A 72,089-nucleotide genomic window follows, 5' to 3' on the forward strand; every position below is an offset into this window, starting at 1 on the left:
ATCAAAGTATTTTGTTCTTCATATTCTTTTTGGTTAGAAGTTGAATCTGATTCACTTCATATATAATTAGTAACACTGAAGGTTGGAGACACAGCTTGTTATATTAATCAAAGTATTTTGTTCTTCATAGTACTCGCCATCAATTTACAAGCTACTAATGATACTAATATTCATAGTATGATTTACACTATTCTGCTTGATTTTGTTTTGCAGCGGTGCATTAACACATTCTGTAAAAGCACTTGACATCTCCCTCAAGATTGATACAGAGTTGGCCCTTTTAGTTGGAAGACGGACAAATCGAGCTTGACTGTCCTTCATATCACTCTTTTTTTTTTTCTTTTTTCTTTTTGGGGTCCTTTTGTTAGTGTATTCAGTTTCCTGCTGGTAACCTTAATCATTTTGTCTTGCTAACACCAGATCACTTCATCCTTTTTGTGCATTGGACACGAAATGTGGTATGTATAGACTACACATCATGCTAAGCATACATATCAATAAAAATGTGAACTTGATTTTTGTAAGACAATCTCATATCTATTACCTCTTTGAAAATTAAATGATTGCCAATATAGTTGAGTCCCTATACATTTCAAGAGTGACATGTTCAACCTTAGCTCCAACCAATAATTTTTCTCATGCATCTTGTATAGGCATCATGTCTCACAATATATGAAGTCCACACATTTATGGGGTTCACATGTTGTAAGAAAGATCCCAGGTCCTAGGGCAAACCATTAAGAACTCTGGGAACTGTGCTAGGCATCCCTTGATTAGTGCTGTAGAGGTACAGTTACATTAGTATGCTGTCTGTACATGCATGTGAGCTCAATAGCTCATGGCCCGAAACACAAACCACGCCCTGTATTTAAAAAAGTCTTAATTGTATTTTCAAATTATATTCTACTTGGATAATTTTAACTATGAAGTTCTAATTCAAACTCTTGTTTAGTTTAAACACCAAGTAGTTAAGCTTTAATGGTAACTCGTTTAACTAAGAAACATGCTTTGTTATGGAAGACTATAAAATTAGGGGTAAATTACAAATTACACTCCTAAAGTTTGGAGTGTTTAGATTTTACATCCTGAAATTTTAAAATTTAGATTTTACCTTGTGAATTTGGGATGTTTGGATTTTACACCCTAACGTTTTAAAATTTGGATTTTACATCTTAAAGTTTCAAAATTTTTAGGTGTAAAATCCAAACACTTCCAAACTTTAGGGGGTAAAATCAAAATTCTAAAACGTTAGAATGTAAAATTCAAACACTCCCAAATATTAAAGAGGTAAAATCTAAATTATGAAATTTCAGAGTATAAAATTTAAATACATACTCCTAAACTGTAGGAGTATAATTTGTAAGTTACTCTAAAATTAAATCCTGGAAACAAGGATGGTTGGTTCCCACATGCCACAGCTAAGAGAGAGAATTTGCTCTAAAATCAATTTATATTGACTTTGAGGTTATTTATTATCCTTATCTGTTTTTTATTGATACTCCGTACATAGCAGTGATGGGTAATCTTTGCTCTATCATGGTCCCTCCTTTATGTCAATTCGAAGAGCTTTCCCTCAATAAAAGGATAGTGGTTCTATAACTAAAATAGTTTTAGCCTACCACCTTCGGGAGAAATTATAACGTATTCATAGTGGACGAGTGATGTGGTTTATCATTTCAGTAAAAGATTTTTATCTATTTAAAATTGTGGAGTTTTAAATAAAAACTAGATATTGACTCAGTAATTTTAAATAGGTGGGAGTCTTTTACTAGGATGGTGAACAAATAACGTGGTCTACTATGAGGACCGTATAATTTCTCCACCTTTGGAGCCTTTTATTATTTTCCAATACAATACAGACGTCTTTGACAGAAAAAATTGATGGGAAATCTATTTAGCATCAATGTTTATAAACCTACAGATGTATTTCCTATCATATATGTCTCTCTATCTTTTATAATGTCATGTTGATAAGAGTTAGTATTTCCTTTTTCCATTTTTGTAGAAACGTGGAATCTAAAAACTACTCTCATCTATGGCCCTCAATGGGTACTATCATAACCGGCCTAATTGCACTATGACATATATGAGTGAACCACGTAACTGAGAAAAGAGCATGTCTATGTCTATAAAAGGTTTTGTTTTGCCTATCAAAAGAAAAAAAAATTCACTTTAATTCTTTAACTTTAACTTGTATTCAATTCTAACGTAATCCTTTGATTTCACCGACATCAAATTGTGCCATTAAATCCACCCAAACAATGCTTTTTTTCTATTTTCCAATTTCAAATCAAAAAATATATTTGGAATTTATTTTACTAAAGACTTATTTTTTTTTTTTTTTTAAAAAATAGAAAGTTTAGAAATCCATAATCAATTTTTTTTTCTATTCTTTTTATTCCTCCCTTGCAATCACACCAAGGCTCTAGAAAGTCATAGTAAAAGTGGGTCTCACCATGCTTGATGAATTTTCCATTTAGGGTTGGAGAGTATTGTTTCATAGGCATTGGATCATATGGGAGCCCTTTTGCCTTACCAATAAGAAAAAAAAAAGGCGATATCTAACTCTTTATTCTTTTTTTCATTAAATCTTAATCAGTAGGCTGATGTCCTAGGCCAAACGGAGGAGTGACACAAAGGTAATCAGGAAATTCTAAAACATATTGATTCTTTTTTCCTAATCTCATGTCTAGGAAATAATTCATCCTTTTCATAATGGAGGCCAATCTCATATTGCTATACGGATCATAGCCAATGGAAAAATATTATGCGTACTCATCAAAAATAGTGAGAGTTTTATCAAATTCAAATCTAGACAATTTTGTTTTCTCTTATTTAGCTGAATTAGGATTTATTTGCCTTTTCAAGTTAAAATCCTAAATCCGTTATGAAAGAGAAAACAATATAATTTTTTTTTAGAGAGAGTTTTAACCTATGATGTCCGCTCTTGATAATGACTCTTTATTATCAAACCAAGAAATCAATCAGTTTTTGGTATAAGCAGGGATTGAACGCTAGCTCTTTTATTTTCTCCTCCCTACATCACTTTGTCTGTTTATAAATTAGTGTCATTAGTGGGTTCATATGAAATTAATAACTTGCCAAGTTAACAATTATAAAATTAATTGTGAAAAATGGTGTATTCTTACCGGTTTGACTTTTACTGGTTAACTATTAGATTAACTAGTATTAAATTAGACAATAATGAATGACCAATGTCCAAGTTAACTATTAGGGTTATTAGTATTTCTCTTCAAATCCGATTTTAAAAACTTTTTTCATAATGTTTTTTTTAATGACAAATATATAGAACGTTGTTTTCAAAACATATGTTTGGGTGGGCGGTGGAGACATCTAGATTTCAAATTACCTACTTCTAAAAAAAACATTATGATTGTTTCTAAAAAAAAAAAAGAATAATAAAGAACCTTATGGTTAAGATTTTTTTTTTTTTTTTTTTTGGTGGGAATATGATTTTATTTTCTCCTTTGTGAGTTTTTACCTAAAAAAAAAAAAAAAAAAAAAAAAAATACTTTCACCATTTTAAGATGTACAAACTTTTGAAGCTACTTCAAAATTCTGAAAGTTATTCAATTTGGGATAAAATTTCTCTCCCCAAACTAATTTTTAAAGAAATCCTTCAAACTCCTGCTAAAAACTTAACAAGGTTATATATTTTAAAATTTAACTATTAAATTGCATGTTTTTTATGTTTTAAACATGTATCTTAAATTTTGTTCAAATGATGTTAATTATTATTCCATCTATAAACATATATTTTATGCATAATTTAAGATTATAAAAACTTAAAATTTAACCATTTAATTGATGATATAGTTATCTATCTTTAATTTTCTTGAAATTTTGCAACCATATAGGATATAATAAAAAATATATGTAATTTAACAACAGAATCATCCAATAAAAAGATATAAGAAAAGTTTGAAGGGTTCTAGATCATCCTTCAATCTCGGGACTGGCAAAAATGCGGGAACAGAGAGTGTGGGAAATGGCAAAATCGTAAACAAATTGAAACTATTTCAAAAATGAAATGCCATACATGATAAGTCTTCTGTTGCTCTTTCTTGCCCTAACAATTCTAATTTCGTTCGCACGCACTGTATATCACGATAGGTAAGCTGAACATGAACCCAGCTCCAAGAATGAGTTTCTTTGTATTTCATAATTTCGCACTTTGGGTTATCAAATTTTTGTGGAATAATGGAGTTTGTTATTTAGGAATACTTTAAAATTGATTTTAAAGTTGGTAAAGTTGTGCCTAGAAAAAGTGAGATTGAGATTGAGATCAAAATCTTAAGATATCAAACTTACTTTGAGTTTCTGTAATGATTAAAGAGGTGGGGAGGTGGGTGGCTTGAAATACTATACTAGAGCATCTACATTGGTGGTGCTAACTTGCTATTTTTAGCACCACCAATACTTAAAAAGCATGCTGCAGCAGTGGTGCCATAGCTAAATATATATATATATATATATATATATATTTTATTAAACTTCTCTCTCTTCTCTCATTAAATAAATTCCATATTGTAATAATAAAAGTATGGAAGCTATGCAGAAAGATAGAAAGCTGTGTTGGAGCAATTTATTGAATAAGCAAAGTAGTTCTGAGCACAAAAGGGGTCCATCCATATGGTGTATATTTGAGCAAAAGTTAATGCACACTTGTTATTTGATGAAGTGAAAGTTACCAAATGGTCAGGATGAAAGGAGGCTGTAGCGGAGCTAACCAAGCTTGCCTCAACGAAAAGAATAGCACCTGGTGATTTTATAGAAGTTTAACCAAGCTTGCCTCAACGAAAAGAATAGCACCTGGTGATTTTATAGAAGTTTTTATGGTTGACAATTCAATGTTATTTGATGGGTTTGTGTTTGTGTTGTGGGTGATTTGGGGTGGGGCTGCTTGCTTTTTGGTTCTTCTTCACTGGTGATGGTGGTGGTGCTTGAAGATAATGAACAATAGAGAAAAAATAATAAATAAATGAATTGGTTATTGTAGTAGATATATTATTTTATTGTATTGTTTATATTATTTTATTGTATTGAAAGCTAAAATAAAATCACTGATATTGAATGTTTTATAAAGTAAAAAAGTAAAATAGATAAAGTAGCTTTTGATGGAATCAAATAGCTAAACTTATAACTCCACCAATATAGATGCTCTTACTGTTTTATTTTTTTTTCAAAATTCCTGTGGCTTTGTTGAATGAATTTATACTTAATTGAGTGCAAGATATCTAAGGGTCATTATAAACTGCATTGCTTTTGCCCAATGCATTACTGAAGTTTCTAATGTCATCAACTAGTCATGATCTTATGTATTACCTACCTTCTTAGAACATGTTTCTTCTCATTCATTGATTGCAAATTGTGCTTGTGATTGGTGGGCTTTGGCAATATCTTGAATGAGCAGTAAAGAGGTTTATATGTTACATCTGCTATATGTAGGCTGGTTATTATTGGATTTAAGTCTGTGTGAAATCCAAGTGGTGATTTACAAATAAATTGTAGTGGGTACAAATTCTACACCAAAAACTAATCTGTCTTGGCTTAATATAAAGCACAATCATCATGGAACGGACTCTATAAATTGAAATTCGATTATATATGGTGACACCAAGGTCATTTATTGTCATGTTGGGTATTTGTGGAAGGATGATATTAAAGACAATTTCCTTACACTATAGGAAGATTTTGGTGCTCGAAGAACTCGGGAAACCCTTGTTGGTTAAAAAAGAAAACAAGAATGAATATTGGGTTTGAATCATGTCATAACTCCCTAACCCCAAGAGAAAAGAAATTAAGGTGAATGTTAAGACTTCTTATTTTATTTTGTTTTAATTATTTGAGTCATTCTAATTAAATTGACAGAGCTCTGGGACAAAAAACATTTCACTTGTTCCAACATCAAATAAGAATCGATAATTTATCCGATGAATTGCCCCTAAAATATTTACCCCTTGTTCAGAAGTAGGAATGATCGTCAAGCAATACACATTCTCAAAAACTGATTTGAAGAGTTTATGAGAACCAATCTCAAGTTTTGCTCCGAGAAATTTAATTGCTAATGGTGGAAATGGTTGATATTTAGTTGGTTGGACATTATAGCAAAGGTCATACATCATGCCAGTATTCGCCATAGGACTCCAGTTATATGCCCGTAAGTATCTAACTATTGCATTTCTGACAATGTTATATGCATTAGGAACAAGTAAAGTAATTGTAGTTCCTGAATCAATAATAAACCCACCAGTGGAATCACCTCTCACTTGAAGCACTGCTGGATGTATTCGAAGCTTCCTTCCATCCAACCAAATACTCAACACTTCCACATTGTAGTGATTTTGGCCGGGTAATAATGGTGTTCTTTGTACTATTGCTTGATCATTTCCACTAATTTGTGCATCACTGCCAAAATGCAAGTATGTGAAGGGATTTTGTTCAATGGTCCAATCAGAAAGGCAATATGAGAAACGTAGGTCAGTGTCATCTTTTAGTTGCTTTAGGATTGATTGTTCTCCAGGTCCTAGACCAAATATCCCTGCTACTTTATTCGACTCTCCCATATATCGACTAAATTGTATATTTTCATTGAATAAGCCAACACCAAAAATTAAATTTTCATAGGTTTCATAGGTCAGTGTCATCTTTTAATTATTCCTAATAATAAATATTCCTTAAATTGAGAAATAGCTATTCCTCCTTATAAGGACTGTAATAGTTATTACTTACTAGGTATAATAACTTTTAAAATTAAATATTTCTAAAAATATAAATTTTTTATATACATGTAACAACTTTAAAAATAAAAAATCATTAAAAAAAATTATCTCTTTCCAAATGCATAAACTTCCCACCTCCTCAAAAAAAAAAAAAAAAAAAAAAAGCATAAACTTCCCATATTTAGAGGGATTAATTATTCCTTAATAATAAATATTACTTAAATTGAGGAATAGCTATTGCTCCTCATAGCATTCACAGCAAAATTGCTGAAAAAATATAGTTTTTAACAATTCAAAACACTACTTTATCTATTTTAATACCTCATTTTATAATAAACTTAATGTCAAAGGTTTTATTTTAACATTCAACACATTAAAATAATATAAACAACATAATAAAAAAAAAATATCTAACACAATAAATAACAATCGCAACCATTAACACATTAAAATACTATTTTTTTTAACACCACACATTAAATTTTTTTTTTTTTTTTTTAATAAAAGTTTTAAGCTATAGTGAATTGCTATCTCTAGCAGCTCATTATAGCTCATACTCAATTATTTTGAGTTTCCCTTCTTTGCTGTATAGCACCTTTTGAGGGTATTGGTTGCTAAATTAACTTTGTAAGGACCAGATTTGGATCCCTAACCCATAAGATGGATTGACCTAGGCCCAAAAAGCCTAAAACAATGAATTTATAGAGAGTGGGTTGGAAGACTGGGCTAAAATGAAGTGGACAACAAATAAGATAGATTCAAATGATAAAAACAGGTAGCTAGATTGATTTAAACTAGAGAAAATCGTCCTCGGCACAATCCGAGGAGATCAGTTTTTATATATTTCTCACAAGTTTGGTTACAAATTTGATTCCTGATTGCTACAGTGTTTCACTCTTGATTTTCTTGATCCCCTTCTTTCACTGTCTCCTTCCCCTTTTATACTTTTTTCCTCTTTCATCCTTACACTCCATGTGCAGGATAGATTGTTGCTCTTTGATTCTTGTCCCATCAGCACCTTTATGAAGTCTTCATGTAGTAGCTGTAAGGTTGAAAAGTACTGTTCAGGTATCATTTCCACATTAATACGGCTAGAAAGTTAGCTGTAGAGTATTTAATGCGGTAGTAGCAGCTTTCTCCTTAGATATTTTAGGACTCCCCTTTGTCCTTTGTTTCTGCAATGCTTACCCGTGCTAACAAAACTTCTTGGAACATTCACCTAGACTGCGAACCACCTCTATGGACCTCGGCTTGGGCTAGCCGAGGAGGCATTCATCCTCAACCTAGCCTCCTAGGCCATTATGGTCAAAGTTGACTTCTTCATTTACTAACATGTGCTCCCCTGACAGTGTTTACCCTCCTCGGACGACCCCTTATCCTCGGCTTGGGCCTCAGGCCTAATATAAACATAGATAATGAGCTCTTGGGCCCAATACCCCTACAGACTTTTTAGTCAATATAGCAACCTCATTGCAGATGCTCTTATAAGGACTGTAATAGCTCTTACTTATTAGGTCTAATAACTTTCAAAATTAAATATTTCTAAAAATACAAACTTTCTATAATCGCATAACAATTTTGAAAAATAAAAAATCATAAAAACGTAATCTCTCCCTTTCCAAATGCATAAACTTTCTATATATATATATATATATATATATATATATGCATAACAAGCATTTTTTTATAGGCATAACAATTAATTTTATTCAAACTTTGTTTAGAGTCTTTAGACCAATTTTCGTTACACATTCTGATTCAATCGAGCCCGACCTCGTTGTGGGCCTAATTCATTTGTACATTATATTTTATTCTTTTAAACATGGCCCAAGCCAATGTTACATATTGGGAACATTGAGGAAGTGTGGTTTGGAAGGTATCAGTCGATTTCTTTTAGACTTTTTGCATGAGCCCAGTATGCGCGCTACCAAGTGAGCAAGGGACACTAGTAGTCCCTCAAGCTCATAAAGGAGGTCTTGTACTGTTAGGAATGCTATAAGCATATAGATAATAATTGTGATAGATTTAGTTGGTTAGTTAGGTACAATTTAAAGCATGTTAATTACATTTAGCACATGTTGGAATTATTAATGCACATGGGAAATAATAGGACCATTAGGATAAGGCCATATGAGCCAATAGAATAGTTTTATGGTTCTATAAATACCTACTTGTATAATCATATTTCCATCATTAAAGAATAAACCAACTCATTGCATAAGTGCATTAGTGCATATCTCTATTTTAATCTCTTTCTTTCTCTATGGAGGGTGACTACCTCGAATTAAGTTAATTTCCCTACAATTTCCATCAATTCCCCTATAATTCCTATTTATCCCCATTAGGAACCACCGGCTTCCTAACAATTGGTATCAGAGCCGTCAATCTTGATACGGACGAATGTGATCGAAGAGAACTTTGGAAAGAATTACGACAAATGATGAACAAAGTTTCAGAGGATGTCAAGACTTTGTATGAATCTCACAATGTCATTTTAGAGAAGGTCAAGGCCTTGGCTGAATCTAACAAGGCTATGAATGAAGAGCTCTTAAGATTGCAAGAGGGTCTTAAGAACATGACAGAAGAGGAGTTACAATCTCTTGATTCAATTAAACTCGAAGAACAAATCAAGTTCTAAGAATCTACAGCTGTTGTTGCAAGTCGAGATGTTGATTTTTGTGTCAAAGTGGATGATGATATACATGTACACGTTGCCCTTGAAGTTCAGTCCAAAGAACCAACGAAGAAGGTGACATCATCTTCCAAGAACCAATTCTTGATGCACCAATGGAGGCTTCCATTCAAGAGTCTATGATTCAAGAATTGGCAATCCAAGTGTTAGTGATCCAAGAATCCAAGATGCAAGTGCCAACAATTTTAATGGTTCTAGAATCAAATGAGGTCTTGCGGATACAAGAAAATTCCAAGGTTCAAAGAATCAATGAGACCTTGAAGATTGAAGAACCATTGAAAGCTTAAGAATTTAAGCAAAATTTGAAGATCTACGAAGAAGAAACCTTCTTGCGCATGGGACCGCTTGTCAAAGAGAAATGCATGAATATGGTGACCAAAATGTCACTAAGGTATTGGTCCAGATCTCCTTTGATGAAGACGCTATTTCACAACAACACCTTGTGGGCAAGATGTTTTCAGGGGGAGGGAAATGTTAGGAATGATATAAGCATATGGATAATAATTGTTGTAGATTTAGTTATTTAATTAGTTACAATTTCAAGCATGTTAATCACATTTAGCACATGTTAGAATTATTAATGCACATGGGGAATAATAGGACCATTAGGATAAGGACATGTGAATCAATAGAATAGTTTTATGGTTTTATAAATACCTACTTGTATAATCACATTTCCATCATTAAAGAATAAACCAACTCATTGCTTAAGTGCATTAGTGCATCTCTCTCTCTCTCTCTCTCAATCTCTTTCTTTCTCTACGGAGGGTGACTACCTCGAATTGAGTCAATTTCCATCAATTCCCCTATAATTCCTATCCATCCCAATTAGGAACCACCAGGTTCCTAACATGTACCCAAAATTTCCACCTCAAAAGAGCTTTTATGCTTTGGCTAACTGTTACCCAACTTTTCTGCTCTACACTTTTTTTTTATACCTAAAACACATAACTGACCCTAAGTGGCTGGCCTTGTTATCTACGACAATCAAATGAATTTAGGAAATATCATTCCATGAATTCAGGCCCCTTCATTTCCTATATTATGCAAAAAGTAAGCTAACCCTTTAACCCAATTAAAGCAAATCTGAACATAACCTCCTTAATTGAGAACTTGGGGTTCACAGCCTCTTTTATTGACAAAAAACCAGTCACTTAGAGCATCACAAACTCAATACAAAAGGCCCCAATCATATTCAAAAGGGACTAACCGCATTTTACTTTTAGAGCAAAAGTTTATCCAGCCAGCTAATTTTCTCACAATTCTGAAAATTAGGGGTGGAAATATGGTTATAGGGGAACCTTCCTTTTCTTCGTCACAATCTCTCTTAATTTCTTATTCTCGCTAGTTGTGGGTCAAAGTTTCGGACTTGTATATTTTTTCTGTGTTTTCTTGTATTTCAGTTATAGCAATTTGATTTCTCTCTTGTTAAAGCACCGTTAGCTTTTATTCATTATACATTTGGAATTTTGGGCTTGACCCTTCACAAATAATTACTTCTAAAGAACCTAATAGGAGATTTAGGCTGTTCTCACATTTTTTGCCCTTGTCACAAAACATCATTGAGAAACTTTATAATAATTTTTATTTTTTATATATAATTGTAGGTGGACAAGAGCTTAGCCTATGCTAGGCCAAAGCTCGAGGCCAATAAATTTAGGTTTAGCCCAAGTTTAATGAGCACCAAGCTAAAACACAGACCCGTGCGTCCCTGACAAGTATATCCGAAAAAAAAGGCCCATTATCCCCAAAGAGGGAAGGTAATGCCTTGAAGAAATCTGTCTGCCGAACACAAGATTCGGCGTCTAACATAATGTGGGCGCAAGTGCTCGCGATGAGTTTTGATTCCTCTCATAGGAAGTACGTTTTAGCCTAGGGTGAACCATGATGAATGGTGTAAATAGAGTCATCACCTAGATTAGACCTAGGAACCATATATATAGCATCCTTATGGAAGGATTGATCTTTACTAGAGCACGTGTCGCAAGTTTAAGTATGGGGATGGAAAGATGTTAAGCACCCAACTCCACCCGACCTGTAGGTTGGCCTCCATTCATTGTGTTCTAAATCCTAATCCCATCAAAGGGTATTCTAATATGTTATTCTATACTCACACACACTAACATGCATATAACATCCAAACATGGCATATGTTCCACACTCATTCATAGCACCATTCATTTAACACAAAAAAGTCCAAGGGCGGCAAGTATATCATAAGGTAGTAACATCAACAAGGCAATAACACAACACCATGGCATCAATCAAACGCATCCAATCACTCAAACATAGCATCATGGTATTCATCAATTAAGGAGACTAATCATCATGTTCAAAGATGCATGTTCATATAATGTGCATGACTTACCTTCACTTATCTTCATTTACCTCACTGCATCATAGTACCTATGTATCAATGCATGTTCAAGTTCTCATGAATGTTCAGGTTAAACCAAAACATAAACCATAATTATTAATTTATCAATTAAACAAGTGAAACATATTATTCTACTAACCCTAATGCTAAACATGCGAAAACTAGGCTAAATAGAACCCAAGCACGTGATTAAAACTAATCAAAACAAACAAAATAACAAGAATCCTAAATCTGGGTTTTTGGGCATGAGTATGCGTGTGCATACATGAAGTATGCATACGCATGCCTTAAGTACGCATACGCATGCATAAAGCATGTGCATGCATACATACCCAAAAACACAGTTTTAAAGCACAATCAAACAAAAACTAGCATGCTTCTAATATATTAATTCAACTCTTTATTCAAACATGGTGAAACACAACAAATCAAAACCAAACAAATCAAATCATATTTCTAAGCATGCTTAACATATAAATCAGTCAAGAATAATAAGAACACAAGTTATAAAAGACCTAAATTAAGGAAGATCCTTGACAAGAGACTCACCTTATTTATGGAACACAACCAAACGACAATCAAATAAAACCTATCATACTTCTAATATATTAATTTAACTCATCGTTCAAACATGGTGAAACACAACAAATCAAAACCAAACAAATCAAATCATATTCTAAGCATGCATAACATATAAAATCAATCAAGAAAAACAAGAACACAAGTTATAAAATGCCCAAATTAAAGAAGAGTCATGACAGGAGACTCACCTTGCTTATAGAACATAATTTGGTTGATATTTGACTGACCCTTCAGTACCTGCACAACAAGATTCAATGAGATATCAAGGAAATCAAAGGATTTAATAGTTATAGGTAATCACAACTCAAAATAAAAAGATGTTCTTGAAAAAGCTCTAGAAAGAATATTTGAAAATGTTTCTTGAAATGCGATCAATAGTTTCTACCCAAATGAGTAATAGATAGAGGTTTTAAAGAACCAAAAACATGTGTGGTGTTTGTGAGTGCAGAAGATTTAGAGATGAGAATGTTTTTGGATGAGTTTTGGTGAAAAAGAGTCTCTCTCTAGCTAGGATTTGAGTTTGGAGGCATAAGATTGTATTTATATGTTAAAACTAGGGTTTTCAGGGTCTTTTAGATGTCTTTGGACGTTCCCAAAGGTCTTGGGGCCAGCCCACATCAAAGAATAATGTTTTGGGCTCCTAAAATTGAAGTTTTAAAACCTAGAAATGAATGTGTGTATGCATCTTTCAAGTGTGCGCATGCACACTTGATTCAAGCGTACGCATACTTCCAAAACCCTAATTCCCGACAGCGTTAATGGCCTAACTTGAAATAGACATAACTCACTCAATATAAGTCCAAATTTGGCAAAATATGTGTTCAAATTGAAGCTTAGGATTTCCAATTTCCAATGAAAAAAACCTCACTAACATACTATTTATGGATCAAAAGTTATATTCAAAAGAGTGAGCAAATGTCATTTTTTAACATCATTTTCAAAGTGATTTTAGCACTTTTAAGTTGTGATTATTTCCAAATTATCAAAATAACTTCAATTATCTTTTGTAGACATGTCAAGCTTATCATTGGGACCAGAGACTACAGTTTATTAATTGGGTACAAAATGAGGTATTTACACACAAGTTACCAAAAAATTATTTCAATGGCATTGATGTGGGCTCTATCACTGAAGTGTGATTAGACGTGCTAAAATAGTAGCCTAGACTCAAGAAACCTCCCAAGCCCTATAAGTGGAGGGACCCATGTACGTGCCAAAGATTCTTTAATCATGACAGACCCATTAAGAGTAAGCCAATAAAAATAGACCAAGGGGAAGGAGAAAGGGGTTGGAATAGAGCTCTAGGGAGAGAAACATGAATGAACAGTGAGAGATCAGAAGACAATAGTTGGGGAAGGAGATCCAGCTTGGATTCCCAAATGGACACCTCGATTGTTTGAAATTCTCCTCGGACAGTCACATTTCCATCAAAAAACCATTGTACCACATTTTCAAATCATTAGTCATTGGCCAAAGTTATTTTAGGATCTCTTATTGTGGGCTAAACCCAGAATAGAATACAAATTAATTGGGGATTCAGGCCCAGTAAGCCTAGGGTTGTGGGGATAGAACCTCCATAATAATAAATCTAATAGCTTAAGTGTAGCATTTAATATTGCTAAAGTAATTTGTTTTAAGAGATTTGGTCTTGCTCTATTGGTGACAAATCTCTAAATAGTATTAATTTAATTGTTTACAATTTTTTAAGTTTAAAAATTCTATTTTGTGTTTTCCAATCTATTAGGTTCTAAATATTTATGATTAAATGTTTAGTTTCCAAATTTATGTATGATGGCAAACCAAGAACAAAAACATGTTTAGATTAGGTGTTAGACATTGCTCAAGATTGTTCAAATCAAGATTCAAGAACTGTCAAGCTACAGAAAGAAGAAGCAAGCTACTGTGAAGCTCAATCGATCAAAAATTGCGTTCAGCAGGATTTAAATCAAGCCCAAGCTCGCAAAAATGTTTAGGGTTTTAGTCCAACACTACTAGGTATAAAAGGAAATCCCTAATCGCTTTTTAGAAGCTCTTGGAAGACTTGCGAGTTATTCCTGTGAGATCTGTGAGGTTTCTGTAACCTTCTAACTCTACAAGTGTCTACCGAAACAAGACCTACAATCAAGAATTGGTGGAAACAAGTTGCTGCATAAAGATCTACTACTGATGGTAATCTGAAACTTTTGAATGGGATCTCAAAGTCAGAAACGTGGGAGTTTGTGTTCAATCAATTCAAGATAGAAGAGTTTGTGGAGTCGGAGCTGCACATGGTCATGTTTGTAAGTTCTACAAGAGGTAACTTTAGATTTAGGGTTTAAATCTATTGTAAACTTTCATTCTATCATAGTGGATTTGTTTACCTTGAGGATAGCTAGGTTAAATCTTTCCCAAATTTTTTACCTTGAAATGGTTGGTTTCATTAGTTTTTTTGGATCATTATATTACTGTCTTCTTTATTTTTCCGCACTAAGTAATATGTTTGCATATGTTTAACCTAGATCTCATAATTAACCCAAGTAATTACTTGGCTAATTCATTAGATTAAACTAATCTGTTTCAAAAATGGGTCTAAACAAAACAAACACAATCTAAGACTTTCTCTCAAGATAAGAATAATGCAAGAATTTTAAAATTGTTTTAAACGCACATATATTAAATGTTAAATATTTTGTTAATTAGAGTGACATTTGTCCTAGGTAATGTGCATTGTGCATGACTAATGAACTCAAATAGTAAACGTAATTCTTTCTCCCAAAAAAAAAAAAAAGTTAACATAATTGAGGCATTGATTATTTTACATAGTGTGTGTTTTTATAGTTTTTAGTTGAGAAATGTTAACGATGTCCTTAGGGTAATGATTAATAATTTATTTAAAAAAAGTTTTTATGAGAAAAAAAAAATATTTTGATAGTTTTTTTTATTTCCCATAAAAGTGGTATAAAAATTTTTCTAAAATAAATTATTAACCATTGCTCTAAGAGCATCAGTTAGTATGACCCTTCTTATTTTTTAAAAACACACAAGCTGTCTCTCTCAAGGTACAAAATCATTCTCCCTTCTTCATTGCATAGCAAGCAAACCCCTTCTCTCTCTCCTCTCTCATGTCTTTGCCTTTCCAACCCCTGTCCTCTCTGCCGGTGTAACCCCTTCCAACCCTCTCTCACTCCGCCTGTTTATTTCCGTTTCTTTTTATAGTGAAAAGTTAATATTTAGTTTGTTTATTTGATTGTTTGGTGGAGGAACATGTTGTGAAGCTAACCTCAATGATTTCAATGCCTTTTTCATTCACTGTGCCTCTCTGACTCTCAAAAGGAAATTTGAGTTTTTTGTTTTTCAAATGAAGCATTTGGGCTTGAGTATTGGTTCTCACATTCATACCTTGTCAGCAATATGTATTGCATAATTTTTGTTGATTTTCTTGAAGTATAAGCTGTTTTAATCTCCTTTGTTGTCTTTGGCCCCTTGGAGTTGTTGCCTAGTTTCACAATCAAGTCTGGCGTTTGACTTTGGTGGGACTGACAAAGAGAGAGCATGTGGCAGGGCTGGGAATGAAGGAGGAGGATGAGAGAGAGAGAGAGGTTCGGCAGTTTGAACTAAAGAGAGAGAAATAAAATGTGTCTGACTCAGAGAGTTAACGATGTTAAGTCCTTAAATTTGAGTTAAAGGTGCCAATCTAAACACTTGTCATTGCTTTTGGAAGAATTTTCTCTAAACTGGGTTCTAACTATTCTTCCAAAATTTCTTTCCAAAGTCACCTCCTGTCTTACATCCTTCTACTCATTAAAAATGGCTAGATTATAAATTAAGCGATGTGCATTAATTTGGCCTCCTTTCAATTTTGTTCCTAAATGGTGAAGTATGGACTGGAAATTGGAGACCAATAAATAACAATTCATTTTAGGCCATAAAAACTTGAGGTGACCAAATTTATCTTTTATTTTAATGTTTTCGACATTGGTGTTCAGAACTTTTAAAATACCCTGATTAATTCCTTTGGCACGAGATTTAGTAATCATTAGGCTAATCTCTTCATTTAGACCTATGAGGGTTTAGAAGGAAAAAGAGTCTTCTCTACTGAACTATTAGTGCTTGCATGTTTTTGTTCTCAACCATGAAAATATCTATTTTCATATAAATCTCCTCCTATATAGATCACATACTTATTATCTTTGATCAAATCTCAAAACATTTTTCCTCTTAAGAGAAGTTAATAACCTTGAACTTAACAGTACGCAGTAAACATTCATAAATTTTCTGTTTTCTAGAAAAATTTATTCAAGATTTCTACAAGTTCTAAAAGGGTATTCATTTCAGATAGTGTGTAACTGGAAAACTAAGTTGGTTCGTCTAGTTTTGCCGGGAAGGTAGCACACATGCAAAATGTGAACCAAAATTAGACCTACCTACCATTTGGGTACTTAAATATTCACATTAACTCAGATAGTACATCTTAACCAAGGAAATTGATCAGTCCACATCAGCTGTAGATGTACAGAATTTTAGTGTTTTATAGCAAATTGCACCTAATTTTATTCCAATTGTTGAGTGTCGTTATTGGTTTATTCAGCTAAGAAATAAGTTGGAAAAAATTACACCTATATAAAAAAAAAAAAAAAAAAAGTTTATAAAAATCATACATAAATCAAATAAATTGAATAAGATATCTCATGATCTCTCTCTCTCCCGTGAGAAAGATGTTTTATGAGACCGTCTCATGAAATAGTTTTCTTACCTAATTAATCAAAGTTCTATGATGCTCTGACTCTTTATAGGTACAATAATTTAGATTCCTCTTTTTTTTTTTCATTTTTTTTTTAGAGATAATTACAACATGCTTCTAACCTCCCAACTCGAACCCTTTCCCTCCTAAACTCCCAAACATTTTGTGTATGGGAAGATGCCAATTTAGATTCCTCTTCTACTATTCCAAAACACATTTTGAAACCATAGCAAAGTTGTAGTTAAATAGATTGTACAATTATGTGGGTTTTAGTTAGTTTAACTGGTAAAGTCTCTGATAGTTGAATAAGAGATTTGGAGTTCAATCTCCGCCTACAGAAAAAATCGATTAGTGTCTTAATCTGATGATAAAGAGTTGTCTTCAGGAGCAGACACCATAGATTGTGGAACTCTCTCAAAAAAAAAAATTGTACAATTATTTTTCCAAACAAAGAGGGTGTGTCGGTTTTTTGGACTATGTTTATAAGAGCAAATTTTATTAAAAAAAAAAAGTGAATATAGCTTTGATGACTGGTAGCTATAAAGGATGCGTTGAATCTTTTTAAAAAAGCAAAGTGTACTATTCTATCCAACCTTAATGTCACTTTTATTTTTATCCAATAGAACCTTAATTCTTCTCCCATTATCACTTTTGCTTTGTCATTAACTAGCAAAGTTCAACGATGAATGCAATGTAAGCCTAATCAAAGCTACATGGTGTTAGCACTTCCAACACTACGATTGAGATATTTACCCACTGATTCTAAAGAGAATAAAAAAATTAGAAAAATTGTGAATGCGATATGACACAAAAGCTAGTGGAATTTCATTTGTCCCAGTCATGTCATGTGGATGTTCTAGCCGACCAAATTGAAGGAAAATACAAGCACAATACATGTCTATAATTTCTTGTAAGGAATCATTAATTAAAATAGAAAGCACAAGAACATGAAGGATAATGTTTAAAGATACAATACCTAGCTAGAAAATCCTAATTCCTATTGCTAGTGTTTTTCACTTAGGGAATTGATTTTGTTCTTAAAAGTGGATGATGATACCATAATATCACCCCTAAAGAATGAAAAAAGAAGAAGAAGAATATTTTTACAAATATTACCCTTAGATTTGGTTCTTGAACTTTTGCTTTGAACAATTAACCCCCCTACACTTTAGTTTTGTAACAAATAAGACCTTAAGTTTATATTTTCCATTAAATTTAATTAAATAAATCAAATAATGTGTATATGATATAATAATGATATTTTAAAATTATTGATGATGTGGATTAAACTATGTGTATATTATATGATTAAATGTGTTTTTTTTTGGAGCATCTAAATGTGCTAGTTTTTAATGGAAAACACTAATCAAATGTTTATAATTTGTTATAAAACTAAAGTGTAGGGAGTAAATTGTTGAAATTAAAAGTCTAAGTACTAAATTAACATTCATATTAAAGCCCATTGATTTTCTCAATAAAAAGAAATATTAAAGCCCATTGAAATTATCCCAACCAAGTAATTCAAACTTCAAACAGAAGGTTAATTATATATATATATATATATTGAATCTAGGTTTCTTCATTTTTAATTGCGAGACATTGACTTAAGGAAATAAAATACTACCAAAATACAAGAAGAATATTAAAGGGGTTTCAATTACAATTAAAAAAAAATGGAGGTCTCTCTCTAGGCCTTTATTAAGGCAGAGGAAATGCAATTTGTATTTTGTGGGGCCTTTGTAGCCCTAATTTGACAAGCATTGATTTATTATAAAAGCAGAGTGTGGGTATGTATGGATTCTCCAAAAACCATCCAAAAGCAAAATCAACAAAATAACTTATCCTTCACATGGAGATGAGTCATGAATGATGATGGCGATGAAGAAATTGTCGAGAATGGGCGGCTCTCTCTCTCTCTCTCTCTCACCCTACTTTCTTATCCCATACTGACTTGTTTTTTGGAGGAATGATGTAGCTTTTGTAACAATAAAAGTGTATCTAAGACTGTTATAAAAAATGCCAATTTGGTCACACACACAAATAATAATAAAAAAGTTTAGTATGTTGGAAAAATTATATATAATCTTAGATAGCAAAAGAAAACGCCAAGAAGATAAACAATGGAAAATTGAGGGAAAAGCCCCACTTTCGGTATACCTTGGCAGATGTTGTCCTCTCACCAAACTTAATGCCAAACTAATGCTACCAAACACTCCTACCTGTAAATGTGCATGACACATGCCATTGCATATATACCCTTTTTCTTTTTGGGAAGATCTCACATTCTCTTTAATTTGTACCATATCCATATATGTGTTAGATTATTGGTGTTTTTTTCTTTTCTTTTTCAAAGGGATCTCTCAAATGATTCCACCATGATAATTTTCAAAATAAGATTGTGGATTGGAATCAGAGCTCGATTAGGGTTAAACAATTATTGGTATGGTTCGAGGAGAGGTTATACTGCATGCTCTTAATGAAATTATATGTGTCAGTGGTCATATGATTTAATAACATTTTATCCCTCTTTTGGGGTTAAGATTCGAGAGTTAAGATTACCCACTTAAAAAAATTAATTAATTCTAATAAAGTTACCATATAGTCATACCACATTTAAAAATGTGTTGATTAATTATTTATTGTTGATTATTTCGAATATCAAATTCAAAAAGAAAAAAGAAATGATCCGATTCAAATAAGAAATAATACTACAAAGTCACATTTGTATACCTACAATAATTTTATATACTTAAAGATATATTCTTACTTACAATAATCATAATCTTAATGTATTTTTTTCTTCTCTCTCATTAGTTATAAAGTCTTCCATCTCCGAACATATTGAAGCTTGAGTAATTGACTAGATTTTCATTTTTGTTGAATAACTATCTATTATTTTTTTGAGGAACAAATAACTATCTAATAAAATAGTATTAGTTGCTTTCTTTAACTCATATGAGAGTTTTCAAATAGAAAAAAAAAAAAAATTGTAGGAGTTCTTGAGACTAGTTCAATGTATTAAATTAAGGAGTTTTCAATGAATTCCAAATTTTCAATACAAAAACAAATTTTATTATTTTAAAATAGGAACATCATTTTGAATACAAGAACAACATAGGAATATCCATCTTTCCTTTTTGTGAAACAAGATGAAGCATATCACAGTCATTTATCTATAAAAAATAAATATCTTATTTTTCTTTTCCTTTTTTGTAAAAGTGCATGTATTTACTTTTCTAAGAGTCAAACCAAACTAAATGGACTAGAACTAGAAGTTCCCAATTAAGACTAACACAAATTCAGGTAGAACTTGAAGTCGTAAGTCCTGACCTAGCCCAACAAGACCACGTTCTAGACGCTGTCAAAAGCGCGTGAGTCACACCTGCCTTAACAACCAAAATTAAAACCCTTATTAATCGCCCGCAAAATCCATGTATTAATGCTGACTAAAGCTGCCAAATACGTTTTTGTTTTTTACATAATATCTATATCATCTCATGCTCATAATGAATTTATTATATGACTGATTGGATTTGATCGCAGCATCAACTTTTAAATAAATATTTATTATTATTATTATTATTTTTGTGACCTATTTAAAATATTAATGACGTGACAAAATCAGATTTGTTAAATTCAGAATTGATTACTAGGATTTCAAAAATTATTCTATAAAATTATCCTTAACTATAAATTATGATTCCACTTGATTAAAGTTTTTAAGATAACTCCACTTTTTTTTTTCTTATAATATGATAATTAGGGGATGGACTTGAACTTGGACATTTAAATTGGGAAAAAGTTTACATTTAAATCGACTTGCAAGAAAGAATTAACCCATTACGTGACGCTTAAAAAAATCTTTCACAAACTTCTTTTAACTTGTTATGTTCTATTTATTTCAATGAAAAATCTTATGTAAATTTTTTTTTCTTGTGTTTGGTAGTATAAAAAAAAAGGTTAGAAGATAATTATCTCTTGACTTTCTTTATTTAAGCTTGATATGAGCTAAATTTGTTTTTCCATTAATTTTTTTTTTTTGAAAACAACTCTATCTTACATAAAGCTAAATAAGGAAAGTAAAATTATAATTTTTCAATTTATTTTAAGGTTGCTACCAAACATAGGAAAATGAAATAATTTCTAAAAAATGCTTTTTGTAAAGAGAAATGCACGTCGACAATATTTTACAGCACTTTACTAACAAATTTTAATTAGCAAGTTATTACAAGTTATTATTGGTGGGTAAAAAAGTAATTTAACGGCAATTTCAAATTAGAACCGACAACAAATTACCGCTTAGAATTTATTGTGAAAATATTCTGGAAGTAACACTTCTCTTTTGAAAAATGATTCGTTTTAAAAAAAAGAAAAATGTTAATATCAAAACAAACGGAACCTAATAACATGACTTTTTAAAAAAATCATATGACTTGTTTTAATGATACACTTCAATAGTTTTTTTTTTTTTTTTTTTTTTTGAGAACTATACACTTCAATAGTTTTATGAATCATGTAGTGGATAAAGGAAGATTCCTTCAAAGGAAAACTTTATCATTTTTATTAAAAACATTAAAAAATGTCACTTGAACTGCAATACTTTTTACCAAATAAAAAAAATAAGTTTTAGTAGATTGTAAAATCCAATCCACTCATTCTAAAATAAATGGATAAAATTGTATGAACACACTGCAAAAGAATTCTAGAGAGAGAGAGAGAGTAAAATTGTAAGAACACACTGCAAAAGAATTCTAGATAGAGAGAGAGAGAGAGAGAGAGAGAGAGAGAGAGAGAGAGAAGAAAAGCTGGAAGGTAGAGTAGGAGACAAGAAAAATATAAAGAAAAGAAAAGAAAAAACCTGTATGACGCATCATGGTGACCAAGCAACAGTTCCCAATTAATGTGTAATTAATCAAAACCAAACCCCCCATTAGGAAAATCATAGAAAGAGAATCATCTCCACATTAAACTAATATTCAACCAAAGCAAGCTAGCAATTGCAAGAGAGAGAAAGAGAAAAAAAGAAAAAAAAAGAAAGAAAAGTGCTTTTCCTCTCTCTCTCTCTCTCTCTCTCCTTTCTTAAACAAATAATAAGGTGGAGAAGGGAAAAGAAAAGAAAAACAAAGAGAAAAGAAAAGAAAAGCAAAGCGAAGAAACAAGGTTGAAAGAAAGAAAGAAAGAAAAATAGGGTTTTTGTTTTTGAATGAGAGTTTTAGAGTATAGAGAAGAAATGGTTGTAGAGAAACGAGACATTTCCTCCTCCGATAGAAAGGGAACCTTCTCCGTACTCCTTCTTTTCCTTCTTCTGATTCTCATTCTTCCCAGTATTTAAAAAACAAACAAACACACACACTCTGTTTTCCTTTCCTTTCTTTTCTTTTCTTTTCCTTTTCCTTTTCTCTCTTACACGCTGTTTCCTTTCTCTTCTTCTTGTTCTTTAACAACAGCAAAAACGGTGTCGTTTTCGGGTTTTGGATGGTTCGTTACACTGTTGTATCACTGTTGCGATGCTCGAATCGGTTACCGGATGCATTCTTGAGGAGTCCGGAATCGGTTAGGGTTTTTCCTTAATTTTTGCAAACTGTTTTTTTGTTTTTTTGTTTAGGTTGATTTTTAATTTAAGGTAAAAAAGAAATATATATTATTGTTGTTGTTGTTATTGTTCGTTGATGTTCGTTTGTTTGTTGGATTGACTATTGAGAGATGTGTGATGTGTTTTTTTTTTTTTTGTTGTAAATAAACATATTTTGTGTTTTTTGGAGAAATATATGTAAAAGCAAAAAACAAAAAAACGAAAAAAAAAAAAGACACACATCCGAATCACCCGCTATTTTTATTGTGGGGTTTTAGTTTTTATTATCAAAATTTGTTTTTTTTATTTTTTTTATTATACCAAAAAAGAGTTAAGAGATACTAAATTTAGAAAGAGGGAGAGGTGAAGGGGATTTTGCTATTGGGTTAGTTTTGAAATTCTATGGGAATACCTGATAGGTCCCTAATAAATCTAATAGTGAAGTTTAGGTCTTGGTTTTCTTGGGTAGCAAGTGATTCTAAGGGATTTGAAATGCTTACTAGTGATTCCAAAATGGGTTGTTGTTGTTGTGAGTGCAATATGAAGCTTAGTCAAAATAGTTACTCTTGCCGGAGTTGTGGCAGGTCGGTGTGTGGGAAATGTATCCGGGGGGGCTATGAGCTTCCGGTTGTTGAATTGGGTAGTGGTGGGAGTATGAGTATTAAGCGGTGCAAGCTTTGTACTGGAAAGGGTGCAGAAGATGTTATTACAGGGAGGAAGGGTGGTGGTAGTAGTAAGAAAGTGCATCCTGCTGTGTCTCCGCTAGAGAGCCCACGAGAGAGTCCTGAGCCACCATCACCACCACCGCCTTGTTTTTGTAGTAGTGGTGAAGGAATCAGGAGCGAATCTATTCGGAGTGATCAACTTGCTCACTATCTTGAAACCCGGGAATATGGGTATTCGCCAAATGCAATGATCAGCCGCAGGAGCATGATGATGCTGTCCTCTTTTAGCGGTCACCCATCTCCTGAATCTGTTCGTCGATCTCCCTACAGGTAATCCCACATGGTTATTCGTGCTTTTGAAAGTTTGTTTAGTTAGATGAAGTTAAAAGGGTATTAGAGTTTGCTATATGTTTTACCTATAAGTGAAATGAGTTTTCGTATTGTTGTTTGCTTTGTAAATGTGTACTACCAAAGATAATTGAATTTTATTTGAGTATCCTTGATGTTATTATTATCTTGTCAATAGTCCTATTTTGTAAGACAAAACTAATGTGTTGATACTTTAGAACTCAAAATTTTGACATATGATTCCCTTGTGTCACGAAAACAATCCCATTCTCTTTTATTAAAGTCAATTTGTCAACGTGTGAGTAAATCTCTATTTACTAATGTAGGAGTGATGAAGACGAAGCAGAGGATTCTGGGAAGCTATTTTTCAGCCCATCAATTGAATATTGTCATGATAACTCAGATATAGATTCAAGTAGTCTTAGAGCTAGACATGAGTTTTACAGTTGTAGGTCAGTGGGATCAAGCCCTTCAGACAGCCCCTCTAGGATTAATTTTACTTCTAATAGAGTTGGGAATTCTGTACAGCAGGGGCAAGAGGGAAGCCCTTATTCTCAGAATGCTGGTCCCTTTGATCAACCAATCCTGGCTATTTTGAGAGGGTCTGAGGATCCAGATAACAATGATGATTGCTCTGATGACTTGGCAATTTTTCGGAACCAGAATGAGAAGTCTCAAAGGCCATTGGATTTTGAAAACAATGGTCTTATCTGGTTTCCCCCACAGCCTGGTGATGAAAATGATGAGGCGGAGAGTAATTTCTTTTCATACGACGATGATGATGATGATATTGGGGATTCAGGTGCAATGTTCTCGTCCAGTAGCAGCCTTGTTAGTGTGTTTCCAGCAAAGGAAAAACAAAATGAGGGTAATAAGGAACCTCTCAGGGCAGTGGTACATGGGCATTTTAGGGCTCTTGTGTCACAGCTCTTACAGGGGGAGGGTATTAAAGTGGGCAAAGAGAATGATGTTGAGGACTGGCTCGACATAGTTACAACATTAGCATGGCAAGCAGCAAATTTTGTTAAACCAGATACTAGCAGAGGAGGCAGCATGGATCCTGTTGATTATGTAAAGGTTAAATGTGCAGCATCAGGAAGTCCGAGTGAGAGGTATGATGTGTTTAAGGTTTTTCAGATACTCATTTTATAAATAGTTCAGATTCTTTCCTTTGCAGGTCTATGCCATTAAAGTTGTGGATTTGTTGTGTGCAGCACTCTTATAAAGGGAGTAGTTTGTACCAAAAATATCAAGCACAAGCGCATGACCTCGCAATACAAAAATCCCAGACTACTTCTTTTAGGAGGAGCCCTTGAATACCAGAAAGTTCCAAATGAGTTGGCTTCTTTCGATACATTACTACAGCAGGTTTTTATTTTTCATTTTTAATGCACTGGTCCCTTTATTCATGCAGTGAAATAAAAAGTTACAGGGATGAACTACTGAGCTTTGCTTTTTTGACAGGAAAAGGATCATCTCAAGATGATTATTTCAAAAATTGAGACTCTTCGACCAAATGTTCTGTTGGTAGAAAAAAGCGTATCTTCATATGCCCAAGAACAACTGCTAGCTAGGGAAATCTCGTTAGTGTTGAATGTTAAGAGGCCATTACTGGAGCGTATAGCACAGTGTACTGGTGCTATTATTACTCCATCAATTGATAAAATATCTACAGCACGGTTGGGACATTGTGAACTGTTCCGGTTAGTGAGAGTGTCTGAAGAACATGAGACTGCAAATCAGTTCAACAAAAAACCATCTAAAACCTTGATGTTTTTTGAAGGTTGTCCTAGGCGCTTAGGTTGCACGGTAATATTTTCTATTTAGGAAAGAGCATGCTTCCTCTCTCTCTCTCTTTCATTTATTTATTTATTTATTTTTTGCGTGTTAAATTGATTGGGGCTATCTGCCAGTATTTCAAGCTGTCCCAGTTTTATTGGTATTGCCTTATGATTGGAATTTCCATGTATTGGTTAAGTCCATACTCCATGGTATGAAAATACTAGGTTCTGTCTCTGATCAGATTGTTGTGGTTCATTTGCAGGTCTTGCTGAAGGGCACATGTCGTGACGAACTAAAGAAAGTTAAACATGTTGTTCAATATGCAGTGTTTGCAGCCTATCATTTATCTCTTGAGACATCCTTTCTTGCTGATGAGGGTGCTAGTCTGCCTAAGATGACCCTTAAACACTCAATTTCTGTACCAGAGAGAACAACAACGCCTGATCTAGCTATTTCTGTAGTCCCTAATTGTCTTGCGTCAACCAGTTGCCCAGCATGGACTGATATCTCTCTTCAAGATGAAGAAATTGCGGGTCTCAATCCAGAAATTGAAGGATTGGAATTATTGGGTAGGCATCTTGATCCTGTTCATCCAACTGGTTCCATGAACTGTAGGGTTGGAAATGCACCAACCGATGCATGCTATGATGATTTAGCATCTTGTGTGGGTTTGGAGTCTTGCACTTTAAATCAGTGTGAGGACTTTAAAGGGCCCAGAGTGTTTCCTTCTGTTATGAGAAATCTTTCCCAACAAGAACCACAAGAATCAATGGCCCAAGATGAGACGCTTGCTGGGGAGATGAATGGATCTACAAGATCTGAAAGGGCTGATGAAAACGAAGTCTCTAGTGAATACTTTTCAGCCGCTGAAACTCACCAGAGTATATTGGTATCATTTTCAAGCCATTGTGTGCTGAAAGGAATTGTATGTGAACGCTCTCGGCTCCTGCGCATAAAGTTTTATGGTTGTTTTGATAAGCCTCTAGGGAGATATCTGCGTGATGACCTGTTTGACCAGGTAAATCTTTTGGGTTTCCTTTGGTTTAAACTTCAATTATTTATTCTCTTTTACTAAATTTCAGTTATAAAGTGGAATTATGTTGGTTAATAGAACTTGTATTGTTAGGCATGTTGCTGTCGATCATGTAAAGAGCCAGTTGAGGCCCATGTCCTATGTTTCACCCATCAGCAGGGAAATCTCACAATCAATGTTCGATGCCTTCCGGATATAATACTACCTGGGGAACGGGATGGCAAGATCTGGATGTGGCACCGATGCCTAAGGTGTGCCCATGTGGATGGAGTTCCACCAGCTACTCGTAGAGTGGTTATGTCAGATGCTGCCTGGGGACTTTCTTTTGGAAAGTTCTTGGAACTTAGCTTTTCAAACCATGCAACTGCTAATCGTGTTGCACCCTGTGGTCATTCATTGCAAAGGGACTGTCTCCGTTACTATGGGTAAATTCTATCAGATTTGGAACTCTTGTTAAATTTCAATTGTTGAATGCCACATTAGTGGTTGTTGACAATCAAATTCAACAGGTTTGGGAGCATGGTTGCATTTTTCCGGTATTCCCCAATCGATATTCTTTCTGTTCATTTGCCACCGTCAGTGCTTGAATTCAATGGCCATGTTCAACATGAGTGGACAAAAAAAGAGGCTGCAGAGGTGTCTTTATGAACCTGAAATTTTATTTACACAATTATTTTGAACTGATGCTAAATAAGTAAACATAAAGCCAATATAGTAGCTTTTGTGAGTATTTGGGATCACTATTTTAGTAACCTACTACCTTTTGCTACAGCTTGTCCATAAAATGGAGACCTTGTATGCCGAGATATCTGATGTACTTGATAGCTTGGAAGAAAAATGTAAGTCATTTGGAAATGAATGTTCGGACACGAATGACTTACAGGGCCACATCATGGAGCTGAAAGACTTGCTTAAAAAGGAAAGAAATGATTACAATGTATGTACTGACAATATTTAATATTCTCATTACAGGATTCCTGGTTTTTAACCTTGGAGAATGCCTATATTTTCTTATTTTGATTTTCAAGTAATATTACTCTCAGCTTATAATTGTCTCCTCTTTAATAGGGTTTGCTTCAACCGGCTATTATGGAGACTTCACAGCCAGATTGGCTGGCTGGAGACATTCTGGAATTGAATCGCTTGAGACGCTCTCTTTTAGTTGGTTCACATGTTTGGGATCAGCGGCTTTGTTCATTGGACTCTCTCCTTAAAAAGAGTTCTATTTCAAAGGCTGCACAAGGGGATGCATCTTATGCCCAGCTGAAAGAGCTTAAGAGTGAGTTATCACATAAGGATGGCATGCTTGGTACTGGGTATGAGGATTCTGACTCTTCAAAATTACATGAGCCTCCTGGCAACAATTTGCAGTCAGAGCAGGTGCAGCCTAATATACCACCCTTTGAACCTTCTGTTGCTGTAGACTTGATGTTAACCACACGTCATCATCATGTCAGAGTGGAGGAAAAACATTCGGATGGGGAAGTTAGTGTAAATAAGACACTAAGTGAAAGCTTATCCCCCAATGAGTCTACTCTATCTGAGAGAATAGATTTGGCTTGGACGGGTACTAATCAACCTGCAATGAAAGCTCAGCCTCATTCATCACATGCAGACAAACTCCAAGCTGGATCTGTCAGGCAGATTAGTCAAAATGATAATCCTCCTATTAGAAGGTTAATGTCACCAGTGAGAGTTTATTCTTTTGATTCTGCATTACGAGCCCAAGAAAGAATCCGGAAGGGATTGCCTCCCTCTTCCTTGCATTTGTCGGCTCTTAGATCTTTCCATGCCTCTGGAGATTACAGGAGTATGGTGAGAGATCCTGTTTCCAATGTAATGAGGACTTACTCCCAAATGCTGCCATGGGAGACACAGAAGTTAAACTTAACAGGCGGTTCCACACCATCATTTATCTCCTCCGCATCTCATATGGCTGAAGGTGCTCGGCTGCTGCTTACGCAAAATGGCCACAACGATTTAGTTATTGCCGTTTATGAAAATGAACCCACTAGTATAATTTCGTATGCCCTTAGTTCCAAGGAGTATAATGATTGGGTTGCTGATAAATTGAATGAGCATGAGGGAAGCTGGAGTCCCCATGAGAGCAGTAAAGAAGATTCTGCAGTTTCCACCTTTTCTGCCTGGCAGTTGGAGTTTGATTATATCCATTATGGTAGTTATGGATCTGAAGATGCTTCATCATCTATGGGTACTTTTTTTAAGGATCCCAAAAGACCTCCTCATTTAACAATATCTTTTGAGGATGAGTTTTCAACTGGTGGAGGCAAAGTAAAGTTTTCAGTCACTTGTTATTTTGCCAAGCAATTTGACTCTCTAAGAAAAAAATGCTGCCCAAGTGAAGTGGATTTTGTGCGATCCTTGAGCCGCTGCCAGACATGGAGTGCACAAGGGGGGAAAAGCAATGTATATTTCGCCAAGTCATTGGATGAAAGATTCATTATAAAACAGGTTACAAAAACAGAGTTGGATTCCTTTGCGGATTTTGCACCTCAATATTTTAAATATTTGACAGAATCTCTTAGCTCGAGAAGCCCAACTTGCCTTGCAAAAATTCTTGGCATTTATCAGGTTAGGCCTAACTCTTTGCTTGTTTGGTGTGTGTGTGTGTGTGTGTGTGTGCCTGCACTCGGGTGGGTTAATCTGGGTATAAGGTGCAAAGACCAACAGTAGTATCTTCTTGTGATTCTCATCTTAGTGATGTGATGGCAGGTCTCTGTAAAACATCTAAAAGGTGGTAAGGAAACAAAAATGGATTTGATGGTGATGGAGAACCTCTTTTTCAAGAGAAATATCTCAAGGGTTTATGATCTCAAGGGCTCTGCACGAGCACGCTATAATTCAGATACAACAGGGACAAACAAAGTACTGCTAGATATGAATTTGTTGGAAACATTACGTACAAAACCTATATTTCTTGGAAGCAAGGCAAAGAGAAGCCTAGAAAGAGCTGTCTGGAATGATACATCATTTTTGGCGGTAATCTTTTTTTATTTTTTAATCTTCTAATTGTTATAATAGCATCAAATTTGATCCTAACTGAAATCAGAACAAAAGTTAATGGTTTAATTTGTTTTATAATTGTGGATATAGTTCGCATTGACATTCCCTAGGTTTCTGAAACTTACTCTTTTGAGGTTTTAGAAATCATTGACATCCCCTTGGTTTCATATTTCTAATGATGCATCTGTTAAATTTAAATTCGTACCAAGTAGCTAGTTATATGTAGAACATTTTATTTGGTTTTGAGCTTAATAACTTGAAATGGATAACTATGTCAACATATTGTTCAACACAGTTAAATCTGCCAACAGGCTCTTTGCCCATTTGTAAAGTCCATGGGAGGTAATGCCAATATGAAATCCATGGTGTCTGGTTATTGTCAATATTTTACCTAAATATAAAGTGTAAGGTTGGAATTGGATAGGATTCCCAAAAAAAATCATAAAATGGCTTATAGATTTTGTTGTCATTAAAGCACTATTTAATATATAATGATTTTTTTTCCCATCTCATGTTTCTTCAGTCTGTGGATGTTATGGACTATTCCCTGCTGGTTGGGGTGGACGACGAACGCAAAGAGCTGGTTTTAGGGATCATTGATTTCATGAGACAGTATACCTGGGACAAACATTTGGAGACATGGGTGAAGGCATCTGGGATACTTGGTGGTCCAAAAAATGCTTCCCCCACCATTATTTCTCCCAAACAATACAAGAAAAGATTCCGGAAGGCAATGACTACCTATTTTCTCACTGTACCTGATCAATGGTCATCATGAACTGCATCATTGCAATTTTTTTGTTAACACTCCAAAATGCATCTGTTTGTCAATAAAGAATAGGGGGGATTGAAATTGCAGATAAAAGGAAAGTAAGATTCCTCCTATGAATTCTTTTTTATTTTATTTTTTTATTTCTTGTTTTGTACACTCTGTATATGGGCAGAACTAGCCCAAATGAGAGGCTTTACACTGAAATCAAGAAGAGATGGTTATATTGTTGGTCTGCTTTTGTGTCTCAAAATTGCTCTCCCTAATTGTTTGTCATATGAAAACTAACACATTATTGTGAATTTTCCGCTAACATCTGTTTGGTGCATACTCTCTATGCCATTTCCTGCAACTAATTAAATGTTCGCTTTCCGTCCTTGCCAGGAGTTGTTGATGTTGTATTGAAATTAAGGTGGATGTCCTGATTGCAGTTTGTTATAAAATAGCCAATGAGAAAGTTAATCCAAAATGCTTAATAATCCATGAATTGATATAGTAGCCAAGGTAGGTACAATGTTAAATTCTATCAACTCACGGGTTTGGTTTATAACTCTATATAAATAAGTAGATCAGTTCCAAACAATATTGTGGTACTCACATGAGACTGTTGTGTTGCAACTGTAATTTCATACTCTGCACTTGTACATGGATTAGGTCTCACGTGAGACTCATGTTGCCATCACATCGTGGTAACATGAATCATAATGGAAGTTAACTTCAAATGCATGGTATAGCCTTTATTTAGGGATCTGACTCTGAATATTTTTTTTTGGGGGGGGGGGGGGGGGGGGGGGGGTGTGGGGGGTGCTGGGGTTGTGTTAGTTTGAATATGGGGATCTGACTCCTGAATCTAACCTCTGATCATATGGCCATTGGTTTAATGTATATTATTAAAACTTTGCCAAGTATCCCAAAGTATTGCAACAACAATTCTCCTCTCTTGGCTCATTGTAGAGGATTACATAAAATACACCATTCGATTGACTTTATGAGTTGATTAGATTTAAAACCTACCATTAATTTTAGTTAATTTAATTGGTAATTTTTTTTAACAATTAAAGGATTTGTTGTGTATATATATAGTGCCCGTTAACACCCAACTTTATTTCAGTATTTTTGCCAATTTTATAGACTGTGGTGTCAACTTTATATTGTGTTCTTTTTTTCCTATTTATCCAATTTTTTTATTATTAAGTGAGACATACATTATTTTAACCTTAACAAACACCGAACAGTGCTTATTAGCATTTGGCTATATATATATATATATATATATATGTAATAAACCCAAAAAAAGAGAGAGAAAGTATGGAGTCAACTAAAAATAATATGGTAGTTTGATAGCAAATTGTGTTGTACATTTACGAATATGAAATTATAAATGAGGCGGCTAGTCATGCTTTTAGTAAATTTGGAATAAAAGCAGAGAGAGAGAATTAGGGAACAAGGTCTCCTCCTTTTGGCTCACACTTAGGCAACTTTGTCGATGTTTCCTCCTTTTTTTAGCTTTCCTTTGTTCAAAGTTGAAAGTTGAAACAGCCCCGAATCCAAAAAGGGCACCAGCAAATCAAGAACTCCATTCACATGCATGCACATGTCCTGGACTCTCTTACATATATGTAAAGTATTAATCATGCATATCAAGAGAGAGATCAGAGATATGAAGTTTCTCTGTCAATGTTCTTTGTACTAAATCTTTTTACACATGTGCCAAAGTCATCTGGAAGGTTTCTTCACATGACTTGTTTGCTTTAAAGCGGAAATCTTTGCGCTGAAATATGTTACACTTTCATTGAATCAATTGCTGCATCCTATAATATACATTAGTTTATTTTATTTTTGATAATAAACATTATTAGACAATTAGTCATGTTGAAAAGTACCATCCTCATGAGCAGAGGATTTTTATTAATTAAGCCCTTTTTTATATATACATATTTTACATAGCCTAGTGGGTTTGAACCCACCACTTTTTTCTTTTATCCCTTCATCATCGACAAATAAAGGATTGAGGATTTGGATCCAGGTTATCATCTTGGCAATTGCATTAAGTCAGATTGCCATCATTTTCATCATATATATATATATATATATATAAAATGAAAAAAGGAGTAATTTTATTCAGATGAAAATAAATTCAATACATCATGAGTAAAAGCAGACTCAAGGAATACCAAATTTTCCTCTACCCAAATTACATAAGAATCTAAATCCCTAGCATATTGAGCTAAAATATGTGCTGGTTTATTTCCAAATCGCTTTAAATGCGACACTTGCACCGAGCGAAAATCATAACTTAAGACACATGCTTGAAACAATGTTGCTAATACCAACTGGAGGAATACTTAGACCTCTCACAACATCACATACCACAGGAGAATCACATTCAAAATGAGCATCCCTTATACCAACATCCCAAGCAAAATTTATTAAATATAAAAGCAGGAATCGTGTTGTTGTAACCTAAGTTTGTGCCATATATCACTCTCATTTGAAAGAAAATTGAAATATTAGTATATATTTTGCTTTCCACCTTAACAATACTTTGTATTTATGTCAAAATAATAATTCATTGTCATATGCAAATAAGATAATTTTATTTATTTTCTTATATTAATTATCTATAAGTGGTATACTAATTATTTATTTAAAATAAATTTTTATTTTTATTTTTCTGAAATTAAAAAATAAAAAAAATTGGTTGTTGATTATCTGGAGAGCCCAACACCATGTGGCATGTGGTGTAGCTTTGATCTCACTAGGCTTGGAAGCCCAATGCCTAAGTCCAGGCCTAAGCTAGTCGGGTAAAACCCACACACAAAAAAGCGCCCCGAATAAAATTTAGGTTCCTATGTATTTTAGTGCTTCATTCCTTCAGACATCGTGTCCTCTAATGCTCTTAATGCAAATGGTTTCCAATTAAGATGCAATTTGTTAAGCGTTTTCCTTTATTTATCTATTGTTTTTTTTTAAGGGAATAATATTCTTTCATGCAATGTGATTTACACGATGTATTATTGTATGCTGAAAACATGAGTTAAACTTACATTTTCAATTATAAAAGCACACAATTATGTGAAAGAAACAATCATTTTTTTTAATATTTCATTTTATAAGGATTTGTATTTAAGTTTTTTTTGGGTTATGTGTAGTCTAGTTGTATTTAATCCAAATTATGATCCAACCCCATATAAAAGTGTTATTGTTTTTTAATGGGAGGTTTTTAGAGGCTTAGTTGATGCAGCGGAGGCTTGGCCCATATTTAGCCTATTGTGAATCCTTTGTGCAAGATATAAATATCGTTGTTCCATATTAGAGTTTATTGTGTTGTTTTGAGAGAGAAAAATTGTATTGTATTTTTTCTTAAAAATAGTGAAATCATTGCAATCCTGTGGATGTAAGTAAATTGCTGAACAATTTTGCCATTCTAATTATTATAAGTATTATATTAGCTGTTGTGACTTTGGTTTATGCATGTATCTGCTTTCTGTTACCCATATATTTTTGTTCCATTTAAACTTCATCCATGGCTAAAGACATCTTGGTAAGAAGAACCAAGAAGAAATGTAAAGTTAAAGTTGTTGCATGTACCATAATATATATCTCCTCAATAAGTAGTTTATGTATGTATCACTATAAGCTTTTATTTAGCATCCAACAACTTCTTTGTTACATGTACAAAAGTAACACACATGACACTGAGTATTGGTTGGTTAGAGGGTAGAGAGTGCATAATGGTCCATAGTCTAGATTGTGTTGTGTGCCTCATTTCAAATGCCCATCTAGGTTATTTGATCATTTGCTAAGAAGCTTGAACAGCTATTTGAATCTCTGCTTCAGTCATTGGCATGAAACTCACTCGCTTCTGCAATTTCTAGCATAAAAATAAAAATAAAAAGTTAGTAATTCTGTTGAATAAAATACTGAGAACTTTGTGCACTAGATACGATAAACTTCATGTGTGGCTATATATACATGCATGAATTTTATTAGTAAACTATTTTAGAAATTTTTTTATGAAAAAATGAAAAAAGCATCTAATTATTTTAACTTCTAACAACTACTTTAATTTTTCATAATTTTTTTTCTAAATTTGATAATTAAATAAATATTATAAGAGCAGACATTAACGAAACATTATATACATATCAATTCATACAGAAAAAGTCCGTAAAAACCGAATTTTGCATTGATTTTGTCACACATCCCTTTTGTTTTGCACTTGTTGTGGGTCAAAGTGAAATTTCACTTAGTCAACAACAAAAAATAAACGTGCAATCGCATTCACATCTGGTTTTGAGTCATCCAAAAGAAAGGATAAAAAAGAAACCGAAAACTTGGACTAAATTCAATTTTGGATGGTTTCTTTTTTTGAATGGTCAGGCTACTGTATCAGGTGTTCAAAAGGCAAGCATTGAGCCCATGCCCACATAAATAAAGGTCTGACTTAGCCGTGCCCAAGTTTCTTATTTTTCGGGCCGGATTCAAATTCAATGAACACATGCTTATATGGTAGGAAGCTCATTTAATTAGCTCCTTTATTTTACTAACCTACAAAGAAAATGTCAAACATGCAGTTACAACTCAATTCAAACACCCAAAGAAAGTACTATTTTTTTAATGGAGTAGGAAAGGTTTGAAAGTCTAAAATAGCTAAAAGGGCACGAGCTGTGTGTGGGTGAAACCAATAAATGTTCAGAAATTGAAATTTGATTTTTTTTTTTTTTTTTTTTAAAGAGAAATGCTAGGACATAACTTTTTCCCCATAATTGTTGATGTATTAGGTTATCAACATTTTTTTTTCATGAATCTACCGTTGACAATCACAACAAATCATGTTAACGGTTGAAAAAAGTATATATTGTCATTAGACCTATTTTTTTAAAAAAATTGAGGTTTTTTCAAGTAGTTAACTCGTATTAGAACTTGCACTTTAAGAACTATAAACTACGAGCTTCCAGTTTCCACTGGTAAAAGTTTGTGAGCTACTACTTGCCGTTTGGCTAAATAATATTACGTACCCTGAGTAGTAGACACATGGAATTGGATCTTAGCTTGATCAAAATTATGGATATAATTTAACCTGTATATATATATATATATATATATATATGGCTTAAATTATTACCCTTTGCTGAAAAATAATAATGGAGTAGCTCACAAAATACATGAAACCACGAATTGATAAGAAACGCACAACAAATAACATAATCATTTGCTGGTCCACAACCACGTGATGGTCAATTTTAGGTTTACCAAATTCGTAATGGACCACTGCTCAAAATGTTGTTCAACACACACAAACCCAAACACACAAAGCCAAAATGTCAAATTCAATCAACAGTGCATTCTCATTCTCATTTTGTGTAAACTCTACTATAGTTATAGTTTAAGTAAGATGCATGCATATACTACAAAAATGATTATGCGTATACTGGGGGCATGAAATGCATTTTTCTTTTAGTATGTGAACTAATAATTATGATTCATGTATATTTTCTCTCATAATGTGTGAACTCTACAATCATATACATGGGACATATATATAATAAAAAAATAATAATATATGCATATATATATATATATATATATTTTTTTTTTTGGTAAACATATATGCATATATTGAATACATATTATATTCTTCCGGAGAAGATGGCATGAAAATTGAATTAGTGTCTTAGAGAAAGCATACCTCACGCCCCTTGATGCCCTCTCTAACTCTTCCATGATTATGGTCACCCTTCCAATGCACTTGCTGGTCCAAGGCCATGCCCTCATGTGCAATTTCATGCCCATCATTATTGTTGCCAGTGTTAGCCCTGCAAAGATCCATAATCTTCTCTGCTACCTCAGCCTTGTCTCTGCTCTCTTTCATCAATTTCTCAACTTCTGCCCTTGGAAGCCTCATTTTGACACGAAGTGCACCCCCATGTTGTGACCCTTCTTTGCTGTAACACTCCTCGGGCAAAATGCTTGTTGATTTCATTATAGTAAGGTCAGAAACTGACCTCCTAGACAGCATTAGGCTCTCAAGTCTGTCTTTGGCACTCATGTTTATCCCCGACCGAACCCTTCTTGGAACTATCTCTTTTGGAGCATTTGGCAACTCTACTAGGAAATAGAGCCTCTTTGGCTCCAACTCTTGGTGTGGCTCTAAAGCCTTTGCTCTAATGCCAAAATGCTTTACAGCTTCAGATTCTATTAAAACATGACCTGGGTAGTCCTTAACTACCGCCCCAGCTTTAACTGGTGTCTTCAACTTCAATGTCTCACCGTTTATTTTCATCACCTTTGCACTCTTCTTAGCTCCCAAACTATTCCCCATTTTTGGCTTTTCCTTTTCTCTCTGCTCTCTCTCGCTAACCAAGTTTGGTTTTTGATCCCTCTTTTGAGTACCAAGTGAACAATAAAGCAGCTCTTCGTGGTTTAAAAATTATAGCGGTTGGTGTGAGGGATAAGGACGTTGTTTCATGGGTTGTTATTGGTTAAGATCTTTGGTCAATAAAAGAAGGCAAGGTTTGAAAATTAGCCTACCTTTTGAAAAAATAACATGTACGTAGGCTTTCACTTTCATTGGTATTAATTAAAAAAACAAAAGGGCGCCTATTTGAACTCGTTGATATTTGTCCTCACTATAGTGTTTTCAACAACCACATCTCTCAAATGTTTGGAGGACAAATTGAACCCCCCGAAACCTAGCCCCGTGATATGTGGGGGTTTGAAAGATGATTACCTAATCATATTTGTTTCATTCTTCAATAACATTATTGATTCACGGAGATCACGGCGTGGATTCACACAATCTTTGTTAATATTCCTACTAATACATGTGAAATTTGACTTAATTCATGGTGCTTATTGGAAGATCAATTTTTTTTTTACGTGAAATTATATGTATCTTTTCACATGAAAACTACGTAAAGTAATATGTTTGTGACTTTTAACACAGGTGAAGTATTGTTTATCAATTGTCATGTTGACCCAATATTGGTGGGACTAACTTACCATGCTCTAGTCTATAACGTAATAGTTTTTGAAGAATAATCAAACACCAAGTCTAAAATGATGGTCCGCTCATCAAATTCGAAGCTGCCCAAGTTTTCTAACTATATCTAATTATCCTGGACGATAATTGAAACTCAACTGACCGAGAAAAGTAGTTTGTACTGTTCATCAATTTATGACTACTGTTATTAATATATCTATCATACATATATTGTTGTGGTCCAAAGACTTAAATCGAAAGTGTCAAAGAATTTGACAAAAATTAAGAAAACTTTTACACACAGACAAAAACATGATCAGAAATTTTCGCTTCAATAACACCCAGCTGTATTTTGGGTTCAACACCAGCTGTTTGTACTTAATTTGTACTCATGATTTCCCATATTTCCTGGCAAACACCTTTGTACTTTCCAAAATTTTTAGCATCTTTAACAGGGTTGAAACAAATTAATATGACCATGCTGGAGAAGTTAAGTTCAAATTCTTTTTTCCCACTTCTTGTAACTGTAAAAGCCCAAAAGAAGAAAAATGCAAACCAACTGAATTTTGAGCTACGAATTTGAAAATTAGAAGGGCACAATTAAAGAGAAATTCAAAAAAGGCAAATTTGAAAATTAAAAGGCACGATTAGAGAGCATTTCAAAAAAAAAAACTGATGCAAATTGCAGGTAAAGTACAGTCAAAAGCATAAAAATTGAGCCAAAGTTACAGACAACACAAGAGGAAAAAAGAAAAAAAAAAAAAAAGGAAAAGGCCCACTTTATTAGTCTTATATGTCTTCATTTCCAACAGGTTATGACAGCATTGTCAATTGATACCTTATCCTCATAGAATTTTGGCAGCAATCCAAAGAATTCTTAGAGCTCGTCTAGTCACAACTAGAAAAAGTGTTTCAGATTTCTTTAGTTTTTTTCAGCAAACAAATAAAATAAAATTTAAATTATAACTTTTAGAAAGGAAAAAAAGTTATACAATCTATTTTTCAATCTTTATTAATCCAAAATTTTAAATTTGTATTTATATATTGCACACTTAAAATGTTAAAGAGGTTTTCAATTAAAACTTTATATCACAAAAAGCTCTACATGCAATTAAAGCTTTACAACTAAAAACCTCTACTTTCTACAACAATGCCAAACATACACTAAAGTTTGTTTGGAATAACTTAAGTTTATTGGTTTATTTGACTTGAAACATAAATCATATAGGAACAAACTTTACCTTAAAGATATGAAACTTTAAAAAACTGTGTGTAAATTGGCTTAATATTTAAGCCAATTTATTAACTTAAACATTTTCTTGAAATGTAAACTATAAGTATTTTTTTTTTCTTTTACCACTTTGTTCTCTCTACTTTCATATGGTCTATGTGTTTTTCAAAAGAAGGTTTATTTTTTATTTTTTTGCTATTATAATTATTTTTAGATTTAAATTGCTCTTAATTATATTATTTTTATCGCTTTATGTTTATTGCTTTATGATTTGACGCGTTGCTATTTGTGGTTTATAATATTAATATTGTGGATCACATAATTGAGTTAATTCATAATTAATTAATAAATCCACTGCATAATTAATATTGGGATCTAAATAGGACTCAACACTTTCCATTATCTTATCTTTAATTGATGTGACTAACCCTTAAACTGAATTCATTATCTCCTTATCTTTTATTGGTCTGTCACTCATATACCTTACACCCTCATGTCTACTACACTTACTTTAAGAATATAATGTGTCGTGGACCTCACATTTTGCACTTAACTTAGCTTCAAAACGTGGGCAAAATTTGCCAGATAGCATGATTTTAGAAAAATTTTAGGAAACCAACACACCAATGAAACTATTTTATAAGTTAAACTATTTTTGGAATTCAAATTTGGCAAACTCAAGTTTGGGCCGGAACTTGAGCTTGTCAAACTTGAGTTCCATTCAATATTGCTGCATAGTGCTTGGAACTCAAGTTTGTCAAACTCGAGCTTCAGCTCAAACTTGAGCTCAAAAATAGTCCAACTTACAAAATAGTTTCAAACGCATGCTATGTACCAAATTTTTTTCTAAAAAACTACTATTTAGCAAATTTTGCCTCAAAATTTGCATAAAGAAAAAGGGAAAAAAAGAAGAGAAAGAAGCCATCAAGAAATTGTTTTTTCCTTCATTATCTTACTCCCCAAAACCAAAAGTAAACAGTTGGCACAATCCGCTTTTCATTTATTAAAATAGCAATTAAGGGCTGAAAATGTAGCTCGATTGGACTAACACAAAGTAATAGCAATCTCAGCCATTGAGATTATGCTTTAAAGCTCACCAACCAGGAGGCAATTATTTTAATAGGAACAAATTTGGTTAATGTAACAAAAGTGCTTTAATGACTTTAAGGGCTGCACTCTTTGATACAGTGCTTCTTTAGAGTGCCAATCAAAAACAGTGCAGCCAATTGTCATCAAATTTTTTATATACAAAGATGAAGCCTTGGATATCTCTTGCATATATGAATCTAATTTATAGGTCCCTTTCATGTCAGATTGCTTTTGCAAAATCATTTCCTAAATGGCTTATATAGCAGAATAATTTGTGTTTTCTACTGTTGACCATTGCAAATCCTAAGTAACAGCTTTTCAATCACAACAAAAGATCAAACATGAAACTGCAATTGCCAGTGAAGAATTTTGCGATAAGCATTATATCAAATGAATTTTTTACACACTCAGTACAGAAGGAATGAACTTTTTACACACTCATACAGGAGGGAATAAATATTAAATAAGTAGAAGCAATGAGAAAGTCATTAATATCTCAAGCTCCTATTCTCAGTTGTCACGCCTGAAATTCATTGTCAAATAATTGGAAGCAATGGAATAAATAAAAAAATTTCCCTTTATTACAACTACACCTGTTGGAACTGTTGTAACTTTCGAAGATGCTCCAACAATGAAGTGGCCTTCCGTTTGGCCCTCTCTGTGCCGCTTTTAGCAAGCTCTGTCAAGGGTATGACAGCACCAAGCCTACTTATGCAGGCAAGATTGTCAGAATCTCTCTTGCACAAAGCAAGTAAAATTGCAGCCGCATTTTCTTTATTGCGAGGTAGTCCAGTTCTCAAAAGGTCTATCAAGACAGGAATAGTACTAGCCTTTACAATAGCAACCTTTGCTTCATGGTGGCTAGCAAGAACTGACATTATAGTTAGAGCTTCATCAACCATACAATTGCTCGGATCTGTAAGCATCTTCAATAAAGCTGAGATGATCCCTGCCCTAATAGCTCTACCCTTGTTTCCCTGATAAATGCACAAATTGAACAGCGCTGTCGCAGCATCTTTCTTCCCTCTAGTGCTTCCATCTTGGAGCAATACCACCAAAGCTGGGATTGCACCTGATGCACCTATTATTATTTTGTTCTCATCTCCAAGTGACAAGCTAAAAAGGGTAGCTGCTGCATTCTCTCTTGCTTCCATGCTTCCATTTCTGAGGACTTGGACAATTGAAGGGATAGCTCCGGCAAGCATTATGAGTCCCTTGTTGTTTTCATATATAGAGAGGTTGAGAATGGATGTAACTGCATTTTCCTGTGTTAACACGTCTTCTGAGGTTAAAAGGTTGACCAGAATTGGAATGCCTCCAGATTCTGCAATTAGTATTCTGTTATCTGTGCTTCTTTTAGATAGTGATCGGATTTCAGCTGCAGCTGTTCTACGCTCCTCAACAGACCGGCTAGAGAGCTTGCGGACAAGAGCTTGAATGGCTGCTATGTCCCCACTAACATCACGAAATGATCCGTCACTCTTTTTTATTTTTCCATTTGTTAGTCCTGTTGGCTGCTCAATATTATGCTTAGCACACCACTGAGTAATTAGACTTCTCAGAACATAATTTGGAGTGAGTGTAAAATTTTCGAGCTTTTGCTGAGTTTTTGGACATGTTGCATTCCCAGAGTCTATCCATCTCTGTATGAAAGATCTCTCATATGTCTGAACAATTAAGAGAGAGAGATATCAGAAGGCAGGGTATATGAAAGAGAAAGATTTCCATAATTTCAAGAAAATCTCTTTTAAAAGAACATATGTCAAAATATAATTTTAAGTGTAATATATACCTGCCCTGTGGCCACAATAACTGGATCCCTCATGAGTTCCAAGGATATAGGGCAAAGAAAATCATCAGGAATTGCAATTGGATCAGGCTTCTTGATTTCATCTAAACTCTTGTTGGGTGAATTGTCTTGTCCATCAGCATCAATGTCAATTACTAGACAGGCTTCAGAATGATCAGAAGTGTTTCCGAGCCTTTTAGATTTATAACTTATTATATTTACACCATGGCTTTTTGAACCATTACTTTCTGGAACAGCACCCATCTTTGATGAAACTTCACTGTCAATACTACCATTATTCTGAATATGGAGACTTCTAATCAACCTATTGCCCAATTGCTGATCAATTTCTTCATTCAGCAGCTGGGCTAAGACATGAGATAACATTTTTGAATTCAAGGACCCATATCTTTCTGTGGCTCTTCTCAATTGTGATCTCACCAACTCCACCTACAACAACAACAAAGCCTTAGTCTCAAAATTTTTGGTCAGTTATGGATCCTCGACAGATTAGTCAGGGTCGGCTATACGCACTCATTTCTGCCATTCTAGTAAAAGAAAAACTATAAAGTACAAGTCCAGTTGATATGAAAAGCACCATAGATATATCAACTCCTACCTGTTCTTGAACTTCCTCCGAGATGTCAAAATGATCATATGGAATGCTGCTCAATGCTTTCTCCAATTTCCATGTCACAGATTGAAATAGGGAGGCAATTCTCCTGGTAGTTCCATCCTTAAATCAAGATATAGCAAATTTCAGAGAGGTACCTAGACATTCTTTTAAGGATGCACATGACAACAACAGAGTCTTAGCAAGAATAAGGATGCAACTCAAACAATTTGCGTCTAAATAAAAAGCATACTCTATCATTCCCATTGCAAGGACATAGGATTAGCTATAAATAGACTTTCTGTTGAATGAGTTTTTATTTTATTTATTTATTTGAACTGTTGGATTATCATATCCTTATACTCTTCATGCATGTAAAATATCAAGATGATTAGAGATCAATAACAATTTCACGTGGGTATTTTTGAAATTACATGCAAAAGATTCAAAATTTCCAATTTTTACAAAATTTGGCATGCCCATTAAGCACAAATAATAGATCCACCTAGTTTATGTGCTTTGTTGGGTTGACTCAAATCCAGCTAATGACGTCCAATCAATCAATCAATAAATCGCTAGCAAGAAATTTCCTGGTATCCAATTCAAACATTGACAATCTGAGGATTCTGAAAATCTCTATTGAAAACACTAGGAAATGCCAGTTGACTTGGCAGCAATGTTTTATCAGAGGTTTTTTTTTTTTTTTTTTCAAAGTTTAAGAGAGAATTGCAATTCACTGTTCTTCGAATTATAACTATTTCAAACCAATAGTGATGTTGATTATTCTTTATCATCAACAAATCCAAACACGTCAATTTAGAATAAGAAACTGTGCAATCAAATCTCAACTTTGCTATCAATCTAATTACTTTCGCACTAGATCGTACGGAAAAATCACATTGTCACTATCACCCATAAAAAAAAAAACATAGCATAGATCTAAATTTCCAAAAAAATAAAGCAAGCAAATTCCATGTCAATTCACACAATCGCTACGTTTGTTTGCCGAGAAAATGCAGGAAACGATCGAAACAAAACAAAAATCCAGAATGCGAGATTCAAAAAAAAAAAAAAAAAAAACTCAAGTCTTAAACTCAACTCTACTGCTTTAATGCATCAAGTATAACCATTTTCGGAGCTTGAAATTTTCTTTTTTCTTTCTCTCTCACTTTCCGAGCAACCAAACAGACACTACATACAAACACATGCACACACAAAGAATAACATGAAACTCACGGAAGAGCTCTTGGAGCGGAAGCTCCCGGCGAGAGACAAAAGCCGCTTAGCAGCTCGGAGAGCCACAACCAGATCGGACGACCACGACAACGACTCCACATCCACATCATCAGAAGTCGCCGCCGACGCCGCACGAAACTCTCTGATCTCCTCAAGCAAATGCGAGAGCAGCGAAATCTTCCGCACCAGATCCGTACAGTCCTTCCTAAACGACACGCCGTCGTTTCCACCACCGCCAACGGCAATGCCGGCCGCAGTAACTTCCCCGACGAGCTCAAGCACCAGTAAAACTTCGCCGGTAACATCCATCTCGTCACGTGCCACTCACGTGACCCCCGAGTCAATCACTCGCTCGCAGAGAGCTCTAATTTTTCTCTCTGTGTTTCTGATAATAATACATTTGGTTTTTGTTATCTAATAAGCGTTTTGATTTGATTTTTTTATTTCAAAAAAATGAGCGTGAGTTGGGGAAAGCGAGAATCTCGGGGGATGAAATAGAGAAAAGAGAAAGAAGTAGTATTAGAAGTTGAAGAAAGAAACAAGAAAATACAGTTGGATTTGGAATCCAATGAATTGTATTACAACTCAACTAAATTCCCTCCGCGCTTTTCACTTGTTACTTTACAGCATTACTATATTATATTATATTATAGGAATATTTTTATTTTTGATAAAATAATAATTATTACAACGGTGCTACTTTTCCAACCATGCCAGCCTGTGAACTCTGTGATGCCCTTAATCTATTATTTTATATATATATTTTTTATCTCTACTGAAGGGTGGTTTGTGACCAATTAGGTCATGCCACGTAAGACTTTGAACTTAGTTTTGAGGATCAACGATTGGGCGGGTCAATCTTGTGTGTTTGTAGATGGGATTGGGTTTCTGCGTGGCAACTTTTGATTGGGAATGTATGTGCAGGGTTCATTCTCATTTTTGGCTTATTTTACTAGTTAGCTGTAATGGATGACATCAACGAGGACATTCTATTATTATTTTTATTAGGAGTTCTACCCACGTAACTTTTAAGGACTTTTCTTACTTAACGATACGGCTTGCATCCAGATCCAATGCAGCAATGCAATGATACGTTGAAATTTGAACGCGTTTGTGTTCAAATTTCAATACGTCTATACACTATACATAAGTTTAACCCTTCCTATATAATTGTGAGCGATGAAGAATAAATGATAGGTTTAAGTGAAATTCGTAAGTAGCTACTCACAATCACCATGTCTAAGTTGTACAAAATTTGTGATACTAGAAGAACAGTAGTATTATTATTGTTCTTGATGATATTTTTGACATAAGCAATATACTATTGCAAAAAATGTCAAGAATTTTATAACTCAATTCTAACGTGCTCAATTGTAAGTGATGGAAAAAAAATGGTGAGTTCATATAAAAGTCGTAGGTAGTGATTCGTAATTAGGGGTGGCAAAATTTGACATGACCCGTGAATCTGACATAACTAACCAGTTTATAAACAGGTCATAGGTTGAGATTAAACAAGTTCGGGTCATATTCAAGTCGATACGACTGACCCTTTTAATAAACAGTTTGTGTTCAACATGCGAACCCGTTTAACTCGTTTGGCCAATTTAGCTTATAAAGGTATTAGCATTTATTATTATTATTTTGTTATTATTACTTAATTTATGGTTGTAATTATATGTTTATTACTATATAGTGGTTGTAATTGAATTTTAATTTTAGATGTATGAGAATTGATAACAGGTTAATTAGGTCATGTATGACCTATTAATCAAACAAGTTATTAAACGAGTTATTTGTATTGACTTTTACATGACTTGTTAATTAAAAGGGTTAAACATGTTGTGTCAGGTCTTGGGGATTCTTGACACGTTTACTAAATAGGTCGAGTTTGGGTCAACCCATATAATCGAATACTCATGGCTCAATACGACATGAATTTGACCCGGGAACACGAATTATCACCCCTAATCGCAATCACTCGCATTAAAGTTATACAAAGGTTTCTTCTCAAAAAAAAAAAAAAAAATTGTACAAAGGTTGTGGTACTAGAAGAATTGTAGTATTATTATTATTGATAAACTAGTTGATTTTACCGTTGATATAGCAATCAACAATGGCAAAAAATGCCAAGAGTCTTATAATTCAATTGGTATTTTTTGGTGTTTTTGATGGAGACGTCTGTGTTCAAAATTTCCCTCCCCCACCTATCAAATTATAAAATAAATAAATAAAAATTGAAGAACTGTTTCAAAAAAGACCTTAAAAAAAGAAAAAAAACGTCAATAAGCTGATAGCCACTAACCCTTTATATGCTTAAGGTAGTGACTTTGGGGTGAGATAGGATGAGGTTATGTTTGCTTCTTTCAAATTTCTTGGGTTTTACTCTTAGTAAGTTCATAGCCAAGCTTGGTAGATAATGTGGATTGAGTATTGGTTATGATCTTATTAATTAGACTAAAGTACACTTTTGACCTATAAAGTTTGGTTAATAATTATGTGGACTTTTACATTTCAAAGTTTTTATTTTGGGCCTTCATGTTTGATTTTGTCTCCATATTAATCTTGTTCTTCATGTTATTTGCGTGACCGCTAATGTTTTTGTGATAATACTAATAATATCTTGCCAAAAATATTTTTTAAACAAGATAAAAGTTATAAAGAAAGAGATGAAAGAAGATTTTTTTTTTTTTTTTTGGAATAATAGTTTTAATTGTATCAATAAAGAAGCATTTTTAGTTTCAAATGAGATCTTAAAATTTTATTTTTTGATTCATAGCAATTACTTATACTTTATCTGTTCACTAAAAGAAATATAAAGTCTTATAAACGGTTCATAAACCTTTTTAGATATTTAAAGTTTAAACCCCCCTTTCCCATAAATACTAATTAAGCTGTATTTACATCATGTTTATTTGTCAAGTTTTTATGTATGAGTATGTCTTTTATGGAGGGTTTTTGTTGTTTTTACTTTTTAGTCAAAAGTGACTCAATTAGGTTTTATTTTATTTTGATAGAGTTTCAATCTATGACGTCCACTTCTGATGATTACCTTCTTTATCATCAAACTAAGACACCAATCGGTTTTTGACGTAGGTGGGGATTGAATCTCAAATCTCTTATTCAACCATTAAACTTTACTAGTTGAGCTTATTGGAACCCACAACTCAATTAGGTTTTAGATTGCAAGGATTTTGAAACTATGCAATAGATATTGATGCAATTATAACTTCAAAATTTAATTTGGATTGGAATTAAGATCAAATTGTTCTGATCAAAAAAAGAAGAAGAAGGCCAAATTGTAGAATTTATTACGTATTTATCGCTTTTTTTTATTTATCTAAAAATTCCAAACATGGGAAGCAAATGATCTCATATCCTTAATTTAATCACTCATTAACTAATAAAAACGCCAAATTTATTTATTTAAAAAAAATGTACAATCACTCATTTCTTTTTTTTTTTTTAATTCGATCGTGCACCCAATCTGCAATGATGTAAAAAAGAAGAAGAAGATAATATTCGTAAGAATCTAAATTCTTATTCTGAGTCTGCCCAAATTTGTCTTACACCATATATCACTTTGTATAGCCAATAGTTGTGCTATAAGTATAGTGGTTTTGCTTTCTTATAATTTTGCAACAAAGCAACCCCTGGTCCCCCCACCTCCTCCCAAAGAACAAAAATATAAAAAATAAAAAAGCAAAGTTTTTCTTTTTATATGCATGATTGGTAGCCTAAGGATTTTATTATTTTGTTAAAATTAGTTAGATTCGAAACTAATTAGTCGTAACCATTATTTTATAAGATTGTTATAAGGCCACTTATATTCTATGGTATTGAATTTTGGACCGTTAAGAAGTAACATGTTTATAAAATAAGAATATTAAAATGGATTAATGGAAATACGAGGAAAGATATAATTCGAAATGAAGAAACTCATTTAAAGATAAGGGCGATCATTAGCCCATAACAATGAAAGTGTGAGGAAAAATCACTTGAGATTGTTTGATCATGTGCAGAGACAAACAATTAATGCTTCAATAAGGAAAAGTTATTGATTCACATGGAATGCATTAAAAAAAAGGTAAAGGATGACCTAAAATAACAATAGTAAAAGTAGTTAAAAATGGCATATTAATTTATGTAGTCAACTATCAACCATGATTAGTCTCTTGAAAATCCCTAAACAACTCCAAAGTTTTAGGACTAAAAATTAGTTGTTGTTTAATTGTAACAAAACTTTTTTTTGATAGGAACTAAGCTTATTATTTCCACAATATTTGTTGCCACTTGTTAATTGTTTAGTTGTTACTTCTTTTTAATATTTTGTGAAGTTTTGTCAAACATAGAATTTTTATATTGTGGAAAGACAATATATTGCACTCAACCGTTAGTTCCTATTCTAAATAAAATAAGTAATAGCATCGAGTTACAAAAGTCTTCGCTTAATGAGTCATATTAAAAGTCTAGAACAAATTTATGATCACAATTTATTTTATACATTTTTTAAATAAATTACCGAAATAATAAATTTTAATTGGTCACTATATATATTTTTAATAATAGTGGGAGTAGTACGTTCATACAAACTATAAAAGTTTATGACTTTTCACCCTGTCTAGTTAGAAATATATATATTTTGAAATATATTATATGTGGCTTGCAAATTTGCAATAAAAAGATTTTGAAATAAATATATGTGGCTTGCATTGCATTGCTCTGAAAAGTGCATATTGCTATTGCTTCTTGGCCCTATTTCGAAAAGGCGCCCCACTCCAATTTCAATTCTGCACTTTTTTCTCTCCAAAATGGATTCTTGCAAAGTACAAATTAAAGGGAAGATGGACAACAATAAACAGACAGGCAGGCAGCAAGAATGGATGTGTATACAACATTTAAACTGATATCTACCTGTGTTGTATCATTTAATTCGATGGGATTGATAGGCTACATTTAAAGACAGTTGTGTCCACAATTTTTTTAATAGGTTTGTCCAAAATTTTCTCGGGCATTAAACACTCTCGGTCCAATTTATTTAAAGGCCTCTCAAGCATTTATAGCTAAATATTTTAATATGGTAGTTGTTTTTTTGCCTCGTCTAGATAGTAGGAAAAGGAGAGATGAATCATGAGATTCAAATCATAAATATGAGATACAACGAAAGATATTATTTTTGTTGAGCTACGTTTAAATCCTAGTGGTATTTTTAATTTTTGAGAGATTTTCAACCTATAGCGTCCGCTCTTGATGATAGCTCTTTATCATCAGACCAAGACACCAATCAGTTTTTGGTGTAGGCGGGGATTGAACCTCAGATCTCTTATACAATCATCAGAGACTTTACCAGTTGAGTTAACTGAAACGCACAAATCTTAGTGGTATTAATTTCTAATATTTGAGGCTTGTACATATATATATATATATGATATGTGTGGTTCATGAATAGAATATCTCAATTCTTTCGTTACAAAATCTAACATTACACACATGCAAGCGCACAAATGAAATGGATGTGTTATGTATTTTTAAGATTAAGATCCCTTATAATTTTTAGTGTAACTCTACTATAGAGTTTTTAAAATTTATCAATTTATTACCAATCAAACCAATTATGTGATCGCAATTACAATACTATAAACTACAATAACAACAAGCACCAAATTAGTTTGCAAAGCAATGAAACGATAAGTACACATAGATTTGATGACAAGTGAAAAGGTGACAAAAAAGTCATTTTCTCGCCAAACTAAAGTGAGTGTTTGGATCCGGTGTTTGCGTTTTTGCATTTGTGTTTTGCTTTTTCTTTTTTTTTTTTCTTCTTCTTCACGCGTTTTCTGCTTTTTGAGACAAAAAAATACTATTCATCACTGTTCACAATACTGTTTACGGGACCCACAGTCACTTTATTCAGAAAAAAATATTAAAAATGGGTCTCGCGGTACTATTCACACATTTAAAAATTATTTTGCTACAATATTTTCAGTTTTCAGTTTCAGCAAAAATAAGTTGTATCCAAACGGACGCAAAACCTAATAGAAATGAATGATTATATTTTACAATGTCATCAACATTTAAATGAATTTTAAATATTATCATTTTAATATCTATTTAAATATTAATTGAGATAGTAAAATCTATTTTATTTATTTTAAAATAGATAAATAAGATTTTAGAAGCTCCACAATAAATTATCTAATTAAAAAATCTTAATATATATATATTTTATTTATAGTTGTCTTCGAAAATGAGATACAGTCGTACAGATCAAATAATCAAGATTTTCCATCAAACAAAAACTTATTTCTTGTAACAATGTGGGATCCACTAATTGTAGATTGGAGATTGCAGACAATTTTTCCAATCAAAAAAAAAAAAAAAAGATTGCTGACAATTTTCTCTGTCAGTGTCTTTGGTCTTATCTACTTTTGAAAATTTCTAAGTTATTCTTACAGTACTAAATCGATATGTTTAATTTGGACATGAACTAGTGCTGTCGTGGCTCCAACAACTAGTTGTTTGTCTGGTTCTCTGCAGCTATGTTATTCAATTTCAGATAACATTTTTTCTCTTGGTGGATATACATTACAAAACATTGAACCACGTCATATTCAATCCAAATCCAAACGAACAATGTCGAAGATTTTTTTTTCTCTAACCTCCTATAACTATATGTCAAACATTGAACGATATTATAAATGCATACCAAACCAATTTCCTGGTACACTCTTTCAAATTAAGAGCTAAATATTTTAAATAAGAGACTTAGGACTCAATCATTCCTTACACCAAAAATCGATTGATATCTTATGTTAGGTTTTGAGTTTGTAATGTTGGCAAACCATGACAAAACATGACAAAAACTAAGTCTCATTAGTTTAGAATGGTCTACATTGAAGCCCAAGACAAAATACTCAAGTTCAGGATAAAAACAAATGAGTTACAAGCTGGTTGGTTCGATTGATCGAAAGACAGACTCGATCGATCCAAAATCGCATATCAGCAAAATCAGCAAACGTAAAAATGCCATAACTTATTCGTTTGAAGCCCAAATCGCCAGCCGTTTTTTCCAGTATTTAAAGGACATTATAAGCTAACCCTAGGTGGGGTTTTTTTGAGAGTTTTTTAGAGAGATTAGAGTGCATCTTGTGCCTCTTTTGTAGATCTAGGGTTTTGTACCCAAAAACTCTCTTATGTCTTCTACCGGTATTATTTTTTGAAGAATCTTAAGATCTGGTGTTGTAGAAGTTGTTGCCTTCTCTAGTCATCAAAGGTGCTGATGATCTAAACCTTCAAGGGTGGTCTTGGAGTCACAAATAGGAGAGTTTGTGTTGCTAAACCTTTGAGTGAGATTTCAAAGTCACAAACGTGGGTGTTTGTGTTTTGCAAAGGCCAAAGAAAGAAGGAGTCTGTGGATTCGGAGCTTGCACGTGGTCGTGTTAGTAAGTTCTACTGATGGGTAGCAATAAGAAGTCGAGCATGGGGGCTTGTAAGTCTTATTGTATGAACTTCGATTCTTTCTAGTGAATTTGCTTTTTACCTTGAGGATAGTTAGGTTAAATTCTCCCAAGGTTTTTACCGGTGTTGTTTCCTGGGTCATCATATCATTGTGTTATTTATATTTCCGTTGCTTTGCATGATATGATTATATGATTGTGTTAACCTAGATCTGAAACTTGGACTAAGTAATCACTTGGCTAATTACCTAGGTTAATCTGATTGTGGTTTTAAGGGGTCTAAAAACTGAGCGGACGCTATAAGTTAAAAATATCTTTAAAAAAAAAAAGCTAAATATTTTAATAAGTAAAATATACAAAGATGTCGTTTCATTTTGTAAATTATTTGATGTGGTAGATGGAGGATATATATAGGCATTTATACTTAGAAAGAAAAATGTATACTGCAATGAGGAAAGATTACCTCGACACAATATTATTTTTAGTTAAAGAACAATATATACAGCTTGGAGGTTTCACTTTAAAATAACTATTTATGTAAATGGGCACAGTAGCAAAGTATTAGATAATCTAGAACAAAGAGTGATATATATATATATATATAAGGATAAGGTTTTTTATCTCCAAAAAAAAAAGTGAAAAATAGGATAAGGTTTACAACTTTTCCTTATTATATTGTTGTTGTTCTTCTTTTTTTTCGGCTGAGTAGGTTTGCAACTTTGCATCCTTTGTTTTGTGCACAAAGAACACACAACAGGGGTGTCATATCAACATTTGAGAAAGTCTGGAACTCCTTAAAATTGTTGTATCCTATGGGCACAAGGCACAAGATACAAACTAAAGCAAATATATATAACTACACGCCAATTACTATTTGTTCAAATAAGGTATTTTCGTCTTGTAACTCTTGTTTCATACTTTCATTATTCACTCACATACCAATTATAAGTTGTGAGCACGTCTTGTATGACCATAATTATTCTATCATAGTTCTTTGCAAGGTGAACGGCAATTGAATTATTTTATTCATTGGAAATGAACAATTTCAACAATATTATTGTTGAATTGTTTTTTGTGAGTGGATCTAGCTATAGGAATTAGGAAGGCAACAATCAACCTCAGCTATTAACATGCTTCCATTTGAGTTTGACTAGATGCACCATACTTCTTCTTTTATCATGATTATAGGAGGAAGTCTCTTATGCTCATATATTTATTTTTCTTTTTTATTTTCCACTTTCTTTTTCAGTTATAATAAGAGAATTCAGAGATATATATATATATATATATATATATATATATATGTAGATTTGTGAACTCGGCTCTTGACATACTGGGTTTATATCAACATTGATGACACATCCCTCCAACACATTAATAAATTTGTTTTGATGATATTTTTTTTAAGTGAAAAATAAAAATAGTAGATGAGTCTCATACGTGTTTGTAGGGTCACAATTTTGGAGCCCAAGCCTAAATTGTATGGAGTCTTGATCCAATGAGCCCTGTACGGCACCGAGCTCCCAAAGCCCATACTGGCCTTGGGCCCAGACCCATCTGGGCCCCGGGCCCAAGCCCATACCGGCCTTGGGCGCAGGCCCAGCAGAAAGTTCCAGTTACCTTATGCCCTTCTTGAAACTGCCTTAGAGCCAAAAACAAGTTTTTGGTATTAAGTTCCCGGGGTTGACCGGTTAATATTTCCCGGTAGAGCGCATGAGTCAATACCCGGGAAGGTCATGATATGCACGGGAACGTGAGTTGCCGAACATAATCGGTGAAAATGGAGCCAAGTTCCAAGATCATAAATGCTGCACCGCCCTTTCACCTAAACAACCACTTTAACCAGATAATACTGGACCTTCAATAGCACTAACGGTGAATGTAATCATGATCTCCCCACTAACCTTGGCTATAAATAGAGGAAAGTTGGGAGAAGAAGGGGTTCAGAAAAATTGAGAGAAAATAGTCAAGGAGAGAGCATTTCAACTGAGTGTTGCTTTGAGTCTCTCTGCCGAGAACGACCCATTGTAGGAAATCCTTAAACCCACTACAAATAAATTGTGAGCCCAAGGGATCTAAGGCCCAGAACTCTTGTACTTGGTTCTTACAATTGGCGCCCACCGTGGGGCCATCCTACGAAGCTGTGGTTCGAGTGAGACTCAAGCGAAGAAGATGTCTGAGGAGCGTTCAAGAGGGCACGTTCCGAGCAATTCCGCAGGATCTTCTCGGGGATCGACGTGGAGGGAGAGAAGGCAGAAGCGGCTGGAGGATAGGGAGCATTCAAGAGGAGAGGAAAGGTCCGGATTGGGAGAAGGATCGGCCCAAACGCACCGGACGATTTCAAACGTCTCAGCACATCGGCAACATGATGATAGAGACCGGGAGCTGGAGCGGTTGCGCAGATTGGTAATGGACTTGGAGCTGGAGGCAAGGGGTCGGCGCCACGAAAGGAACCACAACCCCCAACCCAAGAGGAACCGTGGCGAGGAAGGTTCCAGCCGATCTGTTACACAACAACACCGAGACCGATCCCATTCTCAAGAGTCACGTCGTCACTCCCGGGATGTTCGTCGTAGACGGGACCGTTCCCGGTCGCATGGATATGATAACCAAGGGTTAGAGTCGCCAGAGGAGCGGCAGCACCACAACGCCGCGATGGACGCCATGAGCAGGGCCTTGCGGATGGCGGCCCGGTCTCCATTCTCTGATGAGATTGAACGGGCACCCATGCCGAGCAGATTCACGCGTCCACCATTCAATTCCTATGAGGGGAGGACAGACCCCGTGGAGCATGTTAGTCATTACATCCACATGATGTCGTTGCATGCGCACAACGATGCATTGATGTGTAAAGTATTCCCCTCTAGTCTCGGCTCTACCGCACTGAGATGGTTCAATGGGTTGCGGAAAGGTTCTTTACACAGCTTCGCCGAGCTGATTCAGGAGTTCGGCAGCAGGTTCGTAACATGTAGCCGAGTGCAACAACCGGTCGACGCATTGCTTTCCATGAAAATGAGGGTCGGGGAAACCCTTCGGAGTTATGCCAGCCGATACTGGGAACTCTACAATGAGATTGGTGGGGGAAACGAGAAAATTGCGGCTAGCACCTTCAGGATGGGGCTCCCCGAGGATTCTGAACTACGGGAGTCGCTGACGAGAAGACCCCCGGAGGACATGAGGCAACTGATGAGACGCATAGAGGAGTACAAACGCCTGGAGGATGACCGGCTGCAAAGCAGGGGGAAAGCCCCTTTTTCGGGGAGATCTCGGCAAAGCATCTTACCGCCAAAGCCGAAAAGGGACTTCAGAATGCAGGAACCAGAGGTGCAGATCGAAGGGGTTAATGTGTTGTTTAAAGAGCCCGTGCACAAGATACTGGAACGGATAAGGAACGAGCCATTCTTCAGATGGCCGAACAAAATGGGGGGCGACCCATCTCGGAGGAACCAAAGCCTATACTGCACTTATCACAGAGACAAGGGGCACACCACCGAGCAGTGTAGGGTATTGAAAGATCATCTCGGGCAGTTAGTAAAGGCAGGGCACCTGAAAGAGTTTGTAGCAGATTCCACTGACCGGGAGACCGAGCAGGGCGCCCCACAGAGAAGGAATCCCCTTCCACCACCCCGGGGGGTAATCAGCGTCATTCATGCCGCATCGAGAGGGGCAGCAGCGGCAAGGATGGTGATGACAGTGGCTTACGCGGAGGGAGATTCATCCAAGAAGCAAAAGAGAGTTGGACGGCTAGACATCTCGTTCGGAGAAGATGATTTCGAAGGAACCATCCAACCTCACGACGACGCTTTGGTGGTGACCGCCCGGATAGGCGGATTCCTGGTGAAGAGGGTGATGATTGATCAGGGTAGCGGGGCTGACGTCATGTACCCGGACCTCTTCGAAGGGCTCGGGTTAAAAACCCAGGATTTGGCGAAGTATAACACGCCATTGGTCTCGTTTGACGGGAGAATTGTGATTCCCGAGGGGCAAATCTCACTCCCAGTGGACATGGAGGGCAAGGAAGTTGTAGTTACGTTCATAGTAGTCCGATCGTTCGCACCTTACACCGCAATCCTGGGGAGGCCGTGGATTCACGCCATGGGGGCTGTTCCGTCCACCCTTCACGTGAAAGTAAAATTTCCTACTGAGTACGGAGTTGTAGAGGTGAGGGGGAATCAGCAGGTGGCGAAGCAATGCCTCGTAGCCGCGGTCCAGTGGGAAAAGGAACAGCTCGGCCAAGCTGAGCACGCCGAGAAAGAGACTGCATAGCAATTATAGATACCCCAGGAAAAGGGGGCGGATGTTGCCGAGGAGGTGCTGAAGGTAAGAATTCTCCCAGATAGTGACAAATACTTCCAGATAGGTACAAGCATGAATGACCGGGAAAGGGTAGAGATGTTGTTGTTCCTGTTGCAGAACATAGACGTCTTCGCGTGGAACCCGTATGAAGTGCCCGGCGTAGACCCCGAGTTCATTGTTCACAAACTCAATGTGGACCCATCATTTCCTCCGAAAAAGCAGAAGCCGAGAAGAGCATCAAAGGAGCACGTCGATGCAGTAAACCTGGAGGTTCAGCGGCTGAAGGAAGCCGGGGTCATAAAAGAAATATTCTTCCCGAGATGGCTAGCAAACACTGTCGTAGTAAAGAAGAAGAGCGGTAAATGGAGAGTTTGCGTGGACTTCACCGATTTAAACAGAGCGTGTCCCAAGGATCCGTTCCCGATGCCCAAGATTGATCAGCTGGTGGATGCCACGTACGGGCACCCGAGAATGAGTTTCCTGGACGCCTTCCAAGGCTACCACCAGATTGCCTTAGCACCCGAGGACCGAGAGAAGACAGCATTTATATCCCCGAACGCAAACTATCACTACGCGGTCATGCCGTTTGGATTGAAGAATGCCGGGGCCACCTACCAGCGTATGATGACAAGGATGTTCCGGGAAAAAATTGGTTGCACGGTTGAAGTTTATATCGACGACATGGTAGTAAAGAGCAGAAAAGAGTCGCTGCATACTGAAGACCTTCGGGGAGTATTCGAGATACTACGACGACACAGGCTGCGCCTCAATGCCGAAAAATGCACTTTCGGAGTGGGGGCTGGCAAGTTCCTGGGTTATCTGATCTCCACTCGGGGAATAGAGGCTAACCCCGACCAAATAGAGGCAATCAATCGCCTAAAACCACCGAGCAACCCTAAGGAGGTGCAGGTGCTCACCGGGATGTTGGCCGCCCTGAACCGATTCATCTCCAAGTTTGCCGATCGCTGCCGGCCATTCTATCAACTTCTGAAGAAGTGGAAGGGGTTTCAGTGGGACGAGAGCTGCGATGAAGCTTTTCGAGAACTAAAGGAGTATTTGGCAAAGGCGCCGAGGTTGACGGCCCCGGAGCCCGGGGAGGATCTGTTTATGTACCTTGCAGTCACCAATCATGCCGTAAGTGCTGTATTACTAAGGGACCGGGGAGTACAAATACCGGTGTATTACGTAAGCAAGACCTTGGTCGATGCCGAGACGAGGTACCTGCCTCTTGAAAAGTTGGTTTTGGCCTTGGTACACGCCACGAGGAAGTTACCACACTACTTCCAGGCACACACAGTGTTCGTCCTCACCGAGTATCCATTGCAATCACTGTTGAAGAGATCCGATTTCACAGGACGGATTGCTAAATGGGGGACTCGGTTGGGATCGTTTGACATAAGATACCGACCTAGAAGCTCGGTGAAAGGGCAGATTCTCGCTGATTTCATCGCGGAATTTACACCTAAGAATGAAGGCCAGGTAATCTGTAGTGCGGAGATTCGCCCGTGGAGGTTATTTGTGGACGGCGCATCAAACGCTATGGGGGCCGGGGCTGGTATCGTCATAATCACCCCTGAAGGTATGCGACTGGAACATTCCTTCAGATTGGGGTTCAAAGCCTCGAACAACGAAGCCGAATATGAGGCCTTGTTGGCCGGACTAAGGGCAGTATTGCATCTGGGCGCCAGGGACGTGGAAATCTACTCAGACTCTCGGCTGGTTGTTTATCAGATCACTGGGGACTTCGAGGCTCGGGATCCCCGAATGAAAGCTTATCTGAGTACGGCAAAGCAGATTATCGGTCAGTTTGGAACGGTAAAGATATCCCAGGTAGCCCGGTCGCAAAACAAGCATGCTGATTCTCTTGCCACGTTAGCCTCATCGGCTACCGAGGACACCCCGAGGCTTATCACGGTTGAACTTGTAAGGGAACCAAGCATCTGTGTGAAGACTGCCCTCGACCGGGCCGGAGTAGAGGTTGCGCAGGTGGCAGTGGCCGGACCATGCTGGATGAACCCGATCATAGACTTTCTTTCCGAAGATAAAGTTCCAGAGGATGAGGCCGAGGCCAATAAGATTCGACGAATGGCTCCCAGGTACTGGTTGTCTTCAGACCGAAAGTTGTACAGAAGGTCCTTCGCTGGCCCTTACCTCTTGTGCCTGCATCCTGAAAAAGTCAAGGAGCTTCTAACCGAGCTGCATGAAGGAGTATGCGGCGGGCATGCCGGGGGACGATCTTTAGCACACAGAGCAATGACGCAGGGGTTTTGGTGGCCACAGATGCAGAAGGACGCCGCCAAATACGTTCGGAGTTGCGAACAATGTCAAAGGCACGCCCCAATGATCCATCAGCCGGCCGGACATCTAAACCCTGTCAGCAGCCCGTGGCCATTTGCATAATGGGGGCTCGACATCCTCGGGCCATTCCCCCGAGCAACGGGGAACCGCCGTTTTGTACTGGTGGCCGTGGATTACTTCACAAAGTGGGCTGAAGCCGAAGCCTTGGCCAATATCCGGGATACCGACGTGAAAAAGTTTGTGTGGAAAAACATAGTTACAAGGTTTGGGGTGCCGAATTCACTAGTGACAGACAACGGGCTACAGTTCGACAGCAACGCTTTTCGGACCTTTTGCAGCGAGCTCGGCATCAAGAACAAGTATTCAACCCCGGCATACCCCCAGAGCAACGGCCAAGCTGAAGCAGTAAACAAGACTATTTTGAACGGGCTCAAGAGAAGGTTGGATGGAGCGAAAGGAAGGTGGGCAGAAGAACTACCCAGTGTTTTGTGGGCCTACCGCACGACCCCCAGGAGATCCACGGGGGAAACCCCATTTTCTCTGGCATACGGAGCAGAAGCGGTGATACCAACCGAGGTGAGCTTATGCAGTGCGCGGGTCGTCGGGTTTGACCCCGTACAGAACGCCGACCTTATGATGGAGCAGTTGGATTGGCTAGAAGAATGCAGGGAGGCCGCGACCGTACGTCTTGCCGAGTATCAGCAGAAGCTGGCGCAAAGGTACAACCGAAATGTAAGGACCAGGGAATTCAGTGCCGGGGAATTGGTGTTAAGAAGGGTAGTGGGGAACATGCGGGACGGGGCTGCAGGGAAGCTTGCTCAGAGTTGGGAGGGACCATACAGAGTCACAGCCGTCGCAGGGGCAGGGGCTTACTACTTGGAGGACCTGGACGAGAGGCCGCTCCCCCGACCATGGAACGCCAACAACCTGAAGAAATTCTACGCGTAACCATCGATGTAAGCCGAAACTTGTATTCTATGAAGATTAAGAGTATGATGAACTTTTTTGTCTTTGCTGTTTTTGACAATGTAGCCGCGCACCAAGAGAATCGCCAGCAGAACCTAAGGACAGAAACCTGACTCTCGGCTCGATCAATATCGCCGAGCAGGTGAAAACCTTACAAACAAAATCCTAAGGACAGAAACCTGACTCTCGGCTCGATCAATATCGCCGAGCAGGTGAAAACCTTACAAACAAAATCCTAAGGACAGAAACCTGACTCTCGGCTCGATCAATATCGCCGAGCAGGTGAAAACCTTACAAACAAAATCCTAAGGACAGAAACCTGACTCTCGGCTCGATCAATATCGCCGAGCAGGTGAAAACCTTCCAAACAAAATCCTAAGGCCAGAAACCTGACTCTCGGCTCGATCAATATCGCCGAGCAGGTGAAAACCTGACGAATAAATCTTAAGGGCAGGAACCTGACCCTCGGCTCGGTCAAAATCACCAAGCATGTGTGAACCTTGCAATTAAATCTATGAAGACAAAAACTTGATTCTCGGTTAAAATCGAATATCCGGACAAACGGAAACTTTGCAAACAAATGCTCGAAGGACGGAAACTCAATTCTCGGTCAAACCAAAACCTGATAAAAACTTAACCCTTTTTACAAAAACTAAGTCCAAATAGCGCTCTCAAAACTACCCACAGCTCCGCACAACAGGATCTCGGGGGTACCATTCTATTAAGCGGCCATAGCACTGGTATAATTCAAGCAAAGCACAAACGGATATAATTTCATTCAACAAAATGGAACAGGAAAAGAAAACGGACTACCAATTAAACAAGTAAAAGCAATTGTTCAATCACCACATCCCGGTGACATGGGCAAATAAAACCTATAAAATTAAAACAACGGTTCAATCACCACATCCCGGTGACATAGGCAAATAAAGATGAAATAAAAATAAGCTAAAATAAAATCAACTAGGAGGTTGAGTCGGCGGTGGCACTTCCTGTTGGACGATCGGGGGGAAAGGCTGGGCCTCGTCAAGAAGTTCCTGCACAGTAGGTATGCTCGTGGCCTCCAGTTCCCCGGGCTCGGCATGAGAGTCGATTTGCTCAACCAACTCCCTCATACTGGCCGTCTCCTCCTAGTCTAGAGAAGCCGGGGCGTTCTGGACGGCAGGTACAGGGTTCGGAAATGGAATCTGGCCGGGGTCTCTCAGCGGCGAGTCTTCAGGAACTCCCATTGCCTGAAGAGCAGCAAACCACCCGGCCTCGAAACCCATATGCCGAGCCCGAGCCACCACCGGCTCTGCGGAGTTCTCGGCATCGGCGAAGCCTACGTCGTACCACTTTTGCTCCGCGGCCGCCAAGCCTGCCCTGAGATCAGCTATCTCGTCGGCATGAGAAGTGTTGAGGCTGAGGGCTTCGGCCAGTTTGAGTTCCGTCTCATTTTGCCTGGCCAGGAGGTCAGTACACCTCTGTTCGGCCGATGCTCGGAACTTCTCCGCGGCAGCAGCCTTCTTCTCGGCAGCCTCAGCAATCTTGGCCTTTTCCTTAGCCGTTTTTACTGCTGCCTCCCGCGCCCCCTTCTCGCGCTCATTTTCCTCATCAAGCTCCCGTGCCCGGGCAGCCACAATGTGAGCCAGTTGAGCGGCCTAGCAAGCGCAAAGGTTAGCAAAGTGACAAAAGGAAATCTACAGGTGACAAAAGGAAATCTACATGGAGCAAATAGACAAAAGAATTACCGCAATGGCGTGCCATTCTAACCGGCGCCCCACGGACTCCTCGGACCCATCATCAAAGGCGTGCACGTCCTCGGGAAGTTGGAGAGCTCCGGCCAAGGTTTGGGCAATACGGCCGCCCTCGCCCTTATCCCACATCCGAACAGAGGCCGTCGATGGCAATGGCTTGCCGTCCAGAAGGAACTTTGGCTCCCACGCTGGAGCCACTTGGGAGGAGGACGCGCCCCCCGTACCGGCTTCGGTCGGCGGCTCGTGGATGACAATCCCCCCTGTTGGTCGGGGAGGAGTCTTGGCAATTGCGTCCCTCGGGGCCGTGGAATGTTGCTCGGTTACTTTCTGTTTCTTCCGGGCACGTCCGGACTGCGAGGGGGGAGGAGGTTGAGAAACTGGACCCCGACCCTGAGTAGGCGGGGGCTGGTTGGTCGGCCGGGCACCAGGCACGAACCTGTCAAGGGTCATTACTCTCCTTGCCACCATTCTTGCACTGGGCTGGATCGCTTCAGCTAGCAGGTTAGCCGCGTCTGTCACTTGCTGTTGATGCTCGGCGGGTGGATCCTCGGGATGGGGCTGCTCTTGGGCTTGGTCCCCTTGTTGTATAGCTTCGTGAGCTCTCTCTCTAAGGCGCCGGGATACCTGTTCCGCAGAATCGTCTCGAAGGGGAACTAGTTCGTCCGCGGCAGTGAACCGCCGACCAAATTCCCTCGCTTCCCCGGTTGTAAGCTTCGGCGGCAAGAAATTCACGTACCGGACGTCTATGTACGAGAGCAGGGGGCTGTCAACTATCAACGCCTGCTTGAAAGGTTGCCAAGTAGAGTAAACCGGTTCCACGCCGAGGATCAGGTGTGAGGCCCGGAGTTGCCCGTCCCAATGCACGTAGATCTCGGAACGAAGGACGAAGTTTAGGTCCCTGACGTGGATGGCTCTGAGGTCCTGAGCAAACACTTTGCCGTCTGCAAAAGAACAGATAACGCGTTAGCTTTTAACAATAAAAGATTTTCTTTTACTCAAACAACTATAAGAAGGGGAGGGTACGAACCCACTTCACGCCGTGTGAGGGGGCAAGGGATCTCCCCGGCAAACCAATTGCCGCGCACCCTGACAAACTCCCCGGCGGAGTTCCTGTTCGAATCGGGTAGGCACGATATCAGCCGTACCCGAGCATCCCTTGTCTTTAAGTAGTAATTTGTGGATTTGCTCCCACAGAGGCTGTACATTTGGTTAATATCATGGTGGTCTAGTTGTAAGTTAAAGGTATGGTTCAACTGGCCGACACAACTAACTACCCGGTAAAAATTGGGGGGAAGCTGGTCGGGGCACAGCCCATAGTAGGTGAGTGTGCTTATCAGGAGGGGATCTACCGGGAACCTAACCCCACCTTCTAAGATGGCCATCAAAGGAAAGAAGGCTGTACCCTGCCCTCGGTGGAGTTCCATATCACTCTCATGGCAGTAAGTCACGTCCACGTCACTGGGGATACTAAATTTACTCCTAAAGGTGGCCAAAGCAGCCGGGGTATCTAGAAGGTAAGAATAACCCATCTATAAAGCCTAAAACTACAAGAATAAACTCAAAGAAACAAAGCTGAAGGAACAGGAAGGGGAAGAAAGACTTACTTTGGGTTCTAAGGAGGAAAAGAACGCTGAGCAAGCAAGCACACAGAAATGTGGTCGGCAGAGAGTAGGCACTAAAGATCAGAGGCGAAGGAAAAATGGAGTGACGTTTGGAGAAGAACTATTTATAGTGCCAGAAGAAATGGGGAAAGAAGAAACGCTTGATCAAGCAATAAATGGGCACAGCGAACGAGCGACCCAGCAAATGCCAAGCGTAAACCGATTTGCGCGCCGCTTCGGTTCACGAATCGTCAGGCAATAATGACGACTGCGCCTGGCGCCGCGAAACGGCGCGTCTTTTGAGATGACTATTAATGAGAAATGACAGCTAGAAGTCCCAGACTAAAAGATTCCCGAGGTCAAAAGGCCCAGGCAGCTCCTTGATTCTCCTCGGCGACCGAGTATGAATCAAGGGGGGGCTATTGTACGGCACCGAGCTCCCAAAGCCCATACTGGCCTTGGGCCCAGACCCATCTGGGCCCCGGGCCCAAGCCCATACCGGCCTTGGGTGCAGGCCCAGCAGAAAGTTCCAGTTACCTTATGCCCTTCTTGAAACTGCCTTAGAGCCAAAAACAAGTTTTTGGTATTAAGTTCCCCGGGTTGACCGGTTAATATTTCCCGGTAGAGCGCATGAGTCAATACCCGGGAAGGTCATGATATGCACGGGAACGTGAGTTGCCGAACATAATCGGTGAAAATGGAGCCAAGTTCCAAGATCATAAATGCTGCACCGCCCTTTCACCTAAACAACCATTTTAACCAGATAATACTGGACCTTCAATAACACTAACGGTGAATGTAATCATGATCTCCCCACTAACCTTGGCTATAAATAGAGGAAAGTTGGGAGAAGAAGGGGTTCAGAAAAATTGAGAGAAAATAGTCAAGGAGAGAGCATTTCAACTGAGTGTTGCTTTGAGTCTCTCTGCCGAGAACGACCCATTGTAGGAAATCCTTAAACCCACTACAAATAAATTGTGAGCCCAAGGGATCTAAGGCCCAGAACTCTTGTACTTGGTTCTTACAAGCCCAATACAATGAATTTGTAGAGAATGGGTGGGAAACTTGGACCTTAGCGAATCAGACAATCGACCAACAGGTCTGGATGATAAAGAAAGAAAGATGTCATAGATTTACTAGGAAGAGACGTCCTCAGATTTTATCTGAGGAGACTCCTTTTTCATATATATTGACCTCTTTCTTCCAGTCCTTCCCCCCTATTTTATATTATCTTCTTCCCATTTCCACCGTCCACGTGTAGATTTAGGTTGATAGTGATGATACTTGTCCCATTAGCCCCTGCCCAAAGTCGTTGGGAGTGGTTGTAAAGGCTGAAAAACAGGATTCAGTTTAGTTGCAGAGCACTTAATGCGATAGTAGCAGCTTTCTCTTAGATATTTCCAGGCCTTCCTTTGTCCTTTTCTTTCTTAATATTTATCCTCTTCTATGGAATGGTTCGGAGTGTCACTCTCAATGACAGACCGTCCCCTTTGTCCTCGGCCTTGCTTGGCCGAGGAGGAGTTCTTTTTTGGGCTAGGCCCCTGGCCCAACACATACATTGGTATGGGCTCCCTGGTTTGTCACCCCCACAGTGTTAGTTTTAAATCATTCTTAAAATGATGTGATTGTTTTCTAACAAAGTATAATCGATACAATATATTAAATTTTCTAATTTTTAAGGAAACACAATGCATTTTACATTCAAGTATTATATAAGATGAGATATTTTGTAAATAATGTAATGTGTGATTGAATTTTTTTTTTCTAGTACTCCTTGTAAATGGTTCATCCTCTATATGTTTTGAATGATCTAAAAAGGAAGCACATAAAAATAAATCCATCAATAATATTAGAAAAAAATACAAGACTTTAATAATGTAAGAAAAATGTAATTTTATTAAGAAATTATAACAAAATTACGTTGAAAATGTGATATAATTGTCAATGAGCAGCTCCTCTTTCTACACAAACCTTTCCTCCCAAACATTACCGAAGTAGACCAAATAGACCGAAATGGACCAACTTGAACTAAATAGATAGAAATGGACTGAAATAGACCAAATGGACTAAATTAAATTGAACTGGACCTAAATGAACCAAATTGGACTGAATAGACAGAAGTGGACCGAATAGACCAAAGTGGAACGAATGGGCTCGAAGTAGAGTGAACCAAGTGGACCACAATAAAGTAGACCGAATGGACCAATGTAATCTGAACTAGACCGAAATGAACCAAAGTGGACCGAATGGAAAGAAGTGGACCGAATCGACTAAAGTGGACCATAATAGATGGACGTAGACCGATATGGACTGAATAGAGAGAAGTGAACCGAAATAGACCGAATAGACCAAAGTGAAATGAATTGGACCGAAATAGACCGGAGTAAACCAAGTGGACCATAATAGACCGAACTGGACTAAATCGACTGAAGTAGACCGAATAGACCAAAGAAAACCGAACTAGACGGAAATGAACCAAAGTGGACGGAATGGACAGAAGTAGACCGAAATAGACCGAATAGAGCAAAGTGGATCGAAGTGAACCAAGTGGACCGTAATAAACCGAGGTAGACCGATATAGACCGAATAGACAAAAGTGGACCGAATTGGACCGATGTGGACTGAAGTGAACGAAGTGGACCGTAATAGACCGAAGGGTACCAAATAGACAAAAGTGGACCGAAATGGACTGAATTGAACCTAATAAACCAAAACAGACCGAAATACTATGCTAATGTGGCTCAACAAGAGTGTAATAATAATAAATTTTATGCTTAAGCTTTTAGATATTATATAGAAAGAGATAAGTGTTTGTCTAATTTGTCTTCAAATAATACTAATCTATGTATATAATAATAAGTAAAGCTGAGAGAGATAAACTCAAATTAGAATTTCAAATTAAAGTTCTGATTTTGCATCATGTGTCCTAAATTATTTATTCTTAAAGAATTTTATTTCTTAATTTTAGAATCAAATGTGGGACCACATCATAAATATCCATTCAAGTGAGTTATTAAGTATAAAAACCAAAGAGTCTAGAATAAATGAATCGAAAAAAAAAAAAGAGTTTCACAATAATTAAAAAAAGAAGAAGATAATTTATATTTTATACCTAATAATATCCTTACAAATTTTTTTTAAAGAGTTAACAAAATATAAAAATGACTATCAATAGTATTTAAATTATATATATAAGAATTATATTTTACATTTTATTGTATATCTTTATGTGTATCTATGCATATGCATGTGGTTACAAGCTAATAAATAATAAGTAATGCAAAATATAATATTAGAATATCTACCACATTTATAATTGGCATTCTTTTGTTTAATGGATCCGGAGAACAAGAACATAGAGGTATGGGCCTATGAAATAGACGCTGTTCAAATGGATCCATGTTAGTTAGAAGCATAATTTACATCAATAGTTTAGTCCGACCCTCCTTTATAACCCTAATTGGGTAAGTGAGTTGGGCCTCAAGCTCCAGAAGTATAAAAATTAAAACTTCATGGCAATTATCAAATTGGATTTGGAAATGATATTTGTGAAACCAGAACTTTTTTGGGGTATTACAAAGCGAGTATAATTCAAAAATTAGTTCTCTTGAGTCGGGCTAGGCCCATTGGTGGGCACACCACATGGGCTGGTCTGGGCCCAATATCTTACACATGAAATGCTGTAGATTTTGTTCCTTTCATGTAGGCTTTGGTGGGGTATGACTATGATCGCATAAAAACATTATGCAAACTAAGGACAATTGCTTGAGCGAATCCAAAGATGATTAGCCATTAACTTCGTCCTTTCTCTTCTTTTCTGTTCATTTTTATTTTGAAGGAGAAATTTTGTTCAATGAGAGAGAGAGAGAGAGAGAGAGAGAGAAGAGATCTTGCACAATAACCTTGCACCAACAAATGCAGAACACCTCATACCAAACACTTAACAACATTATTAGACAATTTTAAAAGTTTTAGAATTTTTATTTTGGTCCATTAAGTATTTAAGTTCAATTATGTTTTCAAAATAATCCTTCCGTCCATGTAGGTGACTAATTTGGTCATTCAAGAGAAAAAAATGTCATTTTGTTGGCACTTAATAGTTAGATCAATCACAAACATGAATGGAATGATTATTTTGAAAACGAAATCATATTTGGTGGATCAAAATATAAAATTTCAAACCCAAGGTACAAAAATGAAAACAATCATAATGATTATAAGAGGAAGTCTCTTATGAGACTTATAAGTATTAGTCTTAAACCGTTCTTAAAATGATGTGATTATTTTCTAATAAAGTATAGTCGATACAATATATTAGATTTTCTAAATTAAGTTATCTATATTTTTTATTTGTTAGAATTTTGTAACTTTTTTTTAAGGAAACACAATGCATTTCACATTCAATTATTATATAAGATGAGATATTTTGTAAATAATCTAATGTATGGTTGAAATTTGTTTCTAGTACTCCTTGTAAATGGTTCATCCTCTATACGTTTTGAATGGTCTAAAAATGAAGCATATATGAATAAACTCATCACTTATATTTGAAAAAAATATAAGAATTTAATAATGTAAAAAAAAAAAATGTAATTTTATCAAGAATTTATTAACATTACATTGAAAAATGTTATATAATTGTCAATGGGTAGCTCCTTTTTCTACAAAAACCTCTCATCCCAAACATCACTACAGTGGACCAAATAAACTGAAATGGACCAAACTGAACCGAATAGATAGAAGTGGACCGCAATGGACTGTATAGACCAAAGTGGAATAAATTGGACCAAATTAGACGGAAGTAAACTATGTGGACCATAATAGACCGAAATGGACTGAAATGGGCATAAGTGGACTGATATGGACCGAATTGAACCGACGTGGACTGAAGTGAAACAAGTGGACCTATAATAGACATAAAGGACAAAAGTGGATTGAAATGGACCAAATGAACCAAAACAAACCGAAATGCTACGCTAATTTGACTTAACAAGAGCAAAGCAACAATAAATTTTACGCTTAAACATTTAGATATTATATAGATATAATTGACATTCTTTGTTAAATGGATCCTGAGAGCAAGGACATAAAGGTATGGGCCTATGAAATAGACACTGTTCAAATGGATCCATGTTATACTAGGTAGAAGCACAATTTACATCAATAGTTTAGTCAGGCCCTCCTTTGTAACCCTAATTGGGTAAGTGAGTTGGGCCTCAAGCTCCAGAAGTATAAAAATTAAAACTTCATGGTAATTATCAGGTTGGATTTCGAAATGATATTTGTGAAACTAGAACTTTTTGGGGGTATTGGTATTTCAACGCGAGTATAATTCCAAAATTAGTTGTTCTCTTGAGTCGGGCTAGGCCCATCGGTGGGCACACCACATGGGCTGGTCTGGGCCCCAATATCTTACACCTGAAACGCTGTAGGTTTTGTTCCATAAAAAGTTTTTTTTTTGACAAAGTTCCATAAAAAGTTAAAAACATTAATTATGAAAACTAAGGACAATTGCTTGAGCTAATCCAATGATGATTAGCCATTAACTTTGTCCTTTTTTTTTTTTTTTTGGGAGTAATTTTGTTAAATGAAAGAAAAAAAAAAGGAAAAAAAAAAAAAAAAAAGCTCAAAACAAGAGATCTTGCACAATAACCTTGCCCCAACAAATGCAGAGCGCTTCATACCAAACACTTAACAACATTATTAGACAATTTTAAAAGTTTTAGAATTTTTATTTTGGTCCATTAAGTATTTAAGTTTGACTACATTTTTAAAATGATTATTCCGTTCATATCTATCTATTAAGTGCCAACAAAATGACGTTTATTTTATTTTATTTTTTTGAATGGCTAAATTAGTCACATACAAGGACGAAGTGATCATTTTTAAAACGAAATCAAATTTGGTAGACTAAATATAAAATTTAAGACTTAAGGTACCAAAATGAAAGCAATCATGGTCATCAAACGTAAAAAAGTGTCATTTAGTCAAATTATTCAAAACAAATATGGGTGAATCTAGTGTTATTTTATAGATCTTTTTTAGTAGCCTGTCATATTATGGGAAAAACCTGTTGGAGACATGTGATGAACAATTAGAGACCTCACAAGAGGATGCCCCAAATGTACGGCACTAGTATTCTTTTACACACAAATTAGTTCTGCTTGGCTCATCACTTACGTAATTTTCTCAAAAAATGATTGTAGCCCTACCTTGATAATTTGGTGCATGAGTCATATTTTAGTGCCACAATGTGTAAAATTTGATGAGCCTTCTAAATCACTCTTTTGGCATATACAATAAAGAATGGAGCCCAAAGTCACGCCTAGCAATATCATCAATGTTTTTTGTTTTTGTTTTTTGTTTTTAATTTGAGCCTTCACTGTCACTGCCCTTTGAGTAACCTGGGAGAAACACTCAAAAAAGAAAAAGAAAAAAAAAAAAACAATTTCATATCGTTTGGACGAGTATGTTTTCATTAGTTTATTAATTATGTAAATTAATATATAACTATACCTATATAGTGAAGCTTTAAAAAGTAGTAAAAACCCCTATATATATATATTCTGATTTGAGGTGAAAATAAACTCAAGAGAATGTGTTCATAAGTCCTTGTCTATCAATCAATGTCAAAGAACCATTGCATATGAATCCATAGGTAAAATGTCTTGGTCAGTACCCCCACACATAAAATTGGGGTGTGGAACTTAATTATGTCGTTATGAAAGTCCTATAATTAGTCTGGTCCACTGATCCTTCTAACTGGGAGTTTTCTCTGCAAGAGTGGCTAAAGCTAAACTACGCCTACAAAGAGAACCCAAAAAAAAAAAAATACAACATCTACAAGAGAAGCATTAAATAAGGTACCAAACGACCACAGCTATTACTCAAAGAAGAAGACTTGTAGTTAAGAAGATTAGTTGATCATACATTTCCCAATTCTTGCATCACATGCACCTAGAAAGATTTTCAAGGCCTGTCTACTACTACGAGGTTATCAATGACTATGATACTTATCTTTGGTTGCAAGCAAAGTTGTATATATAGTATAACGGTTTCGTCATCTCCAAGCAGATTCTACCTAAAAAACAAAAATATAGAAGTGAATTGTAAATTTCCAAGGTTCATTACTCGAGGTTAATTATGTTTTTTTCAAAACACACATATTTTATTTTAATAATTGACCCCCCAATATGACCTTACTAATAATAACTGTGTGGAATGAATATTCTTTGTCCCATTATAAAGTTCCACTTTATACTCCATATATATATATATATATATATATATATATATACACACACACACACCACCGATCCATCATATGATCACTCTTGCATCAGTTTAATTATTTCGAGACTTTTTATTTTTGTAAAAAGCAAATTGACAATTTATTTTCATAATTCATTGCTAGATATGACATAGCAAAATTTTTTGCTTTCAAAATAGGTTAAGCAGACAGTATTTAATTATGAGTAATACTTAGATACTCCCGAAGTATGGAGAATGATATTTTCTCCTCTCATATTTATCACTCATTAAATTTATGATATGGTCTACTATAAATGTGAGAGGAGGGAGCGAGTACCATTTATCCATACTCCGGGAGTACCTAAGAATTTAACTCAGTAAGTTTATTTAATTTCCATATTAATAAATTGTCATAGGATTAATTATTCTAGGAAGTTAGACCTTTTTTTTTTTAAGAAAAAAAAGAAGAAGTTAGACCTAGTTACAAATTCTTAAATGGTTTTTTTAGAGATAGTTTTTAACCTATGATATCTGCTCCTGATGATTGTGTTTTATTATCAAATAAGACACAAATTGGTTTTTGATGTAGGCAGAGATCAAACTCCAGATCTATTATTCGATGGCAAAATTTTTTACCAATTAAACTAACTAGGACCACTTCAAATTCTCAAATGTTATCTTTCACTTACTACTGCAGTAATCCGTCTATGTAATTCTCCTAACAAATAGGACATTAAAATGTCACACTTGACAGTTGTGCATGATGCACCTTTGTGCTTAATTTTGGTCAATCTCTCAAAAAAGGGTGGTCATCAAGGTAAGCTGTATGTGTGCCAATCATTGCCATTATTAATGCAAACTTTGAGAGATTAAATATATACCATTTTTCTACTTCCTATGCACGAAAACATGAACATGAACTAGTAGATATGTCTACCTACTTGAAGAATAAGGTATCACCTATCGGCTATCACAGGTACTTTTGAGAATAAAGTTAAAAAAAAATTGTGAAAATAAATATTAGAAATGTAGAAGGCAATATTATACTATCATATAGGAGTGACAGAAGTCTTAATTTGATTCTTTTCGCCAGTATATATAATATCAGCAGTCTGCAAATGGATGCGTTTCCTGATCTGATTTTTTTTTTTTTTTGATGCTGAGAGATCTGTTGTACTTTAGTGCATATCAATTTAAGTAGCTAGTATAGAGATTCATGACTGGGTTTTCTATACATATGAATAAAAATCAAACATTATTATTCTCTTCGTATTTTACTTTATACTTGATCAATTGCAATATGTTGTACATCTATTTTTTTTCAATATTATATTTTGGTTAATTTATAAGGAAAAATTGAATGTGCAATGACAAACTATGATTGATGAAATAAAAATTTGAAAAGCTGTGATTGCTGGAATAAAAATTTGAAACACCAAATATTGGACATATGATTTTTATTTTTAAGTATGTATGTTTGTTACTCCTACTACTACTACTACTATTATTATTATTTGCTTTTGTGGGCCAGTTCCTGAGACTTAGATCTTGGATGATACTTTCTTAAACAGTAATCTGTAAATTGCAAGCCAGCTATACAGTTAGAAAGATTTCCATGTAAATTTGAGAAGGAAGACTATGATGGGAAAAGAGGTAGCTAGACACAACATTTTTTAAACCAACAAATTTTGAAACAGTCATTTGTTTTATTGAAGCTCAATTGGACAAAAAGCTAACTGTATTTGCATTATAATTATCCAGACTATTATAGATGGACTTTAAAGAATCTTCTGGACATTATCTAGAAATTTGGCAGTACCATATATGATTGATTTTTATATTGAAACGTTCATTTGTTTTATTGAAGCTCAATTGGACAAAAAGCTTAACTGTATTTGCATTATAATTATCCAGACTATCATAGTAGGTGGATTTAAAAGAATATTCTGGACATTATCTAGAAATTTGGCAGTTCCATATATGATTGATTTTATATTTGTATACAAAGAGTACTGGACCTATATAGGTTGCTCCAAATTGGATCTTTAAATATCTTAGAAGACAGATTGTAATGAGTCTTGTACTAGGAGACAAACTTAATGCCAACCAAATTGAAGTGTGTGAACTGAAAATAAGGATGTTGGCATATCTAGGACAGTGTTTTCATCAAATTATTTTATTAGTACAATTTCTTGGTGGCATTAACCTTGATTGGAGTTCAGTAGAAAGGGTAAACTTGTCGGTGGTAAACACATGAAGTTATTATTTTCGAAAAGAAAATGTCATTTAACTATGAAAGTTTACTTTTCTCTGTTTGGTAAAACTGCTCGTTTTGAGCAGGAGTGACAAATTGTGAAACCCATACCTTGCTTGCATGCATGTTTTCTTCTTTTTGATATAGAATTTTAATCTATAATGTCCGCTTCTAATAATTGCGCTATTTATCATTAGACTAAAACACTAATAAATTTTTGGCGTAAGCGGAGATTGAATTCCAGTTTCTGTTTTTAATATTAATTTAGTCAAGTGGTTATTAGTTATTAAAGAATCTCATCCGGTAGATCAATGTCAATACCTAAATACTAATATTGGTTAAATGGTTAAATGATTTAATACATATTAATAATCTTATCAACTATGGGTTATCAAAATTTCTCCAACTTGGTTTATTGGAAACTTGGTCCTTTTAAAAAGGCCTTTAAACATCATATTTGTGTGCGTTTGGGTTTAGATTAAAAATTAAAATTATTTTACTATTTAATTTATTTTTACTATTATTCATGGGTCTCACTGTACTTTTTGGCACTATTCACGGGTCTCATTGTACTATTTCTACTAACTTTTACATTTATTTACTGTACTTTTAGCAATAATTTTTCAGTTTCAGCAAAGTAAGCGGTATCCAAACACATCATAAGTATCCAATTATTCTATTAGCTAGCCACTGGTAAAGTCAAAAGAGGTTTTCAAGGGGTCAAGTTAAAAATATGTTAAGAAATTTTGAATCTAAATAACAACCTATTAGGTTGAAACTCTCTGATAATAATAATAATAATAATAATAATAATAATAATAATAATAATAATAATAATAATTGTGGGGGATGAAATTTGTCAGCTGATGTTGGGCCGTAGTTCATGTACCAAGCCCAACCACGATAAGAAGAAAAGGCAGGGGCGCAGGATATCCCATCCTAACCATGATGGGCCGGGCCTGCTTAGGGGCGTCCGAGGAGGA

General features: G+C 35.8%; 5 protein-coding genes across 10 annotated transcripts in view; 2 read left to right on the forward strand and 3 right to left on the reverse strand.

Moving 5' to 3' along the window:
• Positions 1-529, forward strand: part of LOC126715462 (nicotinate-nucleotide pyrophosphorylase [carboxylating], chloroplastic) — an 8,885-nt gene extending 8,356 nt beyond the window's left edge. For all 6 annotated transcript variants that reach the window (XM_050416065.1, XM_050416099.1, XM_050416082.1 and 3 more), the window contains one exon: positions 214-529. In XM_050416065.1, the coding sequence (XP_050272022.1) occupies positions 214-310 (97 nt within the window). In that variant the 3' untranslated portion in view covers positions 311-529. The remainder of the gene's footprint in view (positions 1-213) is intronic.
• A 5,347-nt stretch (positions 530-5,876) lies between these two features.
• LOC126692541 (aspartic proteinase nepenthesin-2-like) lies at positions 5,877-6,587 on the reverse strand. Its single transcript, XM_050388172.1, has one exon. The coding sequence runs from the start codon at positions 6,585-6,587 to the stop codon at positions 5,877-5,879; it is 711 nt and encodes a 236-aa protein (XP_050244129.1).
• Positions 6,588-22,158: 15,571 nt separating this feature from the next.
• LOC126715495 (putative 1-phosphatidylinositol-3-phosphate 5-kinase FAB1C) lies at positions 22,159-30,542 on the forward strand. Its single transcript, XM_050416120.1, has 11 exons — positions 22,159-23,681; positions 24,026-24,811; positions 24,914-25,067; positions 25,164-25,508; positions 25,744-26,499; positions 26,608-26,939; positions 27,024-27,150; positions 27,287-27,451; positions 27,583-29,106; positions 29,248-29,514; positions 30,062-30,542. The coding sequence occupies exons 1-11, from the start codon at positions 23,089-23,091 to the stop codon at positions 30,314-30,316; spliced, it is 5,304 nt and encodes a 1,767-aa protein (XP_050272077.1). The 5' UTR covers positions 22,159-23,088; the 3' UTR covers positions 30,317-30,542.
• Positions 30,543-33,872: 3,330 nt separating this feature from the next.
• Positions 33,873-36,758, reverse strand: LOC126715503 (uncharacterized protein At1g66480). Its single transcript, XM_050416132.1, has 2 exons — positions 36,000-36,758; positions 33,873-34,181 (listed from the first exon to the last, which is right to left on the reverse strand). Exons 1-2 carry the CDS (start codon positions 36,630-36,632, stop codon positions 34,110-34,112), a joined length of 705 nt encoding a protein of 234 aa, XP_050272089.1. The 5' UTR covers positions 36,633-36,758; the 3' UTR covers positions 33,873-34,109.
• Positions 36,759-39,965: 3,207 nt separating this feature from the next.
• Positions 39,966-43,824, reverse strand: LOC126715513 (U-box domain-containing protein 11). The gene is made up of 4 exons (XM_050416145.1): positions 43,251-43,824; positions 42,021-42,137; positions 41,405-41,851; positions 39,966-41,279 (listed from the first exon to the last, which is right to left on the reverse strand). The coding sequence occupies exons 1-4, from the start codon at positions 43,557-43,559 to the stop codon at positions 40,200-40,202; spliced, it is 1,953 nt and encodes a 650-aa protein (XP_050272102.1). The 5' UTR covers positions 43,560-43,824; the 3' UTR covers positions 39,966-40,199.
• Positions 43,825-72,089: the final 28,265 nt, after the last annotated feature.

The sequence above is a fragment of the Quercus robur genome, chromosome 1, assembly GCF_932294415.1.
Source record: "Quercus robur chromosome 1, dhQueRobu3.1, whole genome shotgun sequence".
In the NCBI taxonomy this organism is placed as follows: Eukaryota; Viridiplantae; Streptophyta; class Magnoliopsida; order Fagales; family Fagaceae; genus Quercus; species Quercus robur.

Excerpts from the sequence above, each read along its gene's own strand:
- LOC126692541 (XM_050388172.1), bottom strand. The coding sequence starts at position 6,587 with ATGGGAGAGTCGAATAAAGTAGCAGGGATATTTGGTCTAGGACCTGGA.
- LOC126715495 (XM_050416120.1), top strand. The coding sequence starts at position 23,089 with ATGGGAATACCTGATAGGTCCCTAATAAATCTAATAGTGAAGTTTAGG. Across the intron at positions 25,068-25,163 it reads TCGATACATTACTACAGCAG|GAAAAGGATCATCTCAAGAT; the intron begins GTTTTTATTTTT and ends CTTTTTTGACAG. Across the intron at positions 26,500-26,607 it reads GTGATGACCTGTTTGACCAG|GCATGTTGCTGTCGATCATG; the intron begins GTAAATCTTTTG and ends TTGTATTGTTAG.
- LOC126715503 (XM_050416132.1), bottom strand. The coding sequence starts at position 36,632 with ATGGGGAATAGTTTGGGAGCTAAGAAGAGTGCAAAGGTGATGAAAATA. Across the intron at positions 34,182-35,999 it reads AGGGCATCAAGGGGCGTGAG|AAATTGCAGAAGCGAGTGAG; the intron begins GTATGCTTTCTC and ends TTTTTATGCTAG.
- LOC126715513 (XM_050416145.1), bottom strand. The coding sequence starts at position 43,559 with ATGGATGTTACCGGCGAAGTTTTACTGGTGCTTGAGCTCGTCGGGGAA. Across the intron at positions 41,852-42,020 it reads CGGAGGAAGTTCAAGAACAG|GTGGAGTTGGTGAGATCACA; the intron begins GTAGGAGTTGAT and ends TTGTTGTTGTAG. Across the intron at positions 41,280-41,404 it reads TTATTGTGGCCACAGGGCAG|ACATATGAGAGATCTTTCAT; the intron begins GTATATATTACA and ends TTAATTGTTCAG.